Here is a 69,708-nt window from a genome sequence, read left to right as displayed (position 1 = left end):
GACGAGGTCGGTCACTTTTTTGACTGAGCTCATAACCAACAAAAAATCCAAATAAATAACATTAACGGTTTTTTATTCGTTAATCCTAAATGGTTTTATACTCGTAACAGTATACATCTATTTATATTTAAATTTTATTGTTAATAAGTTGTCATCACAATTAATAAAATTGTATTTGCGATCAATAATAAGTCAAGACCCGTTCAATTTCTTGTTTGCCTTGTCAACTAAGAAAAAGGAAACAAGACGTTAAAATTTTAAGAACCTCATGGAAGAATGGGCCATTGATAGTGCAAGAAAATTTAATATTGCTTGAACTAGAATTTTGTAAGTTCATTCTCATTTTCGCTGTTATTTTTGAATCTGCTTCCATTTTTTTGTGTTTGAAAAATGAATAGGTCGTTACTAATGCTGAACTTCTGGCGCATCCTGCATGGTTATATTTATTTGTATTTAATCTCCTTCTTTCTCCTGCATACATACATAGATACATATATATAATTTCATGTGCATTGTGCTAGAGGGACCCACTATTAGTTCTTCCACCCGGGTCCCCTGAGCTGCAGGACCGCCCCTGCATTAAGAAGAAAGTAATCAAACAGTTTCGGGAATTAAACTTTTACTTAATGTTCTTTAAGAATTATCTATCCATGATTTATTCCCAACCATGATTCTTATATGTCATTTTTATGGACACTTAATACAATATTGAACATTAATTCAATATATTATAGAAAGCTTCTGTAATGATAAATATTTAGTTATTAATTTTTATTATTATAAGTTCAGTCAAATTATATGAATTTTCATTTTTAATATTCTAAACTAGAGATGGGCAACTTGTTTTTCGTAGTAGTCACAACTATGGCTAATGAAAACAACGTTAGCCACACTATTAAAAAATTGAAAGACGTTAATTCAATCAAAATAATTGCATTTCAACTAACTTTCAATGTGAAAGCTGATGAGGTTTCATCAACAAGTTTTGTGAAATTTGGCTTAGTATCTCTGCTCAATGAATATCTTAGCTCTGCCTCTAAATTTTTGTCAGTAAGCTAGGATCAGTATCTAGACTTGAGAAAATCTAGCTTAGAAAATGTTGACTCACACACCCATATGGATCCACACATGGAAAATAATTTCAAAATTGCTATCTTTAATTTGGAAAACTCTCATTTATCAGAATAGTGAGCCACGTCTCTCTGATAGAATATTTTTGTTTACCTTTTATGTGTTCTACACTTTGCAGAGTAAGCGTCTCGTCTTCAAATTCACACTTATCCAAAGACAAAAAAAAAGTAATTTCTTTACTAAAATTTCCTAAATCAAATTGAAATGGATCCTGCAAATATTCAAATATCAATTTCAAATATTTAAATTCGGAGAAACGTGATTCAAAGTTTTGAGGTAGATTTCTGATCCAGTTCACATAGAGATAGTTTTAGCATCAGAGAAATCATAGGCCTTATTATTTTTTAGAAAACCATTCAACTTTGCAAAATGTGTCAAATCATTCTTTTATAATTGTTCCGCAAGTAGGTTTCGCTTTGATTGAAATTTATGAATAGACTGTGATTGATCGCTTATTATTTTACCTCTTCCCTGAAGCTTCGTATTTAAATTAATCAAGTGAGCCATCATGTCACACAGAAGGCGCAAATCACACTGCCATGACAAAGTTTCAATTTCAGGGAAATTCTCAATCTTACCTTTTTCAACAAGATGCTCTTTTATTTGAGGAAATAAGAAAGTAAATCGTTCCAAGACTTTTCCTCTACTTAACCATTTTATATTTGCAAAAACAGTAAGATCATCAAAAGTACAGTCACTGCTTTTATTCAAAGCCTCAACAAACTGTCGATGCATGTAAGAGCTTCCATTTCTAATATAATTAATAATTTTTTAAACAATATTCATCAAATTTTTCAATTAATCACTTTGAGACATCTGAGCACACAAATTTTCCTGACGCAAAATTCAATGGAAAGATGGCAGCGTGGACTTCAAATTATTTTCAATTAAATGCTGCTTCAAAAGAGACAAATCCTAATTTCGCCCCAGTCATGGCGAGAGCACCGTCTGTTGTGACAGAAACCACTTTTTTAAAATCCAGGTTGAATTTTTTTGACATTTTAAGAATTTTTCAAAAGATGTTATTTCCACATGTTCGATCTCGTAATCCACAAAGGCCAAACATTTCTGTGTGTGTTTTGTGTGTGTTTTCTTATAGCAAAGCCACATTGGGCTATCTGCTGAGCCCACCGAGGGGAATCGAACCCCTGATTTTAGCGTTGCAAATCCGTAGACTTACCGCTGTACTAGCGGGGGGCCAAACATTTCTTCCCTTACTTGTAGATCTGAAATTACATATCGAACCTAAAATATCAACAGTGCAGTGTCACTAACATCTGTTGGCTTATCTGGTGTGAAAGAAAAATACAAACAGTCTTTTAGTTGTTCAAACAACTAATTTTCTATGTCTTTCGCTAACTCTTGCATTCTGCGAACAATTGTTATTCGACTTTATTGCAAATTATTTACCTTTTGAAGAATATCATCTTTTATTTTTGAATCACAATCCTCCAATAGAGTTTCAATGACCACAATCAACATTTCTTGTTCCAGTTCAGTATCAGAAAATTATTTCTTTTATTTTAGCTAGAATTCAAGCTACTTTATAACTAGCTAAGGTAATTAGTTCTATCGATGATAAAAATCTTTTTAGTTCTCCCTTTTGTTCGTGAAGTTGCACTTTCAGACAGCTAATTTCATTCATATGATTTTTGCTATTAACTGGAAATTTTACATCAAATTCGTTGTGAAAATTGTTAAAGTGTTGCTTAAGGTTGTATACTTTATTATTCCTAAAAACGTTGTTACACAAAAGTCACAATAGCTTATTATTTGTTTCAATCACTGCAAATTTGAACTCCCAACTTTCATTAAATTCTCGTTTCACTTTTTTCTAGTCACGCGCTATTCTCTCTTCGGCAGTAATGCCAGAATCAATTGAATTGTCTTTATTTCCTGAGTATTTACTATCGTCTGAATTATTTCGTTTTCGAATTATCCACTTATCTATATTATGGGATTAAAAACAAAGTATATTTAAACACTTAAAAGTTGCACAATAAAAATATATTTGCCAGCGCATGCAAAACAACGCACACTCGATAACCAGATTGACGTTACAAAATGGGCGGAGTCTGTGGCACTGATGAAGCGTGCGACATTAACGATGGCGTGAGGCAGTGCAGTTGCTGATTCAGGGCATGGAGTTGCCCACCCCTGTTCTAAACTATTTCAAACGATTAAAAGAAGGATCTAAACATTAATATCTCAGTTGGTTGTAAATCTGTCTTCTAAAACACTAACTGAAACTCAAAAAACAAATTCTTAGTAAAAGTCTTAATTTTTCTCCTGCCCCTAAAAACATAAATACCTTTGAAGTAATTTCCGATCTACAAGAATATGCAGGCAGATTAAAACTTCTAGAATTTTTTTTCAGAATCAATCCACTGAAGAAATATCGATTCAAAGTTTAAAGAAAAATCCTTATGATGACCCCATCCAACAGAGAATCGCACCTAGAATTTTATTATTGCAGTTGAAAATGAAGTAATTAAAGCCATTCACTCTGTATCAAAAGTAGGAACCAATATCTTCTATAGTAAACATACTGCTCTAATTTTACTGAAACATGAAAAAAGAAATTATTAAGCCAAGTGATCATCGTAGCGTCATTGTTATTTGAAATAATTCCGACTACGCCAACGAGGCTTATTGACAACTTAATGACACAAACCATAAACAAAAGGTATAACTGGACCCCACACCATTTATTAAAATTATCGAAGATATGCTACATGGCCTGCAGAAAATCCAGTATATCAGTTGTGAAACGTTATGGCTCTTGTTACCCAAACACACAGTTCCAGATTGCTTTTACACGTTATCAAAAAAACACAAACTCAACAATCCTGGTCGTCTTATTATTTTAATTGCGGTATGCCTACTAAAAGCTCATCTACTTAAGCTGATCACCACGTCAAAGATATCCCCCACGTTTGACATCATACATTAAAGACATAATACATTTTTAAACATGATCTCTGCCATTATCAGCAACGGAAAATTTCTCCAAAACACTATGCTCTGTGCTACGGATGTTTTTTTCTCTCTACACAAACATTCACACAACGAATACCTAAAATCCCTAGAATCTTCTCTGCTAAAAGTAGACAAACCCAGCGTTCAAATAATTACAGTCTTAGTAAAACGAGTACTTGCTTTAAACAGTTTTGAATTTAATAATGAGTTTTATAGTCAAACAAAAGACACTTCGATGGACACCAAACTATACCAACATTTTTCTGGAAGACTTAGAGACAAGAAAGTTGGAAAGTTGCACAGATAAACCAATGTTTTGGAGGAGCTACATTGATTACTTTTTTTTTTTCGTTTGGGTATGATACGATTTTGTTTTTTGTTTGTGAATTTCGCGCAAAGCTACTCGAGGGCTATCTGCGCAAGCCGTCCCTAATTTTGCAACTTAAAACTAGAGGGAAGGCAGCTAGTCATCACCACCCACCGCCAACTCTTGGGCTACTCTTTTACCAACGAATAGTGTGCACGTCAAGTGAAATGAGAAAACTTTATTAGTTATCTTGCAAGTATATCTCTTGTTCTGTTGAGCTTAAATCTGTGTTGTGCCACATACAAGCTACATGCTTCAAGATGTATATTTTAAAGATACTTCATTACAAGTTCAATCTATTAAGTCTCAAAAGCCCAAGTTTCAGTAAAATGCTTACCAAATCTTAAATCTAAATACACTTGTAAAACAGCAGAAAACATATATACAATCTTTGTGCACACAATCCACATGACTGAAGACCTCATGTTGACAAGGGATGGGCCATAACCCTTGATTATTGCACTCTTTACCACTAGAACCAGAAATGCAGAATTCTATTACAAGGCTATCCCACCCCTTGTATGTATATGTGCTTCCGACTTTCATGTATATGTATGTATTTAGTTTTCATTTTCTAGTATACTGGGTAAAATGTTTAAGTAATTCATGAAGGACTTTTGTACTTTCAAGATTCCCTTTTAATTCATTTAAAATATGATTTAGTAACTTGTAATTTTCTCTCTTTCTCAAACTTTATACATGGTCATATACACTGATTGATCAAGGAATTCTTTATTATATTTTTACAAACGTTTAATTTTATATGCATTTTTGTTTCAATGTTTATTTGTATTTTGTTAAATTGAACTTTAAAAAAATTGACTTATGTAATTTTGATAACTATGAAATTTTATGTTCAGTATTAATTTCACTTTATATTGAATAGCTCTTTTGTTTGCTCACCTGTTTAATTTCAAATATTGATTTGGTTTTACTTACTGTTTTACATTTAGTTCATTCTACTTTTTTTTAACTGCACATCCTTAGATTTCTTACTCCATTACCAATTTCATTTCATATACATCTATATATACTTACACAAGATTAATTTATAACATATCTTCCATTTGTATTACATTTTTAATATTGCATAAAAATGAGTTTTTGTATGTATTTACATAAGTACAAATTATAGTCTTCCTTATTGTAACTGCTTAATATTTGTTGGTTATATTTTGTGTACTCATTAATATTGTAGATATGTTCCTAATATGGTTGTTTTTTTTAATTAATGTTTAAAAAAAAATATATATATATATATATTACCTGCCGAGTTTGTGGTTTGTGAGAGCAAGGTACACTGTGCATTTGATTAATCTGCAAATTACCACAATGGAACTTAATACTTACAGTAATTAAAGCATCAAATTTTGTTTATTAAGAATCTATAATTAAAGGACAGAGTTTGAAAGCACAATAAACAACACTATAATACAGTACTTTTGTTGCAAACTTGGAATGAACAAGTTATGAGTAAAGTTCAGAACAGTTAAAAGTACTTAAGTCTTACTGCAAAGTTTATCAAAAAAGAATATTCAACTGGACACATTTGAAAAATCCTTTAATTTTACATAAAATTATTTAGTGCATTAGTTTTAAGAATATATATTTTAATTACAATAGAAGTATTAGACTGTAAAATATCAATGCTAATTTTATTGTCACTAAGATGTTTTGTTTCAATTTTTAACCAAAGTTTACAGCGTATCTATCTCAGAACAGCTGATATGGGTATTAACACATTTGTTGATAAGCAGAGAACAACATTTTGACCTCCATAGGTCATCTTTAGGTTAAGAAAGAGTTTGCAAGAAAAGTTTAAAATGTATCACTGTCTGGTAAAAGTTTTGTATACCATTTGTTTAACTACTAATCAAATGCAACCCACAAGTATGTTTCCTATCAATAACAGAGTATCTAACACTTTCATGCTCACCAATAGAAAGCCTTTTGTTCTGTTCTGATAAAATTAATACCCTTCAATATAAAAGGTACAGTAATAATGAACACTGAAGACAAATATTCCCTAAAAATTCAAGTATCTTCTTTAATATCTAATTACAGTTTGTAGCTCAAAATATGCAAATTAAAGCAAGTACAGAAAGTAATAAATCAGTATCAGATGCCAATACTCTGAAAGAGATTGAACAAATGAAGGATTTTTACCTTTCATAGAAACATTTAAGATACCAGTTTAATGTTCTATTAGTAACCAAAATGTTATCCATTCAACTGATAAAAACATCATAAAAACCAAATAAGTATCAGTGGATGAAGATTAAAATTGCAAACCAGAGTTGTTGAAGCTACTGTGAAGAAAAAAACAAAAAAAAACTACTGGATTGTAAATTGAATTGTTGGTTGTATATCCATGTAGTAACAAATAAAATGGATTAAAATACAGATACTCACAAGTAGTAAAGTATTTATGAATAACTCAAAATATGAAAAGAAATATAGGTTAACTCTGTGTGGACTATTAGTAGGTTATACATCAGATCAATACATAAATGGAAAACAAAATTCTCCATAAGAAAAAATGAGGACAACAAATAAAGAGGTAACTGTCAATATAAGTGATTATATATCTCTAGCATAGATTAGTTTTCAAAACTATGTTTGGGTTTCTTGATGTGGGTGAAGTCTCCGAGTTACACTGTACATGACTAGTTATTTCTCATTCTGTACTTTGATTATCAAAGTAAAACTACAATATTGTGGCAATCTTTAACAAATTAATTAACCAACCAATAGTTAAAATCATGCACTATAACTGAATTCAGCAAGTAAGTTTGGATGAATAGGATACTTAATGTAATGAAGTAACATCAAAGAATAAGACAAACAGATAATTTAATTATGTCCATGTGAAAGTAACAACTTTTTGTGTGTACTAGCTTCAAATTTTTGACATATGTTACAAAAACACCCAAAAATTTTACAAAACTAAGAAAACTTGAGGATTTTCAATATTCCTTCTATCCTTCATACAGCTACCTTAATGTAAAGATACTGTAAATGACAAATCTTGTGAAAATACAACAATGGATGGAAGAACCACAACATTCTGTTGCTCACTACCTGAAAGTTCACAGGAAATCAGAGGCAAGTGCTCCTGATAGTTATTTTAGATTGGAAACAATGATTTGACATATTTTAACTGCTATAAACCCTGAAACATTGGAAACAAGAAACTGGAATTACATTCTCCTTAAAAACATTTAACAAGATTGATTCTCACTAAAACCAATCTACATGTTTCAATAATTTCCCACCTTCATTGCTGTAGGAAGACAATTTTTCAAAGCCATTTGTGGAAGGATGGTGGTGGGTTTATAATGCCTACTTAATGCTTATAAGTAGTTTCATTATGAAAGCTATTATCCAAAAATCAGCTTGAGGCTTATCTGCATAGCATATTTTAAGTGCTAAGCACACTCGTTTCTGATTAAAATGATGTGTGCAATAAGTGATACAAGACAGTCGTATAATGTTTTTTTAAAAAAAAAGTAATATACTTTACCAGAAATATTAATTTCAAAAGTAACACATTTTAGTTGGATACTTATAATTAATGTCACCTGCACAGTTGAAGTAGATAATCTACAACCATTTTCACATACCCTTTTTGTAAAATAGCACTACTCTTAAGTTTACACCTAACAAACATGATTGCTAGTATTTTTTAACTACCCATAATAAAGATAATAAAGTGAGTAGCTTGGTTACAGCAGTGATAGCAACTTATTTTTCAACTGTTATATTGTGAATGTCTTTTCTAAGATGGCAACACATGATTATAACCAGTTATACTTATTATAAAGACATTATTAGACCTTTCATATTTTAACACTGCATTCTTTATCCAGTCCTTCAAGATTTTCCATATTTAAAAGTGTATAACAATAGCATCACAAACTACACTATGTTCACCATATCCATTGTTAACAATGTACTTAGGTCAATCTAGAACTCTTCAATAATAATAATAGGTGGAATGCTTGCTATTTGATACAAGTTTTTTTTATTAAAAGAAAAGCTGCTATGATGTGAACACATTTTTAGCTGGCAAAAGGTGATTATAATTAATTATACTTATCGTAAAATTATCATTAGGTCTATCATATTTTTAAATGCATCATTCTCTTATCTAGTCCTATAGCACACAAGGGATATAGTAAATACATTGTGGTTGGAATATTATTATATCCTTTTCTAGTTCTTTAAAATTCATAAAGAACTAGATGAAGAATGCAATGTTAAACATATAACAGTTCTAATAATAATAATAATGTTATTTATCAATAAAAACTTGTGGATAGATTGAGAAAATTTAACTGGAAAATGTAGCATATAAGTTGCAATTACTTTGTTCAGAAATAATACTTAAAATGTTACATTTCACACTAACAAGAAGGTACACTGTTTAACTTAAATATTATAAAACACAAAATTGGATTATATTAATTGGGAATAAATTTATTTCATATAAGCATATGGATAATAGAAGCTTTTCTATCAATTTGACAAAAATTAGATTTTAGGATGTAGGCTGCCTTTTCTATGGACTGGTTTCAAAACAATGTTTCAAGCTCAATGTTTGCCTTAAAATCACAAGAAATGTCACTGGAATATTCATAAAACTTGTTCTACATGTTGACTGTATAGCTTAAGTCAACTTCAACAGAATTACAAGTTTGTTTGTTTTTATAAAAAACCATTTAGTATTAAATACTTCTACATTTTACTCAAAGCTTTTCATCTCTTTATAAAATATGAATTTTTAATGTAGGAAAGTTTTCTTGGTAAAAAATTATATGTTAATAATAAATTTGTATATTTGTAAAAATAACGACTAAGGTCAGTGAACAAATCTATATTATAAAAAAAAATTACAACTTGAAGTACAAATTTACACAACAAGTTCTGGCACATATAATTTTTATTTCTAATACCAAACATGATGCTACATACTTCATAAGATAACCTACTCTATCTTGGATATTATTGATGAAATCAGAGAAAATTAAATGCATTAAACAAGTAAAAGTAAACTGAAGTTCTTTCTTATAATACTGAATTACCTTAATTTTAAAAATAAAATTTTACAAAGAGAAATAAAAATTATTTCTGAATATAGTGAAATATAAAATTGTCCATAATGTATAATCTACTGACCTTGATTTGAATATTTTCAAAAGTTATTTTGTACTATCTATAACTAATAATATAATACTTCAATGAATTGCCAAACATATTTTCAATGTTACTACAAGTTTTATCATCTAAAAGTTAAGCTATTCCAACTAACATTTAGTTCAATTAAAAATTCTAAAGGAATACCCTTTAGACAAGAAAAAAATGATTGACAATATACTAATCGATAAATCTGACACTCCTGAAAAATTCAAAAGTATTAAAAAAGTGTTCTCTTCACCATAAAAAAATGTTGTATGATCAATTAGAAAATGCAACATTAAAAACTTGGTCCCTGTTTTAACAACACAAATTAAAACTTGTCTACATATTATTGTAAAAATATCAAATAAAAAGATTACTACATTATTTTCAAGCATTACACATTTTAAAACAATGTATGTTCCTTCTCCGAATAACATGTAATCAACACACTATGTTTGTTAAAATGGTGGCATTTTAAACATCTACTTATTCTCGACCAACTGACTTATTGCGAGTTAAGGCGTTCTTCAAGGTTATTCAGCTCAGCTCGAATTTCATCTGGAAGATCATTAGGCAACTGTTCTTCAAAATACTGATGAATTTCTTTTACTTCGTTCTTCCAAAATTCTTTAGGTACAGATAGAAGTTCCTTCATATTGATTGGTGGAAGTCCTTCAAGATTAAAGGCATCTTCTTTGGGAACATAGCCAATAGGAGTTTTCTAATTAAAAAAAGTGATGACACTGTTTTATTGAGTGTGACAATTTCTAGAAAAACAGAATCAAGAAAACTCAGATACTGTGACCCTGAAAATATGTCCACAGAGCCTAAGCCAGCTACTTGTCAATAATAATACAATAAAGTTTATGATGTAACAAATGGTACAAGTCTTTATAATCTTTGAAAACATAGATAAAAATGAAAAATAATTATTTTGACTAATTCTGACTGCAAACAAGGGCAAACTAAGGTTTTAAGAATCAAATTCATTTGCAGAAAGGGTGAAACTTAACAAGCTTAAAAGTCAATAAAAGTAATGATAGATAACTTTCAACAGTTCCCAAGGTTTGAACTACTTTTCTAAACTTAACAAAATAACAATATAACCTAAAAAAAGGAAAAGGAATTTGTAGCCAAACATTTTTTTAAAAACACAATTAAATACTCATTTCACACCATATAAATGACAGTAAGAATGGACAACTGCGAACTTCATCAATCTTAAAATACTTAACATGTCTATAGTACACAAATTTTGTTACAATGCACGTTATCAGTTTGATTATAATTAAATAATGAAGAATAGGCCCAATAACTACAAATACTGGTAACAAAACACTGTAGTTTAGCCAAAACAAAATTACCCTTCCATCCATTTCAAATATATTTCAGGAAACACTATTCAAAACTAAAAGATTCACATTAGAAGCTGATGTTGCAGTGATGAACAATTCTGCCTTTGCACATTTTCAGAAGTTTTAGGGATTTTAAATTATATGATTTAGTACAATTGTAACATATGTGATTTTGATAAATTAGCTTCATTGTTTTATTTCCTATTCTTGAGCAGGAGGAGTAACTTAAATTTTGGTGGTGTCACTAGTTGGAAGAAAAAGTTAATTCAGCGCCAGTTTAAAGCAATATGAAAAAAATATGATTATTATAGAAGTAGTCCATAAAATTTCTTCAAAGTTATTGCATAAGATTACAAAAATACAGATTAAAGTAAAAGGATACTAATGCTAGGAAAAATAAGTGACAAAAGAAAAGGATAATTGCCACTTGTCACAATATAACTGATAATAATCAGATCCCTGTTTACTGGCCCAACAAACTTCATATGATGCATTATTATGATACTATATCACTTAAAAACATTAGTCATACTTAATAACATGTATCAAGTATTTCATTGTTTGGTGTGTAAACTATGTAGGACTACAATTAAGTTAAGAATATTTTTGGCTATTTTGTATAGCACAACCAATTTTATATCAAATTTCAAACTAGGTATATTCATAATTATGTGCATAACTTTATCAATTTAAATTTTAAACATCTAAGCAAATTTTTACACCAAAAATAAATAAAAACATTCAAAAGTGTTGAATTAATAAGAGTATTTGTAGTTCTAAATATTTCAAGTTATATATACATTATTCAAAAATATTATCTGGTCTATAGAAATTGGTATGACAAAAATATTTCCCCCTATATCTATACCTGAATTTTTTTTTTTTTTTAATATTAATGGAATCATAATTTTTGAGTGTTTAAGTGCATAAAAGTTATATTTTCAAGGATGTAAGAGTATTACACCATACTAAACTCTAGATAATTAGCATTTACTAGTAGATTAAGCCTTTTGCTATGGGTCACAAGTCAAAGGCTATGCCATCTCATTTGTTGACTTGCATTCAAAATTTTATTGAACTACTATTAAATTAACTTATAGATTATAATCCAAACTTTAATATTATATACGAGTTAATTTCTTAAATTAAAAGTAAATAAAATAACACATCTAAATATAGATTTTAGTGAGTCACACAGTATGATGAATGTAGAATTATTTAAAATTAGATGTTTGTGATGTCAAAATACCAAGTGTATAGTATTGTATAAATTAGGATCTAAAATGACTAGCATTAACAAGCTAGAATGTAAAATAAGAACCTCATATCTTTTTATTTTATTGAGATATGGCTTAGGTACTGAATTAAACAGTGGCCCTATTCAACTAACTCCATTTTTTTGAAATGTCCCTTACATACTCTTACTACAGTATATGACATGTCAATAACCAATCAACAGCTTAGAATGTCCCCAGAATTGTCTTCTTAGTCATTTTAATATTTCAAAAGGCTACCATGTTCTTTTGATACAAGTTTTCAAGGAGGGAGGTTGTATCATTAATCTACTTGAAGTTTCTTCATATTTTTAAAAACTTAAATACATGTTAGTTACTAAGCTTAATAAATTACAGTGGAATTTTGTAGTATCAAATGTAGTTATTTATGATCTTTTGGTTATTTAAGTGTATATATAAAACCTAAAAATATTTTGTTTGATGTCTTCCATGTGTAAATTTTAAAAGGCTTAGTAGCTCATATCCAGCAGAAGCCGAGTATAAAGGTTGTAGCAAGAGAAGATAATTGCTTACTTATTGATTTACTGTTCTATATTTCAAGAAAAATAAATTTAATAATTTATTTTTTTATTATTATTATTATTATTATGTGACCATATATCATAAAATACTAGTCCAATCAAATGCAGCCAAGACAGGGTAGACTAATGGTCAGTTTTATATTACTGGATGCATAAAATGAATGTACATGTACCACCCAAGTTATGTAATGTCAGCTAGTCATGACTGGAAGGTCAATATAACAAAAAATAATAAATTCATGTAAAAATATAGCATTATGAGACTTAAGGTACTTAGACTAAACATTTGTATTTTCATGTTATAATATGTAGTCATTGTAGCACGAAAAAAGCAATTTTTTTTTAAATGATGGTTGTGAGGTTAGTCAATTAATAAACCCCACATGGTTAGAGTATAAAAAACAAAATATAAAGTCATCCTGAAAAAACAACATTTGAAATGTATTTAGGAAGTTTTAGAGATTACACAAATAATATGAGATTTTTTGGAACAAGAACAGTTTTTTTTTTTAATTATAATGAAATCACTCTGCACTCAGATTAGTAATGAAAAAGATCATTTTCACAATCAAATCTTTAGTAGAAATTTCTTTAAAAAATCTGATTTTTGTTTACAAAATACTTGTAATCTTCACTACTTAAAGTCCAACTTAAATTGAGAGCTAAATAAGTTCAATCTGTTTCTGTTATTAAAGATACTCTTAGTTTTTGTATTGTACTGTTGTTTTAACACACACACACACACAAACATGCGTGTGTGTGTGTGTGTGTGTGTGTGTGTGTTAATGCAATTGTTTAAATCTGTACTAATTTTCAAAAGTTATAAAATTCAGCACATGACAAGTAATCACTGATATCTAGTGTGTGGTTTAAGTTACTTCTAATAATGTAAATAATTGTGTGCCCTTAGTTATATTTCTAGAATAGAATTTATAATAATGACAAACTAAACCAACTGGAACATAAAAACTTATTCAATATCACAAAATATGTTTGAAATGAGTGTTAGTTGCAGGTTAATAAAGATTTTGATTTCAGTTTTCAGTATTTTGTTATAAAACACATATTAGTGAAGAATGATGTATCTATACTATACACCAATTACTTGAACCATTGAAAATTTAAAGATTTCAAACTTGGGACTTAAAAAAAAGAAAGAAAGAAGCATTTCAGCTTCATTATTTTGTCCATTATAAATTATTCTTTTCATTCAATACCAGGAGAAAAGTTTACACAATTACTTACCACCACACTAGGCTCACCGTCAGCACGACGACATATCCAATCAAGCACTCTGCAGTTGTCTCCAAATCCTGGCCACATGAATTTGCCAGCAGCATTCTTACGGAACCAGTTTACATGATAGATTTTTGGAAATTTTAATGCTGGGTTTTTGCCAAAACTTAGCCAGTGCTGGAGATAATGGCCAAAGTTGTATCCAAAAAAGGGGCGCATAGCAAAAGGGTCATGCATTATGACCTTTCCTAGGAAAAGTCAAACAGTAGACAGGTTTTAAAATAAGAACTACCTTATCCTTTTCAATCTTAAAACAACACAAAAACACTTGGTTTTTATTATCAGGAAAGTTTATTAAATGGTATAAAGATTGTAGGTTTGAAAAAAAAATTTTTTTTGTGTACTATGTTATGATGCACATAATTGATTGCCTTCAATTTCTTTATAATCTATTACTGTATTTATTATTCGTGTACTATCCACTTCTACCAATATTTCATTTTATGATAAAAATGTGTCAATTTTACATAAAATATTAGACTTGTAGACAAACTTATTTTTTAACTTTGGAAACAACAGTTAATTTACCTTTATATTCAGCAGCAGCTGTAGCTTCTGATCGCATGGATGCACCCACAAATACACCATGAGTCCAACTGAAAGATTCATAGATTAGTGGCACACCTGAAAATATGAATGATAATTATGACCAAGTAAGGAAGATAAAATACTATTAATGTGCATCTGTTTACATCCTTCTATACCTCCATCTTTCAGGATATTTACATGCTGTTTGACAAAAGTTTTTTTTTGCTTTTACCAACTGATTGCTATAGAGTAGCTTTACCTAAATCTTTAAAATTTTCTACATTACTTCTGTGTATTCTCTTCAATGTCCTTTTGTTCTTTTTGCTGTCTTCTTCCTCCTCGTCCTGCAATTCTTACCAATTACGACATGAATGTTGTTCTCTATATTCTTACCCCTCCCTCTCTTTGAATTTAAAGTCTCTCTTTTCTTTTTTTTTTTAATCTTTTACTAAAGTTCTGTAGCTGTAGAAGATCTAGACTTGTATGCCAATAATGATTCCCACATTGTTTTCCATTGTTCTTATATCCTTTGTTATCCTGTTTGTGCTTTTTTACTTTTAGATCTTTGGCTTGTGAAGGAGACAATATGCTAACTCCTATTGCCCTTCCTTTCATTTCATGCTATTTTCTCTGTCCTGTCCTTGTGGTTTGTTGTTATTTAGATTATACTGCTCCTCTTGATGGTTTACATTCCCATCTATTTATCCTATGGAATTCCTCATCTCCCATAGATATCTTTCCCATTGCCCTCACAGGATGGCTACAGCAGCAAATCCATCTAGCCTATGCTTCACTAGATAAAAATTCACATCAACCCTTTCAGGTCTCCTCTGACAAATCCAACTCTTTTGCTCCTAGTTGCTCACTTCTGTCACCTGTTTGTAAAGATCATGTAGGGTGGTGTGTAGGCTACCTCACATACTTTTGTTGCACATTATCTTTACCATTTGGCATCTCTTTTTTTCTGGATACCAACTTCCTCCTGTCTCTACTCTACATACACTTGACTGGATATGTTCTTTTTCCTTCTCTGTTAACTTTACAGAGATCATACTGTATGTCACAGGATCCTGCTAAGTGGCATGTCTACTAGTGTATACTTATATTTAAATCTACACCATGTGGCCATTCAGGTCTGTAATGCTTTCTGATGAGATGGGTTGTTCCAAGAAGACTGCTAGAGGCTTCCTCACTGTATATCATTTAGTAAAAAAGCATGGTCCAGACTATATTTTCTCATGAACTATCATGAGTAAAGTTCAATAAACTGGTTGTGGCCTGCATGCAAAAAAAAAAAAGGTTTTGTGGTGCCCTATTGGAATATCTTAACCACATCGATACAGGTAGCTAAGGATCAGAAAGTAAGTCATCATTTTTGTAGACTTTTAATGAACTACTATTTTATGAATGCAAGTCAAACTCTGTTTCAAATTGTAGGTTTTTGTTCAAATTTTTAGTATTTATACACAAGTTAATTTCATAATTTGAAAGTAAATATTAAAAAAGTGGCTAAATATTGATCTTTGTATGTGACACTGGTATGTCATCTGTATTTGGTCAGATTACATTTCATCATGCCTATGGTGGTGTCATGCTCCATAGGTTCTCTTCAATTGCTTTTATGAAAAGGGCTTATCTGGATTGATTTTTTACTGGTCCCTCCTTCCACCATTTTAATATAGGATTGTAGCTATATCATGTAAGAGGATGTAAAGTATCTATTGAAAGTTAACATTTTCCAATTCTTAAAATGTACCTTTGATAAATATTTACCCACCCTCTCACACTTTCATCCCATTCCCCACTTCTGGTGCATATTTCTTGCCTAATCTTGAGGTGAAGACTGAATAATCAATATAGATGGAGTAAGCTGCATTTGGAGAATGTGCCACACTTTTATTGGTGGAGGGTTGTTGCAAGCTACAGTACAGCAGTAGCATACTGAAACATGAAAAGTTTATATGGAAGCCTTAGGACTAGTGGCAAGCTAAAAATTTCACAAAATTTAGAAACACTAATACATGAGTAGAGGTAAGTACCTAACAGAAATACATTTTCAGTATTGTGAAACATTAACATCAATATGGGTGAAATGTCAATATAAATAATAAAAAAAAAAACTACCTTCAGGTCTTCTTCCACCAAAAATGATAGCAGAAACTGGCACACCCTTTGGGTCTTCCCAATATGGATCCATTATGGGGCATTGCTTAGCTGGGGCACAAAACCTAATAACAAAAGGAGTTGTAACTTGTGACAATTTGTAACTAACACAGGTTTTTGATCTGAAGATTTTCTTTAGATGGTTAAAATTGCAATACAAAATATCTAATACAGCTTTTATCCACATATTCAAATTGAACAAAATCTGTATTTGTGACCATACTATTTAATTACTTGGTGCTAAGCAAATTTCACATGCAAAAATTAAGGCTTCCACTGACTAACTGTAATGTATCATCAATGTATACATCTACTATACTAATACCATATGTAGTTTTTACACTTTATGAAGAAAGGCAAAAAAATTACAAATCCTCCTAAAGTAACAAATGTGGTGAAACATTACAAACTGGACTGATAATTTTAATAGCCTTAATTCTAATTGAACAAACATGAGGTCCAGGAAGTTTAGGCAATTAAAACTACTGGAAAACAAATAAAAAACAATGTATTAATGCAACATTAGAAGTGTTCATTAATGGCCATTTTTAAAACAGGAGAAAGAAAGCAAAAAACAACAAGCAATGAAAGTTGATACTTTTATCTACTTGTGGCTGCATTGTTAATTTCTAACAATGTAACTTAAATGTTTTGATGTGCATTACTGATAATTCACAGAATAATATTAAAAGATAATATTAAACTAGTGTATTTTTTCACTTTATTGAACAGACAAAAAAAATTCAGTTTAAATGTCAGATCATATTTTGTCTTACTTTTTAGGATATGATTTATCATTAGGACTTGTTTTATGGTATGCTACACTGTATAATATAATCAAATTTTACATTTCTCTTGGAGTAGTGTGTACCCTAGTTTTATTTTTCTGGTGTTTATGGCGATCTGAAGTTTTTTTTCTCACATAAGCAAATATTTATTTAACCATGCTATAATTTCAAAATCCATTTCAAAAGGTTTTAAAACACTGAATTAAATATTTTTCCATAAAAAAAACATTTAGAAAAATCAAAAACAGGTTCTCTCAAATTTTCTTATTTTAAGACAACTAAAAACTTTCACACAAAAAGAAAATTAACACGATTTAATTTTGTGTACGAGTTTAGTTCTCAGGTCCTCCAGTTAGTTACTTTTCATCTTACATACAATTTAAATATATATTTACTTATAGATTATTTACTAATTTTATTACTATGATTCAGTTTAATGGATTGTATCTTTTCAATAGATATACCTTCAGAGTGACATTTATGTCATCAAACTGATTTCTAATACTAAAGTGCTTCATTCAAATCATTTAAAACAAAAACTGCAATTCAAACAACAGTAGTCTCTTTAACAAGTTCGGAATGTGTTGAGTCACAAAAGTATTAAATGAAATAGTTTTTAACAATTTGTATAGGAAACAATTGTTTTACCTAGAATTTGGGTGTGCAGCTGGTTTACCACTTTCTGGGGTCCAATTTTCATCATTCAACCAAGATCTGATACGAAGACCTTTAGGTGCTTCATCTTCAAGTCCTTCCCAGAAAAATCCACCATCACTTGTCTCTGCCACATTGGTGAATATGGTATTCTTCTGCATTGAATACATTGCATTGGCATTTGTCTTATGTGAAGTTCCTAAAACAAAAGGAAAACAAACACTGCATAACACACCAAAAGGAAAACAAACTACAACACTTTGTAGAAAAGATAAGATGTTTAAACTGTAAAAATTGAAAAACAACAAAAAATCCTGAAAATCAACAATTCAATAAATACTACTGACTGTTGACTAGTACTACAAATACATTCTGCCCAATCACTTAATTTTTTTTTTTTTTTTTTTTTTTACAATCATGTTTGATTAATAACTGTATACAAGTATGAAAGTTATGTCACTGCTTATCAATATAAGTTCAGCTCCATTTAAACATTAATGATAATTGGAAATTGGAATCATAAAACAGTAAGACTTTCAGATATTGTCAAGAAAAAAAAATGTGAAAGTTTTGACAAGCTTCTATCATTTCATTTTAACCCTATCCCAATGGGCCACAGGTCAAAAACAATGCCACTGCATTAACTAACTTGCATTCAAAATATTATTGAATTACTATTTTACGAATTTACATCAATAAGTTTGAAATTAAATTGTAGATAATACAAATTTCAGTACTATACATTATTTTTTTAATTTGAAAGTAAATATTAAAAGAATACACTTAAATATTGATTTCTGCAAGTCTCATGCTATGTTGAATGCAGCACTGGTTCAAATTAGGTGTTTATGATATCAAAGTACAAAGTCTGTAGTTTAGTACAAATTAGGAACTCAAAATCACCAATATTGAGAAGCTAGAGTTAAATAAGATCCTCATATATTTTCATTTTGATAAAATATAGCTTATGTACTGAATCAAAACAGTTGCTTTGTTCACCTCTTTCCATTTTTGGAAATGGTCCCTTGTATACACTTAGTTCAATATGTCATGAGAATAATCAATCTTTACTAAAAAAAAAAGTCTACCAAATTTTGTGAAGATACAAAAACTGCATCAAAAATTATAATATAAATACTTAACATGAGCAAATGTGTACATGAATTCATGAGTGTTATACAGAGCCCAACACAGAAGGATTTATACGATGTATACACATACTGTGTTATGAATCAGAAGTTCTACAGTATGAAAAAATTATTAATTTCTAGAAATTTTTTTTAACTTGAATGCTGAAAAGTTTTTTTTATTGAAGCAATTTCAAAAATGTCTTACTTTTTGTGAAGTTATGAAAGAGCAAAAAAATATTTAAATATGAAGCTTAAAAAAAGAATAGAAGGAAAAGTTTTATCCAAAGCACAGATGTTTATACAATCTAAATAAGTCTCCAAAAGTAACTGAAAATCTAGGACATCTATTTATCCACAAAACAGAGATAAAAACTAGATTATTCATGAATTATTTTTGTACTGACTACCTATATCCAATCAGTCTGTTTAATGCAGTGTTAGAGATTGTTTTTAATAGTACAGACTTTTTCACAGCCTTTATAACATGCTAATAAATAAGACAGATAATAATTTCCAACACATTACCCAAAAGTGGTTTTCGTTAAGTGATAAGCAGTCTCATGAAAATATATTTAGCTATAAAATACGTGTTCTAAGAAACTATTTCAAAACTCATTATGTCTCATAGTCTTCACCATGTTGATGTAACTTCTACCATGTTTATAATTATTTCCAATTTTAATAAGACAAAATAAGGTTGTCATGCAACATTAACTAGTTCAGAACAGTGTAGAACATGTTATACATAAATAATCAATGAATAAAATTTAGAATGAAGAGTTTGAACATCTATGTTGAACTTCCAGTCTATAAAACAAGTGTACAGAAACTTGAGTGCATTATGTATATTGCATATATTGTTAAAACACTTGCATTACATTTCAATCTACAATGGGAAACATTGATACACAATGTCAAGAGTATAGCGATAACTTTACCTTAAATTTCTGAATTATTTGTATGATGTAAACCAAAGGTTTAATCCCTTTCTAATTACATACATTTAAAAATCACTAAAATTCATTATTCTAAGTACAATAGTACTTAACTGTATGAATCAATAAGGATTCCAAGTAATCCACATACTGACAAACCACCCTCTCAATATCCTAAGTGATAAACCATCCATTCAAAGTATCATTTATGATATATTATGCTTGTGTATATCAATAACACACCAAAAAGGTTGCTAGTATTTTCAGTGGAACAATTCACAAAGTCCTAAAACAGCAACTTTGTCTACTACTCACCTACCTGATCACATCAGCAGAGCTAGTGCCTAGATGGCTCATACTATCATTACAAGATTTCTCCAGCTTATTTAACTGGGCTGCGGGTATTCTGTTTTGATATATATACAGACGCTACACATATAGACACGAGGCAGTTTGCAAAGGCAAAATACATACTTTATACACGTATAATATAAAAGTAAACAAATGGGAGTAATAAGAAAATTTATATTTTTAAACTTTAGTAAGGATCTTGCTGTAAAAAGTAGAGTTAAAACCACAAATTAATCCATACTTTGACAGCTTCACACACTTTTCTCTCTCTCTCTGTGTGCGTTTTCTTATAGTAAAGCCACATCAGGCTATCTCCCGAGTCCACCGAGGGGAATCAAATCCCTGATTTTAGCACTGTAACTCCATAGATTTACCCCTGTAACAGAGGTGAGGGGACACTTTTCTGTAGGCCAAAGTGAGGATTAAATTTTATAAATATGTAACTGTGGTTTTAATTCTTGGTTCAATATTTTTTACAGCATAATCCCTACTTCATTTTAAAATTCATAATGTTTTTATAATCTTCTGTAATGAAATACAAAATTTGCTTCTGAAAGCTCAGTTGTCCAAGTTCTTATAATCTGAATGTTTATGCTTTACCATGTGTGTGAAGTTTTGCAAATCATGCTTTAACTTTTTTTTTGTTTATTCATTTTTTGAGAAATGGATGCATTATACATCATTTTTTGGTTTCAGTAATTATAATCTAGTCATCTGTACATTCAAAACCTTCTTAAAAAAAACAATACACATTCAGGGCTTCTTTGAAAACATGAAACTACCCCCTTTTTTAAAACATTATATAAATTAGTTTTATCTTAAAATTTGAGAAGTATTATAAAATTTTAATTTTTTTCAAAAGAACTAAAGCTCCTTACCAGTGAAATAGTAAATAAATAACAGGACATAAGTTAGAAAGTGTTATGTTAATTACAAAAGTTTATATTTCACAGTTTTCTGCTACAGTTTAATCTGTACAAATACACAGTAATATTCAGAAAATTGTATTTCTTTTTTAATATAAGCGTTATATTTTTATTGGAAAATGGCCAAAAACCAAAACTTTATGAAGCTTTTTGTCTAAGATACCTACCAGGAGCAACACCAAAAAACCCATATTCAGGGTTGATCGCTCTTAACTGTCCTTCTTTGTCAAACCACATCCACGCAATATCATCTCCAACACATTCTACTTTATACTCAGGTAGTGTTGGAGTCAACATGGCCAAGTTAGTTTTCCCACAAGCACTTGGAAATGCTGCAACTATATACCTTTTCACTCCTTGGGGGTTAGTTATACCTAAAATCTAGAATAAAATATTCATACTTGTATGCCATAGTTTAGAAAGAAACAATAGTAACAATTTCAATCAATGCTATGTAAAGCTTAATCAAGATAACTTTACTATACTTCTTGGCATCCAAGTACTCTCAAAACATTATTAATAATTTAATAGATTAACCATCATTAGTGTCTGAAAACTTTTGCAGCAACACTACAAAAATTATTTTGGCAGCAAACAGTAACATAAACTTAAAGGTAAAACAACTCCATTGGATAGTGTGGTATTTTCGGTTTGTGCCGATTTCCTATATGGCAGTAAGAAACATATTTGCCAATAAAAGAAGATTCAATCAAGATATTCAGTTCAATAATTGTGTGTGTGTGTGTGTGTGTGTGTGTGTGTGTGTGTGTGTGTGTGTGTGTGTGTGTGTTTATAGATGGACTGATGGTTATTTTTACCAGTGCACTAGATTAAAAACCTCTTTACTTTCAAGGTTTGTTCCAAGCTGATTAAATCTTATGTTGCATTGTTTGTTTTGTAGCAAAGCTACGAGGGCTACCTGTAATAGCCATCCATAATTTAGCAGTGCAAGACTAGAGGGAAGGCAGCTAATCATCACCACCCACCACCAATTCTTGGGGGGCTACTCTTTTTCTAACATATAGTGGGATTGACCATCACATTATAATGCCTCCACAGCTGAATGGGCGAGCATGTTTGGTGTGACAAGGATTCAAACCTGCCATCCTTAGATTAAGAGTTGAGTGCCTAAACCACCTAGCCATGTCGGGCTGTTACAAAGTAAAAAAGATAAATGTCCAACTTCAAGAGCAACAAGCAATACACACATGAACTGTTGTTCCCATACAAAACTAAGGTAGTTCGTAACCTCCACATATCAAACCTACCATTAGAAGTGTTATTCTCATTCATTCACAAGGTGCAGCTTTATAGTCACTCTTCCAACTAGTACACCAGGCATTATTTGAAAAGAATAGCAAAGAACAAAATGTTGCTAGACTAAAAGCAACATAGACTTTCCTGTCCACATATTGCATGAAATCAGCACAAACTTAGAAAAACAAAAAGATTAATATCTATTGTGCAGAATAGGTTATAAAGAAATAAAATATCTTAAAAATGTTTTCCAAAAACAGCAAGAAATGCAGAAAAGCACCTTGAATGTTAGATGTGTATAGTGTGTAAAAAACTAGACAAAATTAGCACTGAGCCAAGGTATGGAAACCTCAATCACTAGCTTCCCAAGTCAAAACATTAGTATCACAGAAAATATTTTAACAATATATGGTGAATAATTGAAATATCAAGTGTTTTAGATTCCCATTGTCAAAAAGGGTTTAACAGTGCTCAGTAACCTCTACATGGAACACTTCAAAAATAACATTAAAAGTGCACTCAAGTACCAGGATTTGGCTCAGATATGTTAACAATATATTTAAAGTTTGATCAAATGTGCCACTACATAAAAAAAATTTCAAACATGAGCCATCTAAGCAAATAACATCATGACATAATTCACAATACGAACAAATGATAACCTGCAATTCCTAGATATGATGGTCACACAGACACAATCATATACCACAGAAGTGTACATTAATATCAATAAGATGTAGACAATTAGGTCACATCATCCAAAATGTCCTACAATTTGTACTTAAATTTGCATTTACTACAAATACTTAAGAATCAATTTATTATTATTTTTAATGTAGAATGGTGATGAGGTATGAGCTATGAATGTATAAGAACTGTTTTATGAAAAGATTTCTTCAACAAAACAAAATATCATTGAAACTGAGTTATTTATATGCAAAACCGGCTCGTTTGGGCTGAGAAAACACTTTTTACACATAAATTTTCTCAACAAGTGGGTTTCTTGTCATCACTGAAACTGAGTTATGATTAGCATAAAATGTGGTAAACATTTTTTCTGTATAAAGTAATTTCTTCTGACCAAATAAAGAAACAAAACTGCTAATGATATATATGTAAAAATAAAAACAAAAATTTACCAGCATATGTTCAGCAAACCACCCTTCACGTTTACCTAGAAAAGATCCAATCCTCAGTGCAAAGCATTTTTTCCCTAGTAGTGAATTACCACCATAGCCACTTCCAAAGGAACAGATTTCATTATTTTCAGGTATATGAGAAATAATGGTCTTAGCAGGATTGCAAGGCCAATTGTTAATAGGTGCTGAAAGAACAGAAATTTTTAAAAAGTATTTAAAACTCATTGTATCATTGATTTGGCTTATATGAATATACTTGCTAACTTATTTAATGCATTATTTGACATTGCTCAAGAAATATACAAACTTAATCAATTTTAAAAGGAAGAAGTTCCATCCAAAAATGTTTAAATAATTATTGATTTGTTGAATTGCAATTTTCTATTTACCAATCCTATGCACTTTTATAGGTATTAAGAATTTTTGTTATTGTTGATGTGCAAACTTAGGTTTTAAAAGCTAAACTAGTATTAAAGTTTAAGGTAAAAGATTGATCTGCCTCAAACTAAGCAATTTTCAAGGTACATAATAGAAAAGGATATAAACAAACTCTTTACTCACACAAAGCTAACAACTTACTCACTAAAAAGTTAAAGCTATAACTTGTTTAACATGCTATTACTCAAAACTAACAGTTTTATCTTAAAAATCTATGTTGCATAATGAAGTACTTGAGCTTTACATAATAATAAAAAAAATTACTCTTTTACAATAAGAAACAGTTTGAAAATAATAACTATTACATACGTTCCATGGGTAATGGCTGTCCTACAGAATGAAGACATTTAACAAAATCACCATCTCCTAAGGCTTTCAGTACTGCTGAGCCAATACGGGTCATGATACGCATACAACAAACAACATATGGCGAGTCTGTTAATTCAATTCCCACTTTTGCAACAGGAGAGCCAATTGGACCCATACTATATGGGATAACATACATTGTTCTTCCTGAGAAGGGAAAAAATATCAAGTTTAACTTGGGCTATAAATAACATTCATGAATACAGTCCTGAAATGATACCACAATATTAAAAAATTGAATGTTGGTATCCAAAGTAAGTGTGTGGCCAACCTTTAAAATCTCAATAACCAGAAAAAGAAATTGCAATTGACAAGAAAAACTTTCAGAAACAGCATTCTCATTGAGAAATGTCAGCCTGTCATGAGACATTTGTAAAGATTAGTAAAATAGCAAAACATCTAAGATTTAAACAAAAATTAGACACATCCAAAGAGCCACTTTAAAACATTTGAAAAGTTAAATGAATTTACACAAGACACTACTTGAACATAGTGTAACAATGTAACAAGCACTAGTTTAACAATAATTATACAATTAAACTAATCAACTGAAAGAAATTTTTACTGTGATTAATGCACTTTTCATTTAAAGGAATAAGCAAACACTTTAAAGGAAGAACACTTATAAATTTGATATGCCTGAAGTAATCAAAACTAATTTTTCTTTCACATTGGCAGAAAAGACCAATAATAAAACATGACAGATGTATATATTAAGAAATAAAAAAACCCCAAAAAACTCAAGTGTAAAATGTTTCACAAGTTTCCCAAATTTAAGGTGAAAATGTTTAAAAGTTTAAAAATATGTGGGATGCCAAAACAATGCATATGCTACACAATTCTCATAAATCTTTGTACAATAATTAATATATATTTTTTGGAGAAATTTGAATCAGTATTAAAAGATAAAACATCAGAAATGTGCTTAAAATTTCAGGTCACATGAATAAATGTACATGTACATGTGGTACAAAGAAAGTTAATGATAGGCTGAGAGATTAGAGGGTGATGCTGTAAGACAATCTATTTCAGTTCATTTATTTGTTAATATAATAAATTATAGCTATTATTAGCAAGGAAATAGTTTTAGATAGCTGGATTGTATTTAAGTTCTTAAAGAGTTTGGTTTGTGCAAAATTGCTTCTCAGCCATGGATTGAGATAGTGGTTTCTTTTTAACTGCAGTTTTAACTTGTTTGCATCCAGTATGAATACACATATTTTGACCATGATATTTGAATTTAAAAATGAAAAAAATTATTGATGAACCACCATTTGTTCTTGTGTAACAAGGCACAGTATGCTAATACAATTGTAAATTGACTAACAATGATTTAGAAAAATAATGATTATGTTATGTACAGAACACATTACATGCTTCAACAGAACATTAATTTGTCTTCTTGAAATATGAAGCACAAGTTCTCTACTAAAATAATTTCCATTATGTTTATACATCATTTTTTGTCAATTTCCTATTGATGGATCACAAATTCATAATATAAACAAAATGTTAACACAGTGGCAAGTGGAAGTGAGGAGATGTTTGATAATGTGATTTGTTAGGTATATTAGTAGTGTTACAGTGAATGTGTCTGTTTAAGAGCAATTCAGGAAAAAAAAATTAAAACATTGCTATATAGAATAGACTGAAACAATTATTTTTTTTAATAGTTAGAAAGGTTATTGCAAGTCTTAAATAGCATTAAGAATGTTGTGGGTTAGCATCCGAGTCCAACTCCTGCAATATATTGTTGTTGCAAGTCTAATTTGTTCTTCACATTTATCTGATATATAAAGATTAAGGAGAATATCCCCCAGTAAGTTTTGAGTGTTATTACTTTTAGGTTATACCTTTAGTAGTTTTTGCAGCTGTATAGCATATTATTTTTGTACTCATAGTAAGTTGTTTATTGTTTAGACCAATAAAGTACTGTAAGTATTGAAAAAGCTCTAATATATGAATAATCTACTTTTGAGTACTGATTTTCAAGTAGAGCATTTTGACTATCTAGAAAAATAATTTTGAGCCAATACTGAACAACCCTATTTATTTTATACATGGTTTAATAATTTTAAAAAATATATACAATTTGCCATTATAAATACTAAAAAGACTAAATAAAAGAATTGTAATCATTATGAGATAAATTTTAATTATTTGTAACTTAATTTTCATGTACATTTTTATGTGAATAAACTAATCACTATTACAGTGTAACATTTTGGCATGATCCTGTTTAGTATTAAGAACTGTAGTTTGAAAGATAAGTTTCAAATACAAATTTTAAATTTATTTCTCCTATGTGTCTGATATCCAATAAGTAAAATTCTTGATAGAAAAATTAAAAAGGTGGTATAAGATTTATTTATGTTGACAGCTTGTGTATGTTTGAACAAACTTATTTTAACATCCAGGTTTACATTATTTACTTTCTTTCATTCTCTAATTATAGCCAAAATTCTATCTATAAATCAAGAATACCAGAAGTTGAAAAAAGAAAGAAATAGCTTACCAGAGCTTTCTGTACATAATCTTATAGTACAAATCTTAGGTATGCACATGGTAAAATTACTGAAATATCTAAACTCTTGAACTCACCCTGCATGCAACCTGGGTATCTTTCACTAAGTGCTTTATTCAGGTCTTCTGGAGAAATCCAGTTTCCTAACTTTCCTGTCACTCCTTCTTTGGGTGTGGGAATAGTGTCATTTTTATTTGGTGTACAGATACATGTACGACTTTCAACTCTAGCCACATCAGAAGGATCTGTACGAGCTAACCAACTATAAAGAACAACTGTTAATTAAAAGCGAATATTCTTTGCTGAAATTAACAAGTGTAATAATAACTACAAATACATGAAAGTATCTTTAGAAAAAGCTGCTAGGTTACTGTGAAATTAAGCAATATTTAATACATCATATTTAATTATGCCTTTGATAAAATAATTTATGCATGGCTAATTATACAGTTATGTTTGTTTTTTTATTACATAGACACTGATAGATGGATAATTATTGTAGCCAACTGCAACTAACGAATCAGAAACTACAGTCAGGAAACATATTTGTAAAGAAATGGGTAATCTAATTTTTATTGCTAACTAAAAATACTGGTTTTAACTTATTCTTCTCATACTCTAATTCACATTTTTATGATTTCCCCCCCACCCCAAGAGTCATTATTGGTAAGTTATTACCAATTTATTTTTTTTAATAAACAGCTAACATGCAAAATAAATGCAGTTTACAGTTAGAACTTAAAATATAGATTTAGTTGAAGATCAAGGATAATATATTTAAAAATAAACTTTGACAAATTAATACACAAAAGTATAACATTACTTTCCACTTTATTTTTATAAAAGGGCCTTCTTCCATCAATAATATAAAAAAAATATAAATAGTCATTAATTACTGAACAATATAAGCTGATAATATCGATCAAAAGTAAAAACTTTAAATCTAGTAATTAATATTGATTATTTAAAGTATCATTCTAACTAAATATAAGTCATAAAACAAAAACTTAGTGATCAAAAAACATGGATTCATCCACTGAGTGCTCTTGCACTTGGATGTATTTTCAGCCATTATGTACATGCATAACTAATTACTACTATAGCATGTAATAGCATAATGTTGTTTAATAATATGAGAATTACATGAATATTCTTCATAATAATAAAAAAACTGTTAAGTATCATTAACAGATCTCATTGGTGATGGATTATTCTGACTGACTTGCATATTAATAACACTAATTTTTCTTGGAAAGTTAAAATAATTCTACCCAAATGAATAGTTAGTTTTGAAGGATTTCAAATTTTAATAAGCAAAAGTACTAAATGAAATAATCTGTTCAACTTAGAATTTCATATTTTAAAAAATAAATCATCAAGGTACTGTTTCTAAATCAAGTCTGTGCAAGTCATCTTTTAAATTGGAAATATTTACTTGAAAAGCCTACTGAACAAGTCTCCAAAATTAATTACATTATAAAATCATAGATTTCTTACTTGTTTTCATATTTTCTAAGGGGTGTAATCATCCCTTGTTTTTTCATCAAATCCAACAAGTAATTATTTTCTGCCTCACTACCATCACAGATGTGGATGTTTTCTGGCTTACACAATCTGGCTTTTTGTTCAACATATTCTCTGACCTTTGGTTTTAGATTACTTAGATCACCATGAATAATGCTAAAAATTCTACTCCCAACTCTTACCAACTTTCCTGGTGTAATAACAGGTTCAGATGCTCCATACCTGGAAGAACATCAAATATTAATACTTTTATATATTGTAATTAACTTTGTTTTTTGCAATATTTTTCAATTTGACATTCATGATTAAACTGACATAAAAAGAAATGCCTAACCACATAACAAAAATTATGATTCAGCCAAATTGTAAAAACTAATGAAACATACAATAAAACCATCATACCTGTTCAATTTCTAAAATATAGATCTTTCTAAAAACATGCCAGTTGTATCAGTCTATATCAAATCAATCACTAAATACAAGATTTAATCAAGTTTCATATACACCAGAAGTGTTGTGCCTGTGTGACTCAAACTCATGCCCTAGAAAAGCATATACAGATCTGTAGACATCAGTTTGTAACATAGTAAAACATATTCATGTAGAACTTGTCATTGTAATTACAGCCCAAACCTTATGCATCAGGAGCAGAAATTCTTGAATGAAACTAAATTATTCTAACCAAAACAAAAGGAACCTCAGTAGAAGTAATAATAGTTCAGAACTATCAGGTGATGGTACTTGGGAATAAAAAAAACAGTATCTAAGAAAGGTATTTCTCTAGTTAGTGGATCTATCGGGAGTATTGGTGTGTCTCCTATAGCTACAAAGTTGTATCGCAAAAATTACTCAGAGGACAAACTCAAATGCATTAAGGAGACTATTTGAAAATAGAAAGGTAATAAGTCCCTAAACTGCAAGAAGAGTTCCTAAGGAGAAGGAAGAATGAGTTGAAATAACACAACAATGAAGAGTTTACACTTTTACAGTAAAAAAAAAACCAAAAAACAATTCAAACAATAAGCATTCTCAAAGTCATATACTATACTTAAAACATTCTATACAGTATGGCCAAGAAAACAATTAGTGAAAGAAAAAAGTATTTTTAAACATACTAAACTCCTGATCAGGTAAACCTTCAGCCAGAACAAAGTAGTGAAAGATTTTTATGAATGTGATCTAGTTAGCAAAGCCACATCTATAAACAAAATAAAAAAACTGTCATCAAAGCTTAACATGAAAAAGGAGAAAGTATAGAACAGCTTAATGGTGCAGCTTGTCTCAGGCCTAGATTAGGATTCAAATGATAAGGTAGGGTCCAGCAAATATGTTCAAAGAATGTTTCATTAGCAGTTGCAAGTAAAGTACAGTGTGTGTGCCCATTTATGTGGCCAACAACACCAGACTCATGATGAAAGGTTAAAAAATGAAGGTGACTCAATATCAAAAGGTAATTTGAGAACTAAGAGGGAGAACACTCCTACAAATAACTTCTAGCACAATCACCTACATTACACAGTAGCCAGCTTACTCTTTGAATAAATACTCCAATTTATAGATGTATACTGGAAATGAAAAGAATAAAACAACAAACTAGAAAAGAGGATTGCCCCTTTTGTTTCAACACACTACTCTAAACATGCACTGAATGAAATCTTTGACAATCCTAGGCCAATCTGTTACTAAAGGCTGTACATAGTAGCTACAACTAGTTTGTGATGTCACAAGCACAATTCAAAGGCAATAAAGTACTGAGACTGAACTTAAGGGAGTATTTGGAAACAACCTCCAGTTTTTATTTTTATATGTTGTTAGAAGATTTATAACCACATACATTTCAAGGTATAGTAAAATTACTTATTTATATTAAGTAAGTTGGAAAATGGCGAACTTTTGAAGTTAAAATATTGTGAAATGTGACTGTTGTGTAATGTTGTAACCCTAACCTAACTCTACAAATTTAACATGGAACATCGCAAACATACTACAGATACCCAGCCATAAAGCCTAACAGTAACAAATTTAAAGTTTAACAATTATATTTAATTACTGCTGCAAATAAAAATATATACATAAGGCTAGACTAATTCACTTGATAAACATTAGTAATATTAAATATGTACTGTTTAGTTTATTCTGTATCTGGGCAACATGCTGTACATAATAGTGTTTTGTATAGAATTTTAATTGAAATAAATACATAAATAAAGCAATGGCTAATTCAATGTGCAATGAAGTAATTACACGTAATAGATTGCTAATAGCATGATTACCTGGTATACTGTTTCTACGTGGATCTGTAAAAATATTGAATTTAATCTTTATTTTAGAAAATGCCATCATGAACACTAATATTATATATATATATATAACCTTATTTCTACTTTTCATTTCTGTCCTTTTAGATGCCTCAAAAATGTTGTGTTCTTGACTGTGACTCAAGATACAAAAAGTTAGGAACATGCACTAGTGTAACTTCCTTACCCAAGGATAAATTCAGTCAATTAAGATATGTTTTAACCATAAAGTTCTGTAGTAGTTTGTATTCAACATTTTAGTAAAAGATTCATTATCAAGAAAGATATAACAAAATGTGGTGTAATTATACTGGTGTTTCAAGAAAGATTCCACAATTAAAAAATGATACATATCTATCTTTGTCCCCCAAACAATCATTGTATTTGTCATTTGAACCACCTCCTAAATGAAAATACAAGGAAGAGAGAATTGAATAGGCCATAATACTGAATAAAATAATATTTGAAAATGATACAACAAAGACATTTGAAGGTTTAAACTATATCATAAATAAGAGGTACTGACATCGAACATTCTTACTGCCCAAAAACAAGAGTTACTTAAATTTCTGCCCGATTTATCAGTGAATATATAATAACATGGATATTCCAAGGATAAAATTCAGAAAGTCAGGTAGTGTGTCCACATGGCCTTAAATGGTAGTGTACAGAAAGTTTATTTGGCATTTTTGTATACTCAAGGGCTGTACTTTTATAGACTGAATGATACCAGTCTAATACCATTGGGCATTTTGAAAATTTTGCATATCTGACATCATGGTCTCAAAAATCACTTTTATTACTTATAACTCTAAAACTGAGGGAAAAACAGAAAATGATAATCTGACCATTGTAGAAGTTAGCAAAGGACCCAATTCATCCTCATATCAATATGAGGAGCACTGAGAATCTTCTAACAAAAGTTGTAGGGAAGAAGAATATTTCGGAACACTTGTGAGGATTAGAAGAATCAGAAAAAGCTGATCTGTTAAAGTGATCACAGATCTGGTCTGGAACCCCAAAGCTCCAAAATGGAGTACAGTTGTTGAGAATTTAAATATACATCCTTCTGGTGGGGATAAGCCAAAGTATGCTGTTCTGATAAATGTGGAGAACAAGGTATAGCTATTCCATCAACTAAATGAGATGCAAGTCTCCCAGCATGAACAGCAATATTATGTGAAGTAAGAAAAACTACATAGTCACCCTCAGACATTTCCACCAAGGAAGGAGTAGACTCAAATGCAAACAGGAAAATTCCCAAAATCTCACAAACCCAACATAACTAAAAGAAAAAAGGAGCAGGAGGTGGCTGATCAAAATTGGCCTTGTGAAAAGTCACCTTGGTACACAAAGGTACTGGAAAAACTGGGTCCAAATTCTTTCCAGAATGTCTTGGATCATTGGCAACCTCAGAACCTCCAGGAGATATATCCATAGTCTGAACAGCCTCAACTGAGAGTAACCCCTTCCCTTGACTGCAGAGAGATGCCAGATTATTAAGGTGGAATATGGGAGGTCTGGTTAACCTCTGTGCTTTATGCCTAAAAAATTGACAAAGAATTTTTTTTTAGTAAAATATAATTTTGTGGAAAACCACAAGTTGATGCTTAGAAAAAGTGATAAAATTATCTGAATGAGGTGATTATATACAGTACCAAAACAGATAGTGTATTGATACAGGTGGAGAATATATCACCAAGGGCAACTGAATGGGCTATAAAAGACAGAAACAAGTGAGGAAAAAAAAATTAATACTTAGATGGGCAAAAAAGTAGAAACCCTGGAAGTTGAGAAATAGCCAAGTGTCATTGGATGGTAAGTATATCCTAGAAATATTTTATTTTTGTATTCCACAACACATTTGAAGTAATACTATTACTAACAGACTTAATGATCCTTGTCAAATTAGTGGGCAGACAACCCAGAATATGCCAGTTTCCTTTTTTTTTCCTCTCTCTCACTACATTTGGGTGGGAGGGGGATTTTAAACAAACAGAACAAAATAAAACATTTTGATATATTTTCCCCATTTTGCTGCCTATATCCTCAGTTTTTGTAGTACTGTTGTAAGTTATATTATATATTTATTGATGCAACTTACTTGCCAGCTAAAAGGAGCTATGAGTTTTTGATGATGTAATGTGATATTAAGTTCATGTTAACTCTAGTCCAAAGGTAGATTATTTAAACTACATTTCATAAAGTATCATTGAAGTTAAAGCTTGAAACAGAAAGAAGAGAGTTAAAATGAAAATCATCATATCACTTTGTACAAGCAAGTTGATTTTTCCATAGGCCTAAACAAGTTACAACTAAGCTTGTACAAATATTTAGAGAAGGAAATACACAGATTTCATTTAATTAAGTAAACAGTACATGGAACTATTTTTCCCTGAAAATTTAAAATAACCAAATAACATTAATGTTAAAGAAAGACATTATTTCTGGAGAAAATAAAACAGAATTTTGAACATACTTAAATTGAATTTTGGTTGTGAAGATGTTAATCTAAGGTTAAAGTGTGAAAGTGAATCAGTACTTGAGATGATGAAATTATTACGATCAATAGGAAAGAGACAAAGAATTAAAAGAAAACAAGAAGAAATTTATTTAAAATTAAAGCAAGATAAAGAGTCAGAAAAATTCTAAAAATAGAGACAGAAAATATAAGATCCAAATAAAAAGACCAAAAATTAGAAGTACATGACAAGAAGTTATGAAAAGAACAAGATGTACCATTTTAAAGCAAGTAAAATCTTACTGAAAACAAAACTGATAAAATTGTAGAAAATGTACAAAGGGCTTGAGAAATACAAAGGACATCACAGACATACAGAGGCAGAAATGAGAAAACTGAAATATATCAAGGCTGTAATGAAAAAAAAATTCAATGATGTAAAAAAGACTTATCACTGAAATATAAAAGAACATTGGTGATAGAATAAAACATTTGGAAAATGTTTTATGAAAATTTCTGTATGTATTTGTACATTATCTTGGGCATTTCAGCTTGGGATACCATCTGCTACACAAATATCGACTAGAAGAAATTGCCACTATTTTTGCCCCACTTTTTAACTAAAGGATCTTCTTGAACTACTCTAGCAATTGATACTACCAAATCCAGTTCAACATTATCCCACATAGAAAACAATGAACTGCTGAGGAAAAATGCCATGATAAATTTACCAAGTTAACCTTAAAATCATTTACAGAGTGAGTGGATGAAATAGTGAACAAGTTATCCATCATGCTTTCCATTTAAAAGGACCAGTTTTGACATAAAATGTTCTTACAGCTGATAGTCATAACTATCAAAAGATTTAGAGAGTCACATCAGAAAAAAGTACCTAGAGCAAAGTTCTGGAAGAGGTTACTAAGGAAAGATGAAAAACCTTAATTGTATTTGCAGATTTAGTAAGGATTGGATAGTTACTTTATTTAGTGCTCCACTTCAGGTGGCAGACTTCTTGGTATGTGACCAACTTACAGGTATTATAAAAGATATGATAATCTGCAGTGGCTAATGGAATTAAAATTTGCAGCTAAACTATTTAAAAGTTACAATAATATCAAATCCTTTAGTACCAAAATATGAGGTGTTTCAAGTATAATTTGGAAGGACATGGGTAATTGCAAACAAAGGTTTGTATGAAATAAAAAGCTCCTCTCAACAGGCACCAGAAGAAATATGGCCATTACATTCAATACTTAAAGAAATAAACAGCTCGGAATGTTCATCCATCAACAGTGAGAAAAATTCATTATAAAGAAAAAAAAAAAATCACCCACAAGTCTGCACGTTTATTTATGCAAAACCTTGTATTACACTCATTAAACAATGGTTTCACATTTACAATTATTTGGCTTAATTTATTAATAAAAAGATATGGAAATATATCCACAGATGATGAAGGAAGCATAATCAATACAAACATCTGATGGAAGTAAAACTCCAACAAAAGTGAAGAAAAAGTTACCCTTGTTGTACAAAATTTCTTTATGCCTCATGACTTGTGAATAATTGACACTAAGGAAGAGTGCATATTGGGAATTGAATTTTGTTGAGACATCAACAGAAGGTTAGGATAGTTTCACAGCTAATGATCAGAAAATCCTTATGTACTACTTGCAAACTAATACAAGAGGTAATCTTCCAGAGGAATGAAAGAGAGTGGTCAATGTAAAACCAATAAATGAAATACTCTGACCAAGAATTATTTGAAATAATTCATTTTGCAATTGTAATGAAGTGGAATCAGATACTCCAGCATGTCATAAAGGATTGGTGGCTGAAAGAGCTCTCCTTGAATTGAAGAATAAAAATGTTGTATATGGTTTTAGCGAGGAAGAGCTTAAATAGGCTTCTGATAAAAGTAATTATGCTGCAAGTCCTGATAAAACTGGATTGCATGAAGGTTTCATATGGTTGAACAATTCTCATTGCAAAGAGGTCAAACTTTAAAGTAAGTTGTTTATAGGTGAGGCAATCCAAGCCACAGGACATCCACCATGATTGTCTTTGGAAATGCACTGGTGAAAAAACAGGCAACTGAGTAATTCCAAAGAAGATTTTATGAGCAGAACACAACCTGTTGAAGAGCCCAGAGACCCTGATAAAACTACTTCAAAAGAATCATAAAGGATGGAGCCAGTGAACCCAGAAGTAACTCTCAGGGGCAGGGAAGCTAAGGAACAAGGCACCATCTTATCTGTAAACCATGATCCTTGAAAGAGAAAAACATAAAAAGACTTGAAATGAATGTTCATTTTAGTGGAGTGTTTCCCTTTCTTAAATTGCCATTGTTCAATTAACTTTACAATTCATAAATGGATAATATATTTCTTAATGTTCTAGTTAAGTTGTTAGATAGGCTGCAGGTTTCTGATGATACAGCGTGACATTATTTAAAAGTTCACTAGAACAATGGTAGATTATAAAATGACGTTCTGTAAGGAGTCGAACTATAGTTTAAGCACTGAGCGAGATGAGATAAAATCTTTAGACGCTAGTTTGTAAATTTACATAAGCCTAAACAATATATTACCGTTTAGTAGTTTAAAGCGCTTAGGCACGTTTGATAGATGAAATAAACTTATTTCGCCTCATTAGGTGGACTGGACATTGAATATATAAATATCATGTTGTTCGTGTGTGCTTAAGTTACAATATAATTACAAGCCGACGAAAATACAGATATATGTACCACTATCAGTCAAAACCAAACACGTGAAACAGTTTGAAAGTGAAAACACTTTTACATTACAATTCCTATATAAAAACCTTTACTACTTTCAGACAAAAAAATCATTAAATGATTAATGCCACTTTTTCCAGTATCAATAATAATAATGGCTTACAACTTCCACATAAAACTAGAAGTATATTGAAAATATAAGTTACAATACTCACGCAGTATTTTTGCTATCAATATTTCGTAATCCAGGCATTGTATTCTTTCTTTTCTTATGTCTTTCTCTAACGCAATACACAGAACTAACTTTAATACAACCAACTTTTCCAACTACTAGGGCCAGTAACACCAATACCTTCGAGAACACTATTTCACCATCCTGCGTAAGAATACAAATTTCTGATGCTTTCAACCTGTTGCGTGTGCTCATTTATTATTTATTCAATTTTAGAAAACGTTAGTACAATAAAAATTGACCAATTAAAGTTTTCAACCGGGGTGTTCCGAATATATCAATCATATTTCTTGTTGATCTTATACACACACATAATATATTGATTATTATAGTAACTTCTTACTTGTGACGCGGTTTAATACAAAATTGATCGTTGTGACATTGAAAGTTTCTAGCACTAGTTTTCTCAAATTAAGATGACCTTGGTGGCCATGTTGTCATTGTTCAGACAATTGAAACATTCCCTTTTCACTCTGAAGAATTACTAAAATATGTGCATCGGGAAAATTCTTTTTCCCTCTCTCCCACACTGATAACATAATACTACTGTATAACTCTAAGTTTGTATTTTTACTTTACGGAGTCCTCCAGTAGAAACCGGGCTTCGATTCTCGTGGTAGGCAGAGCATTGGTAGCCCATTGTGTCGCCCTGTGTTTAATTCCAAATAAACCAAACATTTTAGGGGAGCATATATGTGTGTTTTAATAATTCTCGTAAAAAACAAGTTTATCATGAACTAAAAGAGGCAAAAGCTCCTGGTATTAATGAAATAAGAATTACTTCACTTTATAAAGTATTTGGGTAATTGTTCATCAGTGATTCTTTGTTGGATTTTTTTTTTTTTTTTGAAGTTTTATATCATGTTAGGTGATGGTCACGTTATTAACACATCACAAATTCATTTGTAATAATAACTATTCTAGATCTTAGGGCGTTGTCATAATATATGATATTCCACATTAGCTCAGTGAAACTATCTTTATTTTTGGAAGTCACACTTTGAATGTCATTATTTAATTTGTTAGTGGTACCTGCTAATCATGGCGTTGTAATATTAATAGTCCAGAAGTTTCATCTACTATTCAATCTTCCTGGACTTCTAGGGAATCTCATATATTCTCTCATCTCTCAGGGGAATGCAACACAAATTTACAAGATTAAAAAATTAGTAACAACAAACTGAACAAAACTTCTTCAAATTTTTGTTGCTTGTTGCATGCAAATAATAAAACACTTGAATGTAACTTGTAAACGTGCAGCTCATTTCACGGTATCGAATTATGTAACATGCAAGCTGCTTACGAGTGTACTTCATGAAGAATTATTATTATCATATTTAATTATCTTATATAATCTAATTTTATAACCAGAGGTGGTTGGCCAAATGTAACCCACTATTTTTGTGATGTAAAAAATTATGCTTACATAGTTATAGCGCAGTTGATTATGGTGTTTAACGTTTTCTACATAGTCTATATTTATTTAATGAAGTATTACTATTACCACTTTTTAATTAAAACAGTCGCATGCAATGGCTTCTACTGACATTTCGTAATTAGAAGACCAAAACTGTTATTAGGCTGAAATTTCTACATAGGAGTCTGTGACGTCTTGGCAATAAACTTTAACCATAAACAAACAGCTTCACAGTCCACTTGTTTTAAAATAATATATCAAAACAAGTCAAACGTATATATGAATGTTCGTTACACTGTTAGTTATTACAGTTGTATCTAGAGCTTTAAATAATTCTCTATGTTTCATCAAAGCCCTCACAGGCTGATTTAATTACTATAAAACACAAGTGATTAAGATAAATTGTTTTTTATCCTCTATTATTATAATACAATCTGTGATAATTTCACCTTAGAAATCGTCGCTATCAGCTAATTATCACTAAACTCATAGTCACACAGTCTAGATCTATAAAGACATGCACATTTAAACTTCATAAAAGTTGTTTTTCTTTCAATAAAGGATATTTTATAATTCAATTACGCAGATTTCAAAAATAATATTCCTTTTTTTCTGTCACATAAGAAAGATTTATAAATGGGGAAGAAAAATTTCTGACTTACATTAGATTATTATTTCGTTTACCACAGTTAATAAAAAGTACAAACAAATTGAAGAAAAGGGAAGAACATAAATGTCGTATGAATATGCATTCTGATTTGTTTTGTGAAATTTACGTCTTTTAGGCTCAAAACTACTTTTTGCAGTCTTTCTTTCATGTACTACATCTGAAACATTTTGTTTTAGTGACCAGCTGTAATCACCCATCATCTGATTTTCCACCTTTCCTGATACGTCCTCTCATTTCAATGACGTCTTGACGAAACCTTTCCCCTAGTTCTTCACTGATAGTACCAATATTTCCAGTGAAATAGCCAATATGTGAGTGTAAGAAATGAGCTTTCAAGCTTGTTACATATTACAATTTCAAATAGCCTGAAATTTAAATAAATGTTTAACTTTATTCTAGAAGTTAATTAAATGTAGATATGTATTTATGTTGTTTGTCAACAAGATTAATATACACAGTTTTCTTTCTTAATACAAATATCGTTTACTATACAAGCAATAATACAATTTATAATAATGGTTATTACAAATAATGATTTATATACAAAAGTTTTACAAATTTACAAACCGTATCGAGTCTTCTATCGAATCCAGAACTTCCTTGATATCTTATCGAGAGTTCACGACGAACGAATTAATTTTGAGTATATATACACACAATTCACTTAACGGAGAGCAAGCTAGCTCTTCAGTTATCACATGTGAGATTTTCACAGCTGAAGTTATATAATGTTTTCATAAAAATTCTAACACCCAATGTTAATCTACTGAAGTTAAACTGTTTGTAATGTTCAAAAGCGTTAATAACAGTGAGAGGTTCTGAGGTTCATATTACACTAACCGTAGCAAACCAACAATATATGCTGTCTCTTGGCGTATTGGTTTATAAACGTTAGACGGGGTTCCCGAAATTTCAGTTGGCAGCAATACTAATAATAATAATTAAACTTTACATACACAAATCGTACATTGTTGATTCTCACACTCAATAATCTTCTTCAACTTTAGTGAATAAGTAGGAATTTTGCAATACCGATTTAACAGTATAAGTTACATGCATTTCTATATATATATTTAACTGAAACAAACATCGATAATAAAATAAATATATAATATTAAATCCATTTCAAGCTCATATTAGAGCCCAACTCTTTGAATTTATCGAGCATGTTATTTACAATACTTTCGTAAGTTGGGTCCTTGTTGTTTCCTAAAAATCTGTCATCAATATCTTGAAAGGCAATCCACGCTTAGTTTTTCAACTTTCCTCATTGCTCCTTTGAACTGTTCATTCAAAGCCAATTACCTTATCTGAGGCCCAACAAAAATTTACTACAAATGTAACAGAATATGGTTGGGCCATTTACACAATATTTTGTTGCCATAGTGCCAACTAAGTAATACAGAAAAGAAAACATAATACCAAAGTGCATACACAAACAAATACTATCTAAAAATGACATGTCATGTTGCCCGGTAACCGTTTATATGTCAAGAGTGCGTTTCTTGTGGTTTCTAAAACGATTGATAACACTCTCATGTTGCGATTGATCTAGATAAAATTGTAACTGATGGTGATCAGCATTTTAAGCATAGCAAAATGTGACCTGATTTCAATGAAAATGATTCACTTATGTAAAAGTACATATGACGTTTTTTAAACATCTGTACATGATGGAGAAAAATGAATACAATTTTCGGATTCAGCATACAGAAATTACTGTATATCATGTAGAAATTTCAAGACAATAAAATCATCGCAACCCTGTTGAATTTTTTGACTCGTATTTATAACCTGATAGAAGTCTGGTGTATAAACGTAGGTATATGATAGCTAATGACTGAAATAACTGCTATCATTGCACACAATTGTTTAAATATAACTCAACAATTAATATCTATTCCGCATGTAGATAGTACAGTACTTTACTCAAATGAAACTTACATATTTATGCTAATTTCAGTTTAGCTCCCCATGGAATGTTACAATAAAATTAAGATTTCTTGACTTTGTATTGGATTTTCTGAATTTTATGTGAAGAACCATGCGATAGTTTAAGCTATACTTCATGTAAAATTGCTTCGAAATTTAATTTAATAGCACCTGTTATTTTTACAAAGTTTCTGGGGTCATACCAGAAATTTATGTGCATGTCTTTGTCTGCATTATATTATTCAGTGGCAGATACTTATGAAAGGAAAAGGTCATGTCACTTCTATGATTTTTAATAAATTAAAAATATTTTTTGTACGAGTGCAATATGTTACTTGCTTTCAATGTAAAATTCTTGAAAATATCTTGTTCTCCTCTGTGCCATTCATTGAGATGGCACACAACAATCATACTTTTTAATGTTTTTAATCTGTAAAATTTCTCCATATTTACAATCGAAAGGAACCAAGCCTTCTAGTCAGGTGTGACAAGGATTTTTAGGCAAGCCATCCAGCTAAAGGAGTAAATGAAAATCAAGGTTTAAAAATAATCAATGAAAATCACGTAAGCAAAGTTTCCATAAAGAACTTGCAAGCCTCGCTCTCTCTACTGGGATTTGGGCAATCTTATGTACCCTGAAGGGTCAGGTGCACTTTGACCTCTTTCTCTCTTTTTTACTTTCATGATCATGTAGTGTAGGTTGATATGGCTACTGCTTTAAGGTCAGAGTGGTCTGAGTTTACTCCAACCCTTTTCAGGGCAATGTCCATGTTCTAGTTTCGTACATTTATAGATATTATTTGCCCTATCAGTAGGAAATCTAGTTTGATGGTAGCCTCTTTTTTCTCTTTATATGTATATATATATTTATTTATTTTTGTGATGTCGAGAAAACCCACTTGTAGAGAAATATATATGCAAAAACGGCTCGTTTGGGTTGAGAAAATATTTTACATAGAAGAGCGAACAACGTTTCGACCTTCTTCGGTCATCGTCAGGTTCACAAAGAAAGAGGTAACTGACCGGAAGCTGACCACGTGTTTGAAAGGGGTTGTGCAACTGAGTGTCGGAACGTAGAGGGCGTTGTTAGATGTTTGAATATATAATTTTATTTATTTTATTATATTAATGTAGGTATAAAGGCGTTCCTTTATATTGGTTTATTTTGGGTTTATGTCGTTGTATAAGTAAGGCTTCTTTAATTTTGCGTTTGTTTCTTTATTTAGTATTTAAGTGTTTTCTATGGTTATGTTGTGTTTATTTGACTTGCAGTGTTCAAAAACGTGTGAAGGTGACTTTTTATGTTCTTTGAATCTGGTTTCCATTTTTCTACTTGTTTCTCCAATATAGAATTCCATTACATCCACCACTATACTGGTACAGATATGTAGATGACACGGTTGCGGGATTCAAATCTACAGAACACATACTTAATTTTTTCTTATTAACACTGTGATAATTCAATCACATTAACTCTATACATCCCAACATTAACTTCACATGTGAACAGGAAGAAAGCAATCAAATATCATTTCTTAACCTCAAAATTACAAGAACCGACACACAATTCAAAACATAAATCCACCGAAAAATCACCCATACTGGACTATACATTCCTTGGGACTCAGCACATGAAACAAAACAAAAACTCAACATACTAAGAAACCAAATAAACACAGCCATAAAACTATGCTCACCAGATAAAATTAACGATGAATTAGACAAAATAAAATAATACTTCATCAACATCAATAAGTTTCCTCCACAAACTGTAGAAAATATCATACGCACACACCTAGACAGAAAGCAAAATCAACCAACAAAAGTAAATATATCTCACGAATCAAAAAATCACGAAACCATATACTGCTGTATACCATATATCCCTGACATCAGCAGACAAATAACCAACATTTGGCAAAAACTAGTAACAAAATATGACATTCCAGTTAATACCAAATTTATTCAAAAACCAGGCACAAAACTGAGGTCTATACTATGTAGAAACTACACTGACAAACACCACACCAACATTATTTATAAAATACAATGTGATAACTGCCACGACTTCTATATTGGAGAAACAAATAGAAAAATGGAAACCAAATTCAAAGAACATAAAAAGTCACCTTCACACGTTTTCGAACACTGCAAGTCAAATAAACATAACATAACCATAGAAAACACTCATACTAAATAAAGAAACAAACATAAAGAAACGCAAAATTAAAGAAGCCTTAATTATACAACAACTTAAACCCAAAATAAACCAATACAAAGGAACGCCTTTATACCTATATTAAGATAATAAAATAAATAAAATTATATATTCAAACATCTAACAACGCCCTCTACGTTCCGACACTCAGTTGCACAACCCCTTTCAAACACGTGGTCAGCTTCCGGTCAGTTACCTCTTTCTTTGTGAACCTGACGATGACCGAAGAAGGTCGAAACGTTGTTCGCTCTTCTATGTAAAATATTTTCTCAACCCAAACGAGCCGTTTTTGCATGTATATATTTCTTTTTGTGTTTAAAATATATGTTGATCGGGGAGAGATGTTTAGGACTATCTTCATCATGTATGCGGTACCTGTATAGTTTGCATTATAATTCATTTTTCATCCAATTTTTATCAAAATACGTATTGTACTATATATGAGTCTTGATGATGAGAAACCAACTTGAAATAAAAACATATTTCAGAACGGTTGATATGGGTATTATCACTTTTACTGATAAGGAGAGAACAAAGTTTTGAACTACGAATCATTTAACTACAACCTCGATAAATATATAGTATGGGCATTTTCTAAATATGTAACATCAACCAGATCCTTTTATAAAGACTCTTTTAACTTTAAATATATTCTTAATCAACCAAATCATAAAGCCTTAATGGCCAGTTTTAATGTAATCACCCTTTTCACAGAAGTCCCAACGACTGAAGCCTGCAAGATGGCTTTAGAACTTTATATTCAAGATCCCGACCCATTGATACACACTCTCAGCAACCAATATAGAATTCACTAACACTAATACTAACTTTATGTTCAATAACCAAACCTACCTATAAATAAATGGCCTAAGTATGGGGAATCCCATGTCACCAGTTCTAGCCAACATTTTTATTACACAGATTGAATCAAAAGCGATCAATTCAGCCTTACACCTACACCTACCACTATACTGGTACAGATATATTGATGACGCAACTGCTGGATTCACATCTACAGAACACACACTTAGTTTTTTCAATCACGTTAACTTTATACACCCCAACATTAAGTTCACCTGTGAACGAGAACAAACTCACCAAATAGCATTTCTTAACCTCAAAATCACTAGAACTGATACACAATTCAAAACAGAAATCCACAGAAAAATCACCCATTCTGGATTATACATTCCACTCAGACATGAAACAAAACCTCATTCTGGTTTGTTTTGAATTATGTGCTAGCCGTCCCTACAGCTTCATCACCACCCACCGAACTCAGGGATTGACCGTCACATTATACAACAAAATGTTTAGCGCGACGCGGGCGCAAAAAGTCGCACGCCTTACGCGCTCAACATAATAGGAAACCAAATACACATAGCCACAAAATTGTGTTCACCTGATAAAATTAACGATGAAATCAACAAAATAAAACAATATTTCATCAACATCAACAAATTTCCTCAAAAAACCGTGGAAAAAATTATACGCACACACCTAGACCAACTACAATAAATCCCAAGATACAACAAACTACAAAACCTTATACTGCTGTATACCACATGTTCTCGACGATAGCGAAAACAATAACCAATAATTGGAAAAAAAACTCTTAACAAAACACAGCATTCCAGCAAACACCAAATTTATTAAAAACTAGGAACAAAACTACACTGACAAACACAACACCAATATAATTTATAAAATACAATGCAACAACTGCCACAACTTCTATATTGGAGAGACAAGCAGAAAAATGGAAACTAGATTTAAAGAACACAAAAAACACCTTCACACGTTTTTGAACACTGCAAATCAAATAAGCACAACATAACCATAGAAAACGCACAGATATTAAGTAGGGAAAGAAATATAAACAAATGCAAAATCAAAGCAGCCCTACTTATACAGCAACTAAAATCAAAATTAAACCAATATAAAGGAATACCTTTATATCTATAACACTGGGGAACACTCATTTTGTTGCATTTAAAAAAAGACCTTTCTATAGTCAATTTGAGTGTGTTGATTTCAAATCTGAAGTCGGTTTTTGTCTGCAAGCTACAGATTTTATGCAATTTGACATTTTTATTTGAAAGATCTAAATCCCGCACTAAATCATTCAGTTCAGCCTGGGGAAGAGGCTTGGGGACGGGGAAAGGTTCAGTGTCTGAAGAACAGTTCTCCGATTGTGTACATTTTTCTGAGAATTCACTGTCACAACTGTCTTGTTCGCTTGTATCATGTCCAATGTCTTTATCGTCCAATGAAGGCAAGCCTTTGAAAACTGGAACAGGAACTTCTTCAGAGTGCGGGGCAGGCCGAATAGCTGAGGGAATGTTCGGATACGTAATCTTATGTCGGTTTTTCTTCCCAACACCCGTTGTGTTTACCATGCAGAAATAACAGTCGGTTACATGGTTGGTGGGTTCGCGCCAAATCATTGGAACACCAAAAGGCAGACCATTGCGTTTTTCTTTGGTCCAGTCTCGAAGCATTTCCTCACAATTGTGGCACACAACATGAGGAGCTCATTGCTTGTCTTGATCACCAAGATGAACTTCAAAATATGCCTTGTAGGCACGCTTGACAAACGAGGATATGTTACGTCTCTGACGATTGAGTGTGTAGCATCCACATATGTAGCAGAAGGCATCAGGCTTGTTTCTGCAATGATATCTATTTTTGGAAGCCATGTTTGATCTGAAACAAAAGAAGAATGATCAAAATATTAGAAGCTATCTATATATATGGACGTGAAAATGCTTATACATGGTTTACGCAAGTTCACATTTGTACAATTTCATTAACCTCAAATTGCATACAAACTAGAGCTTGTAGAGAAAAACTAATTTCAGATTTGAAATCAGCGCCTAAAACTCCTTCAGAATCAGTTAAAATATCCAGTGCAACTCAAAGTTACTGAAAAAGTGTTCCCCAGTGTAATTAATAACTTAACGCTTACCTGCAATGCCCCCTACAATCCCGACACCTGTTTACACTCTCGTCTCTAAGACACATGCGCGTCAATGATCACATTCAAACACTCGGTCTTTCTCAAACTGAAGATGACGTAGGAGGGTCGAAACGTTGTTTTTTCTTTATCAGTAACTGTGATTATAATTACTATGGTTGGTATGTTTGTGTATGACATTACATAATGTGGTTCTAGGAACTCTGTATGCTGTTGTGAGGAGTGTATTTTGTATTGTTTGCAGCTTGGTTTTGATTATTTTGTCACTTACAGTAATCCAAGTTGGAGCTGCATAGCCAATTACTGATCTAATATATGTTTTGTAAATTTTTAGTATATTGTCTCTTGATGCTCCACTGTTCTTGCCAGTTAGACTCCTAGCATAGTTAGGTCTTCACCAGACTTTGCTTTTAATTTAATTTAAATGCGTAATCCATGTTAACTTTGAGTCATAGGTTAAACCGAGAAATTTTGCCGATGTGGCAATTTGAAGTAGTGTTCCATTCATATATTTTTCCGGCTGTACTTTGCCAGCTTGGTAAATATGACTATTTGTGTTTTTGCTGTATTCACTTATTCTGTTTAATCGTGGTTGTATGTTTGTGGCTGCTATTGGAGCACTTTTCCAGACTGTGACATCATCAGTGAACAACGTGCAAACCTTGAAAGACTGTTTGTTTTGAATTTCGCGAAAAGCTACACAAGGATTATCTGCGCTAGACGTCCCTTAATTTAGCAGTGTAAGACTGGAGGGAAGGTAGCTAGTCATCACCACCCACCGCCAACTCTTTTACCAATGACCAGTGGGATTGACTGTGACTTTATAACACCCCCACGGCTGAAAGGGCGAACATGTTTGGTAGGACGGGGATTCGAACTCGTGATCTTCAGGTCATGAGTCAAGTGCTTTAACCACCTGGCCCCACCAAGAGGAATAAAACCTATGATTTTAGCAGTTTAAATCCATAGACTTACTGCTGTTCTGCAGGGGTGAGACATTAACTTGAATCATACAATAGTGTAGTTTTTGAATTTCACACAAAGCTACAGTTGCGACAGAAAGTGTTCGTACCCCAGCGTCTGGAGTAGTTTTTTGCTCATAACTTAAAAAGTATCACGATCAGGCTAATAGACGTATAATGTATTATAATCATTATAATGTTTATTATAAACATTATACTAATACACATCTACATAAATGTTTATGTAAACTAAACGACAAATAAACTGTTTATAAACAAATAACCAAAAATAGGAGGAGCAGAAAGTGCTCGTTCAGAACGTGTGAAAAAACTGATATTTCCATAAAATTTATCAGTTTGGCAAATAAAATACATTATACCATTCCAGAACTAGACACTGGTTTCAAAATTATTGGAATTTAGCCAGCAAAACATTTACTTCCGGCAATTTAGCGCCATCTCTGTCATTATCTGCTTGGTCATCATGGCAAACAGAAAACAACAGCCCAGTGATTTAAAACACCGAATTATTGTAAAACACAAGTTTCGTGTGTCTCCTTCCGGTATTGCCACACAATTTAATGTGCCGAAATCTACTGTTCAAAACATAATTGCCAAGTTTAAGCTTACAGAATCAACTGCTAACCTTCCTCGTTCTGGACGCCCCTCCAAAATTCCAGAGAGAACCAAGAGGAAGGTTCTCAGAGAAGTTAGTAGGAACCATCGTTTAACACGTAATGATATACAGAAACGAAGTAAGCACCTATACAGTTACTTTCTGTCGTAACTCTACATGAGGGTTATATGCGCTACCCTCCTTAATTTAGGAGTGAGTGTAAGACTGGAGGGAAGGCAACTAGTCATTTTTACCAATGATTAGTGGGATTGAGTGTCACCATAATGCCCCCACAGCTGAAAAATGAACGAGTTGAAAAAGAGATACGAGTTTTGAACCAGTTGTTCAGTGGATCAAGATTGGTGAAGAGCATTCCTTCGTAACAGTCCAAAAATAAATATACTGGGTACCGTGCATATTATCATGTCTACAAGAAGGCTTGGAATGTCATAAACTGAAAGATATCAGTGGAGGGAAACATTTATAGAAGTTATTACAATAGAACATTCTGAAGCACTCTTTCATTTCCAAAATCTTCCAATTGTTGGCACTTAGGTGTTAAAGAAGCACTGAAGAGAGTAATAGAACACTTCTATTGGTTTCATTCCCTACGATATTTGTTATAAATTGCATTGTTTATGCTTAGTGAAAAGAGCCACGTGTGAAATAACAAGGGTAGTTATAGCAGTTTTACAATGAATTGTCATTTAAAAGAGTGGTTGTACATTTTTTAGTCCTCTGTCACAGTAACAGTGGGAATAAATACATAATGCTTGTGGTGGACTGTTTCACCAATCAGCCAAAAAGTACATGCTGTTCATAAATAGAAACTTTAGCAAGGAACTCATTATGAATTTGTTTCCAGATTTTAGGTGCCTAAGGAATTTCATCTTCTTGGAGAGAAAAAGAGAGAGAAGATTAGGACAACAGCCTTTTGTCCATCTTTTAATGACACGGCAAAAAGATACAACCATACAATTGTAAGTCATTTAGCCAATTTATGTGGAAGAACATCAGATTATGTGTAGTTAAAACCTTCAACTTGGTATTCACGAGTTAGTGATATGTAGCTACATGAACACATCATTAACACTGATGCAGAGAGAGAACTTAAAAGTACCATCAGACCTTCTTTGCCATATTAACTCAGCAGGTTTACACATAATACGTACAAAGACATATGGAAGTTAATATTACCACCACCCAATGATAAGCATCTTCCTACTTCATTGCATAGTAATGATTTTCCCTTATTGTAATTGAAACACAGCAACTTTTAAATATCCTCTTCTGTGCAGTGTATTTTAGTCACAAGAAAAAGTTCTTTATCCCAGTAAACAAAACCATCACAATTATTATGTAATAATATGAAGTTACACACTGATGGAATAAAAAAAACACGCTTGATTGTGGTCTTTTGCATGTTGTTGTTTTTTAATTAAAAGTAATAATGAGGACAGTTGGCTGGCAACATATTGTAAAATCACTTTATAAATACTAAGTAATTTGGCCAGTTAACCAAGTGCCTGTAATAATAAATCACAAAAAAAACAACAACTGATCTTTAATACTCTGCAGAACAAAACAGATAATTGTCTCAAAGGTTTGTTTTTGAATAGGGGTAAATTATGAGCAATGACGAATTGCGTGAACATCACTTCTGCATTTACGGTTTCATATTCTGAATTCTTATTCATAAATGTCCTTATCTGCATCGTTTTTGTCTTCGCCTCAGCCTTTTGTTGGTGAGATGCCGATTTTGTATGTCTGGAAGAATCGTTTATCCCGCCATGCGCCACAGAAAAATCGATGTGACAAACTGTACAAAACGCATGACTGTCACTGACTTTTGATGCAATGACGGAATATTTTGCACTATATTCTTTCCTAAATTTTCGATTCATAGTTTAGTCCTTTTAGATTTGCCAGAAACAAGACAATCTGGTGACGAAGCCTCTTTTTTCCATCTTGTGAACGATTGCATTGGTGTTTCTTTGCCGCTTAGAAAACGAGAAATACTTATCTACGCGAGCGCTGATTGGCTGACAAGCACTGATGACGTAACTATGGATTCCCCCACGTACCCAGTATAGAGAAGCTCCGCACTTAAACTAGTGGTAGACGTTTGAGATACAAATTTTTATTATTTCAAGCACAAACATGATTATCGCAAGTAGCCATTTGAACTGTCTTTTATTTATTATCAAAATTTATTTATATCTCACTAGAAATTTTCTTTTCACCACTTTCAAGCCCTGTGGGAACAATTTATCACTTTATTGTATAGGCCTATATAATATATAATAATTTGGGAGTTGCAACAAGTCGTAATATTTGTCTGTATGAGCGTATAGCCGTAATGTATACACCAAAATCAATGATTACGCTTAAATGATAATGGTTGGCATTTCTGCACTAACATACCTTTAAATTTTAGATAAGGTTAATTGGGATTACAGGTGAAAAATAAGCACACATTCTTTTTAAACAGAAAGTGCAATAAAATTACAAAATTAAAATATATGTGTATTCTTCTCATTATAAAAGTATCTATTCAAAATAATGGAATTGTGTAACACATTGAATTTTTTTTTCTGGTGAAATTGGTTTGAAAATTACCCAAAATATTTTTTGTAATGTAAAACGATTTTAAAATGTTACACTTAAATTATGATCTCTCATTCTATCTAAGTTTTAATTAGAAGTTACTAATAAACTGCAAATATTTATAAACTTTTATATCATTCATTATTGGTGGGATCGACTTGTAACATTAAACTACTCGGCAGTAATTAAGAGAATACTTGCAATATATTTATGGTATTTCTGTTAATAGATACTTTTTTCTGAGTGACCCATATGTTACATTGGACCCACAAGCAATATGATGCCCAAATAGTTCAAATAATGTATTTTAAAACAATGCAGTCTATACAAATCCCATAAGTAAACCTATGATAAATCCATTCCATAGGTTTATCCAGTTTACTTATTCATTAAAAAACAATCCCTCAAAAGGAAAGCTTCTGAAACAGTTAGTTGGTGGTTTTTATACTTGAATCTTTAAAGACCTTTGTATATGGTTAACCCTTTTGAACTTTTCTTACTAACATCATTTTTAACAAGAATTACATAAAAAAATGTTCTTGTCACCAAATTATCTTTTCAATAATATTCTTATAAAGTTAAGGATAAGTAAATTTAAGTCAGTTTTCCTGTCTACTTCATCAGTTCACTTAAAGAATCACCCACTACATAGGCACCTAACCATGCCCAACACATACTTGATTACATAGCTCTTAGATCATTCCAACTACAAAACAGCATTTTACTCATACTTCAACGTTACATTTTGGATTTTTTGTTACTTTTGGGACTAATTGTTTACACACTAAACTTTTTCAACAACTTATCTCTTCCCACAGCAAACTTTGACTATAAACAATCGAGACCTAATTTTCAACTCCACTGAATAACCATGAACCAAATGAGAAGTATGAGATAAATATTTCAAAAAAAGGGGAAAAATCTTTTTATTTAACAACACAATACGCAATACATACGTTTGGCACGTGAAAAATGTATATTGATAATAACTATCACCGAGTATCTGAATTCAGTTATCCTTTGCAGCTACTGGTCTATATCACCAGAGCACAATCTTCACAACTTGTATTAAGAAAACTTTACAAAATGAAAAAGTTAAATCTGATAAACAGACTTCGTTTTACATTCCACGAAAGACACATCACTAGGCAAGCCATGTCTACAAAAAGTTAAATCAAAGTTCCTCACTTCTTCCTCTACATATAACCAAATATTGGAAAGCTTATTAAGATCAGCATATTGAACAACCTGGCAATGTGTGTAAAATGTTAATTTCCTGCAGAGGAGGATTGGCACAATTTAAGATTGGGCATAAACTATATATTTGTGACTACCTGCAAGAGCCAGTAAAGTTTTCTGAACTGTACAAAAAATTCCTGAACTATGTTAGAAGGATTTAGTTTAGAATATATATCATGCAAACACTACAATGCTGTTTTGATACATCTACAATACATTTATTTCTTACAAGAAGAATTAAGGCAAGAGTAATACTACACTTACCAACAACTAAAATGATGTTAACTACAGATATGAACAATAAAGACTGAAAACAATAGTTCTGTCTGTATTAACTGAAAATTTTTATGTCAAACATTAAGCTTAGGTGTTACAAAACCAGTACCCAGTTGTTTGCTTTCAGATACTTACACAGTTACTCGAGAGCTATATGCATCAGCTGTCCATAATTTGGAACTAACAGATTAAAGGGAAGGTAGCTAGTCAACAGCACCTATTACTAACTCTTGTGAGACCAAACAGGGAGTTCTGACCAAACTTGAAACATTCATGATTCTAAATTGAAGCTCATAATTTTTTTCCTTCTTGAAGTTAAAATTCAAGCCTTATAAAATTAGCCAAACTGTATGAAATGTGAGCAAACATACTTGTTACAGACAATTACAACTTCAGGTCCATCTTGAAGCTCAAACTAAATCTGATGTAATTAAAACTTTATTGCAATTAAATAAAAATAGTAAAAAAATACAATGGATATAATACTGAAAAAAACCTATATTTCTTATCTCCATTTTAATGGATAATTTACAATGCTAAAATAGTTCAAGTGTTAAAGTGTTAAACTTACATAAATACACAAGTTTCTTAATGTAGATTCCTCATATTCTTGATAATATTCCTAGATTAATTCTCCTTTTGTTGTTAGTATCAATACTTATTTGGAAAATAACTCGCAAGTAAATTATTTTTGATATAACGAGTTTCCTTTATCCAAATTAGGAACTACTGAATTAGAACAAAAAACTTTGAAAATTAATCTTACACAGATGCTTACTCAATTGATCACATGTACCCTAAATATTTTATGTGCATAACAATAATCATAAAGTCAGCATTTACCTTAATATATGCCTCTGGTTTGATAATAAAAAACAGACTCCAATCTATGAAACTTAGGAAAATTTATTTTAAAAAATTTAAGTAGAAAATAAAAGTATACAGAAAAGAATTTAAATAAACAGTTCTAATTATATAACATAACTAGTACACAAAGATAGTTCATTATGCTTATTTTGAAAAGCACTTTTAATACTCTTACCAAAAATTATACATATCACATCTTTATTAAGCAAGTTGAAACTCAACAGTATTTACATATGAAAGTAAGTCATATTTACAATGCTTGCTTAGTAGTAATTCAAAATCTAACTGTTCATTTGCACAATTTCCCATATTCGCTTTTCATACCAAAAAAGTTTCAATTAATGAAAAAACTACAGTGAATATCTATGGGAACTCGCACAACAGCAAAAAATCTATGTGAAATTATTTTAACATTGTAATTGAAATTAAACATTTTTTTAGTTTTCAATATGGAGAGTGAGATAAGGAAGAAAAAAAACAGCCTAGCTGTTAAACCCAAACTTTCATAAACTGCAGTGATTCACTGTTAACAACAAAATGTTGCACATAAGAGACATAAAACCTGATACTTGCAAGTTTGTAATACACTTTTGTTGAAAAAAATGAAAACACTGATTCAAGTGGACATCCTTCATCAAAACATTCTACACAAAGACCTTTTAGATACGTACATATATATAAAAAGTTTAAAAAATCAATGGCAAAAAAAGCTTGATAAATGCAAAACTGAAAATTTATTTTAAAATGACAATTATTCAACATGCATTTTTTTCAAAACAAAGTCACTACTTTAATATTTATAAAAAACTAAAATATACCTCTGATATTGTTTAACTGCTCCAAAATTATGTTGTGATGTAAAACAGTTGTAATTAAGCTTAACCATGGTATACAATGGCTATGATTTTGTAAATGATTATATTTAATGGTATGTTTAAATAAACAAATTTAGCAAATACATTTTAATCTAAGCTATTGAGATCAACAATGTGTTTACAGCACATGGACATTTATGATTATATGTAGTAGTGGAAACATTTAATACTAAAGCAAGAAGATATAAAATGTACAAGTTTAACTTACAGCTGAAAATATACTATATAATCAACCTGAAGTTAAACAATACAAATATCTGATAACTTAAAGCTGCTACAGGAAGAAACAGAATTTATTACCAGAAGGATTCAGTCATTGTTTCACAGATATTACATAAACCTAAAACTGTGCTTTCTTTTTCACTTCTTTATCATATTTATCCAGGAGAACTTTTTTGTACTGAGTTTGATTTTCCCAGAGCTTTGCAGCTTCAGTGTTCAAAGGACTATCAATGTTTGGCTCTGTAAATAAAAATAAAATTACAAACAATACTTCTTGACCACAGTTCTAAATTTACAAATATGTTTGGCTCTTTATCTGTACAAAGTTACTTATTACAGATTAGACAATTTTATTTCCATACATGTAAGAACATTTAACCTTTAACAATTCCACCTATGTTTAATTTATACATTTGTGAACATGCAATATTATCAACTCTTACTAGGATTATAAATACTTTTCTTTAAAATAATTAACGAGATTTATTTGAAGACATTAAGTGAATTTCAATTTCTGTTTCAGCATATGAAATGAATTTCATAATTTGTTAGTAAGCTTGGTTGTAATGATGTATAAAATGACTGCAATTACTTGAAAATAAAGTTATTAAATAACAAAACTATTTTAATACTAAATTTTTGGTTATAGAATCACAATAAATTATTTATGTAAGAGAGAATTTGTAGTCGTACGTACAATTAAATAACCAGGAAAAAACTGCATATACAAACATGAACCCTCTAACATTGGGTAGGGTCCAATGTTCATTACTTTGATCAAACTTGAAAATTACACTTTCACATACTAGATACTTGAATTTAATAATTCTACCTTCGTGAAATGATAGAAATCAACAAGCTGAGCACTTTCAAAACGTGGATCTTTCTTCTTCGCAAGGAAACTGTGAATGGCAGTGTAACTATACGAGTGATATATAAAAACAGTTGAGTGGTGTCAGAATGTCAACTGAGCTTCTAGGAAGTGCATCTCATTTCTAGTGCAACATGGCTGTAAATGAGGGTTTTTTTGGTGAAAAGGTGTCAAATTTTGCTTTAGAAATGATCAAGAAAAAGTGAAACAATGAGAATGACTGAAAAAGAAATGTTAAGCAAGTCCATTTCTAAACACAGGCATACAAAATTTTCACAAATAACAAGTATTAGAAAGATTATGGATAATCAGTGAAGAAAAAATGATAAAACAAACCAATGATCAGAGACCACTGATTCCAGTATCTTGGTTTATTTCCCAAGGTTGAATAGCATTTAGCTTAGCAATCCAATAAGCTTCTTTCTATCAGTTGTAGTTTTAGTCAGTTTTTCAGTAAAGATTACAAGTATTTTGTGCACAAAATATCATTTTTTTTAATGAAATATTTTTACTGAAGATTTGTTTGTGAAAATAGTCTTTTTAGTTCCTACTCTGAGTGCAAAGTGATTTCATGTTATTATTAAAGAAAACTATTCTTCATTCCCAAAATCTCAAATATTATTTCCATAATCCCTAGAACCTCCTAAATACATTTCAAATGTTTGTTTTCAGTAAGACTTCATATTTTATTCTCCACATTCTAAATGTGTGGGGTTTGTCACTTGACCAACCTCACAACCATCATAAAAAAATCAGGAAATATAAATTGTGATTATGAGAAATCCACATGAAGTACACATGTATTCAAGACAGCTGATATGGGTACTAAAACTATAATTAAATTAAAGTACAGAACAATGTTTTTACCTTCATAGGTCATCTTCAAGTTAGAGTTCCAAGGAAGGTCAAAACACTGTTCTGTACTTTATTTTACTTGAAGTTTTAATACACATACCAATCGTCTTGAGAATACAAATACAAATTATGTATTTTCTGTGCTAGAATGATGACATTATAACAGGAAAATACAAACGTTTAGCCTAAGCAACTTAAGTAAGGAAGTAAAGCAAACAATTATCTTTTCTAGCTACACAACCTCTGTACTTGATTGCTAAGCTTTATAAAATTTTGCACGTGGATGACACCAAAAAAAAAAATTTTAGGTTTTATGTACACATGCACAGTCGAATAGCCAAAAAATCATAAATAATTACACTGATACCATAGAACTCCACTAAAATTAAGCTTAGTAACTAAGATGTATTTATATTTAAGAAATATGAAACTTCAAGCACACTAAAGACACAATGTACCACCTCAAAATCTTGGATTAAAAGAACGTAGTAGCCTTTTCACAGGTTAAAATTTCTGGGAAAACTATTCTGTGGAGATTCTAAGCTGTTGATTAGTCATTCACATCATATATTGGAGTCAGTGCATATTAAGGACCATTTTCAAATATGGAAAAAAAGGTGAACAGGGCCACTGTTTTATGTAGTACATGAGTCATATTTCAGCAAAATAAAAAGACATCAGGTTCTTATTTTATATTCTAGCTTGATAGCATTAGTAATTTGAGTTCCTAATTTGTATGAAACTAAAGACTTGGTATTTTGACATCACAAGCATCTAATTTTAAACAGTGCTGAATTCAACAAAACATCTATATTTAGGCGTTATTTTAATATTTACTTTTAACTTGAGAAATTAACTCATATGTAATATTAAAGTAATAATTATAATATACAATTCCATTCCAAACCTATTGACATAAACTCATAAAATAGTAATAAATGACTTGGCCTTTGATCTGTGACCCATTGAAAAAGGTTTAATAGAATACATGGTTGTTGAAACATTTTGTAAGTCTAGTTCTGTCTTACCTACTGGTGATAGCAAGTTTTATGGACTCGTAGGTTAGAGAATGAGCTTTATTACATGGGTGACAACCTTCTTTGGTGAAGTGTAATTCTCTACTGCACAATATATTCAGGAAATGAACAATATATTCAGGAAATATTGTTAAGTTGATTATTCAATTGTAGATGGAAATGTTTCCAAGATCAAAGTGAAAGCTACTGACAAAAGGAATTTTTTTTAGAATGTTAATATTATTCTATTTTAAAATATTTTTTCTGTTGAGTGTTAGTTTTTCAGTCTGTCTGGTAATTATAGAATCTTTATATTCTGTTTGTAACAAGGTTTCTTTTAAATCCTTGGTGTGTTTTCTTTAGTTTGTTTCACCTGAACATATTTTCTTTGTTCTAAGAACTTGAATATAGATGATACTCTATTTAGTGTGAGTGGGATGATAGTTTTCACAGTGAAGGTATTGTGCTGTGTCTAGTATACTGAGTGTAGTACTTTCAAATCCTGAAACTGTTATAATGGTTTTACCACCGAGGTAAATTCTTCAAATGATCCAAAACTGGCTGTCCAAATGAGAAAAGTGTTATCATTTACATATCTTGTAAACTCTTGTCCTTAATGATGATTCATAAAAATATCACTATAATTGTAAGCCAGTTTGGTACCCATTGTAGTACCATTTACCTAATGGTAATGATTATTATTGAATTTGAAGTTGTTTAAGAGTTAAGACGAGACCTACAAGATCAGTTAGTGTTTGGGATTGTGATGGTTTAGAAACCTCATTAAAACAGAAAAGTTTGGATACTATAAATGTGCATTGGATTTTGGAAATAGAGAAGTAAACTTTGAGAATTAAAGAAAAAATCTCCTTCGAAAGAAGATAAAAGTTATAAAATATGAATTATAAACACTCTTGATATACATCTTAATGATACACACTAATAATATGTTGTTTCATTACACTCTGAGAACTTTGACTCTAGGGCTAAGTACATTGTACCTGCTATATAATGCCAATGTAATCTTAAAAGAGTTGTCACACTACAACTTTTGATAACTTACATTTACCTACATTAACTTCATGAAAAAAAAATCATTTTGGATCATCATATTGCTTTGACCACCCCCTTTCAAATCTTGAAACAGTTATAATGGCTTTACTTTAGGAAGACAGAAAAGATTATGTAGTTCAAAATGATTGCTTTTAATTGGTTATGAACATGTACCTAAGAGAAGTGTGCACAAGTAAGCGTTTTAAAATGGACAAAACCACTGTGGTGGGTTCACAAAATATAAATCTCAGCAAATAAAAAAGGTAGGAATTATTATTTTATATTCCAGCTTGTCAACACTGATAACTTGAGTTTCTAATTCATTAAAAACCTTACATTGTATGACACCCACAACACAATTTGAGCAAAAACAGAGGATGATGTACCATGCAACACACAAAAGTCAATACTTAGGAATTTTAATATTTACTTTTGATCAGAGAAATTAAAATAACATAGTACCAAAATTTTTATTACAAACTACAATTTGATTCCAAATTTATACAAGTATGTTCATACAATGATAGCTTAATAAAATTTTGAATGTGATTCTATAAAACATGACCTCTAACACTCATATAGAAGGTTTAATACTTCAGCTTTTATTTCAGTCTTGATTTGCTATGTAAGCTTATAAGTGTAGTTCAATGTTTGTGTGAAATGAGAATGTAAACAATTGGATAGAGTTTTGAAAAAACAGAAAAATTCTGTTCAGACTTTACACTTCTTAGGTTAAGATTATATTAATACAGAATATACTCAAAATGCAACCTATATAATATGAGTACTGAGCACTCTGCTCTTTATGAAATTTTGTTATGCTTCACACAACTATTATGTGATGGTTTAAAGTAAAAAGGTTGCTAAGCTTTCTACTTTATAAAACTTTTGATTATACCCTTAAAGGATAGATATTTTTCTATTTTTTTTAGCTCAAAATTTTCACTGGCAGGGATCTGCTAGTTTTAGAACACTGTCTAACCAGTTCAACTGTTTAAAATCGCATATTTTTAAAGATGTTAACTAAAACATAGGTCATTCAAACATATTTTTCAGACTGTAAGACTTGTTTCTTAATACTGAACAGTAGTCATTACAGATTCTCCAGTCTGCTTGACAATGCACTAGATTATTATTTTGTTAACCATGATTACAATTCTCCAGTCTGCTTGACAATGCACTAGATTATTATTTTGTTAACCATGAATAAAAAACAGGTCAGGTGAAGGTTATTTCACTGTACACACTTGGAAAACTGAAAGATCATTCATATTGCATATAATGAGCTTAGAAGGTAGGGCTGCTATTTTGTTTGTAATACACTAACCTCCAAGTAAAGATTGAAGAGATAGCAAAACTGTTCTAACATCATATAATGCTGTCCACTTCTCCTTCAGAATATCAAGACAAATGTTGCCTTGTGTATCAACATTGGGATGGAAGCAAGGGGTGTCAAACTTGATGGTGGGAGCTGTATATGGGTAGCTACTAGGGAACTCTAGTACAAGCTTGTACATTAAACCTTCATACACCTGAAATAAAATAACTGACATTATTAACAGCACTAAACAAGTTCTAAGAAAAACAATATTTATTAAATTGTTGAACAGATTGAACAATGTTCAGTCAGTGTACTTCAGAATATTTACAAATATTCTGTCACAACAGTTGTTGAAAGTTTAAATTTTCTAAGCACAGATTCTTAACTTCCATTTGATACACATCTTAAAACACTAGTAATTATAATTGCTACATTAAAATTAGTACATGATAGACATAATGTATTAAGTTAATAATAATAAAGTGCAGAATTCCACTGTATGAGCAACATTTGTTTCAGTTTAAACCACATTTCTTTCCTTGGGGTCATCTTGAAAATGAATAAATAAATGCAGCCATTATTAATTTAAAATAAGTGTTCTTTCTATTGTAACTCTGCTTAGTAAAGGCATTTTTTATCCACAAAATACTCTTTTTCCTTAATTACCCAAGTGAAAAGTGATTTTATGATAGGAGTAAAAAAACTATTTTGTCCCCAACATTTCAAGTATTATTTGCATAATCTCTAAAACCCCATAAATACATTTCAAATGTTTGTTTTCAGTAAGATTTCATATTTTGTTAATTTCTATACCCTAACTATGTGAGGTCTGTCACTTGCCCAACCTTGTAACCATCATAAAAAATTAGGAAATTTTAATTTCTATAATAATAGCTGTAGATTAGTAATAAATGTCTTTATAATTGTTAGTTACATTTCAAATACTTCAACATTGTTCAGATTTAGCTCTTTTAATTTTTATTGTTATTTCTTATGGAGAAGTTAACTTGTTATTACATTTCATGACTGACAACAACAAATGTAACTCTCAGCAACCCAGGATCTAAACTCAAAGTCCATGGGATTACATGCTCTCCAATACATTCCATGCCATTTTGAGGCACTACATATTCACATTTATTGCTAGGTTGATCCATTTACATTAGACTTGCCACCTTAACTTATGTTTAAACCAGTGAAATTCAGAAGGAAAACTTGTTGGGTTGGGTAAGTATAAATTTATTGACTAAACTAATGTGATGTCTTAAAAGGTAAGAAACAAACTAACAGTAGACACACATTTACACACTTTCATAACACATATCACGATGCATACGATGAAATACACATGGAAATATTACAAAAATTCATTTTTTCCCCCATTCATTATGTCAATTAACTTAAGTTTACAAGAATTACACAACATGAATACAGACATATATACTGTGCACATGTCATGAGTTTACTAATGTGGAAATTCTGTACTCACAGTTCCCTCAGCTCCAACTATAGTTCCAATCCACCTGAACAAGTTGTCTCCATCAGGAAAGGCCGATATTCCTTTATATCCAGACATCTTAGAAATAAGATCACAGATGTGATATTGTAACTGTTACACTTCAATGACATAAAACTATACTATTAAAAATAAACATATGAGCTTTAAATCTGCTATAATACATAACACATTCTTTTACCTCTAATGCTTATAAAATCTATATTATATATAAAATATTTAATTTCTTATGACCTATTAATTCATAATTTTGAAACTTTCTCTCAAAGTCTGAAATACTTGTAACTTTAACCACATATAACATTACCAGCAGAAATACTCTCCTAACAGGTATAATTACTTGTTTGTGCACCTTTTTCGTAATTGTCCGACTGCTCTACAACAGTGTATCTCATACATGACAATCAATAATGCTCACTATCCACAAGAAAAATGATTTTATTGAAATTTTAGTTTAAAAATGAGCTATCATCACAGCATTACAAGACAGATTATACTGAAGTATCTTTTGTAGATGCAGTTATCAATTAAAGTGTCTTACTTTTCTTTTGCAATACAAGATTTTCATTGAAAAAAAATTTTTTTAAAGATTGTTTTACATACAAAACTTCACTACTTCATAATTTTTATTGGTTAAATATGAAATGTATCATTCTTGTGGAAGTTATTTTATTTATTGTTCTTTAAAAATACTACCTAGTTATAGAAATATTACCAAGATATGATTGGTGGGTAATGAATAATGCTGTAGTTTCCAAGATCCAAGTGTTTGATGTATATATTGCAAACTCTGTTACAATAACTAAACATGAAATCTCTCAAAAATATGTATCCAAGACAACTGGTTTAATATATAGGTACACCACCAATTTTCAGTATTCTTGACTCCAAAGCCTTGCTGAACCAAATGAAATCATGTAATAATAATAATAATTCAACAATACACCTCTGACCAACTAATACTCCTCCAATGTCTCTAAAGCACCATGGAATGCTAAAAATTTAAATCAAACAAATATTTAATGTGAATTAAATGATTAATGAAATACATTAGTACAGGTATAAATGATACAGGTTTATTAGTACAGCAAACATGAAAAAATTCATTAATTTCTGTATGTTACATAGAATGTTGTACTACCACTTTCAAAGTAGCAAATTTTATAATTTTACTGGAATTCTAGAGCTAATCACATAGGTCTGGAAGCTGAGAGCTGCAGATTACGATCTGTTTCATCATGGATTTGTGATGCTGTGGAGGGAAAAATCCCAGGTACTTGAAGTTGAAGCCAAAGAATTATCAGATATAGATCTACTGCTCTGACAAACATTCTTGGCTATGTTTTAAAAATTTCATCCAAGTGAGGTTGTTTTATGTGTTTGTCTTTTTCTGTGTAATTCTTCACACAACAAATGAAGAATCACTAGCTCTTGTTCCATCACAAAGGTATGCTGCTTTAGCCCACTGATTAATTCATCTGTCAAATAAATTAACTCATCCATAGTAAGTCTTTCAGCTACATCTCTTTTAGCTTTATTAGGATTCAGAACAATATCCATAATTTCAGAATCAGTATACTGATGTACAACAGGTGCTTCTTTGTCAATATTCATCCACTCAGCTAAACTTACTTGCTATACCCTTGACAGCAGGTCCTATAAAACTCTTTGCATACTCAAGCAACTCATGAACAACTTTCTCCTTTGATACATTAAATCCTGTAAAGTCAATAAGTACTCTGCCTTGAAAGAGTGCACACCACATGCAATACCATCTGTGGCTGTCCAGTGACCTTGTCTGGCAGTTGAGGGAATTTCAAGTGCATAATTTTGTCTGGATTAAAGGAAGTGCCAGATCATTAGCTGCTAAAAAATCTGTAGTGTACCTGGATTAATGTTAACTTGACACAACCTGCAAAAGACTTGCAGTAGTTTCCATGCCCTTCACTTGAATATTCCTTTCTATAACTTTCACTTACACTATTTAAGCTACACGTTCTTGTAGCCATTATGTGCAAAATCAATAAATCCTGGCCTGTTTGAAAACATTTTATGCACGTAGATATAATTTTATTAAATAACTTTATACAAAGCAAACAGTAAAGTAACAGTATTTACAAGTTAACACAAAAAAACTGTAAAAAACAAAACAGTAAAACCTGTAGTAGAGAAAAAAGTAAATAAAAGGTGTTTATAGCAATCTATGAAATGAACCAAAGCTAAGTTATTGAAACATAAAGTTGTACTGAAGGCAAACTTAGCTGAGTGTGTTTTCACAAAGTAATGAGCACATGGTTTAGAATACACTATGATTATATTTTTGACCTAAATAAGTTAAAGTTCACCAAAATTGTATTTAGTGTTGTTTTCATGAAATACTTTGCAAATAAAAAACTACAGTATTACAAGCACCAACATGTAATCCAGACTCCTCTGACAAAAGCCCTTCCAACAATGAAATTCATAGTATTGATCTAGAAATTTTCAAGAAAAATTCCAGACAGGCAAATGTAAGCATTATATATAGATTCTTTTATCATTCTTCAAACATAGTGCTTTAAAATATTTTTAGACTGAAATACAGCTTTATATTAAGTTTGATAACTTATAGTGGAATTCTATGGTACTGATATAGTACTTTATACTTTTTTGGTTATTCAGCTGGATACATAAAACCTAAAAAAAAAATTGTTTTGCATTCTTTACATGTAAGACTTTAAAAGACTTAGAACTTAATACAAATGTCACAGCTAGAAGACAACTCTTCACTTTACTCTATTTACTGTTCTATGTTTAAGGAAAAATAAAGTTAACATATTTCTGAATAGTAATCATCTATATACACATATAATAGTTGAAATCTGACTATGTTACAAAATACTAATATACTAAAACATAGCCAAGATAGGATTACTTCGTAAAGACTAAAGGTCAGTTTTATATTACTGGATAGAATCACAAGTGCATGTGTTCCATATTGTAACTTCTGTATTGTCAGCCAGGTATGGTTAAAAGATTAATAAAATAATAACAAAAAATCATAAATGTATAATGTTATCAAATTTAAGCTATTTAAACTAAACATTTGTGTTTGAGTCATAATTTGTAGTCATTCTCCGAAGAAGAAAAAAATATAATTTACATTTGTTTCCTAACTGTTTATGGCAGTTATGAGATCAGTCAAATGTAATGAGCATGCACAGAGATTCCAATTTAGTAGTGAAAATAAGAGAATATAGTTTTCTTTGTAAAAAACACTTGATAATTATTTAAATATTATAAAGATTTCCCATGTGAAATTTGAAAATTTTCTGATGCATAAAAGTATTTTGTATCTCAAAATGAAAACTATTCTACATGTTGAATAGTAAACATTCTAAAAGAAAATTTTATGAGGAAATCTTTAATGAGAAAATCTTACTTTTTTTTTTTAAATTTTGTGTACCAAAGTCTTACGTTTCTCAATGACCTGCAAAATTTTGTAAACATATGCATACATTATCAAAAATCATAAAATAATTACTCTCATGGATACTTTTGTGGTAATGGGCTGGATGGATTCCACTAAGTTATAATGAATATGTTAATGAGATTGAAATTCTGGACCATGGCTTCAACTGGAAGAATGAGTATTATCAATTATACAACAAACTGAAGAGAAAAAAAAAGTTTATTATTGTTTATTGTAGCTGTAGTTTGTGTATGTTTAAGTCATAATAAATAATTCTGCATTTTAATTTTGTACTTTGTCTTTTTTTGAACTGGAGAGAGAGTGATATATTGTGAAAAACTTGTAAGGGTGAATGATATTGGAAGAAATTGTGAAGTACTGTTCTAGACTGCAGTAGCTTGGTACTATATGTATTATGTGATACAAAAATATATTTAATACATATTATAAATGACTTACTGGGTTGTCGTATTATTTTATTGTATGTTCAATAGTACATGTACATAATTATATAAAACATATGGTTAGTTACTTGAACTGTTCTCATTTCCTTTTTGCTATTGGGGAAGCATATTCTACTATCTTGTAAAAACTGAAGGAGCAGCTGTTTCTTTTCTTTCTTCATTATAATGGAATTATACTCTTAAGCAAGGGCAACACCCCCTTCAATATTGTCATATACTATATTTAAGTGTTGAACTGTCTGTAGGCCTATAACTTAGGGTCATAATCAAGAGGGTATTTTGAAGCACCTAAAGTTCATGAAGAAATTTAATCAATGTGTTAGACATCCTAATATTTAGTTCAATGTTCTTTGGATGTTCTTTCATGCATTCCTTTTCATTTAGTGCCTTTACCATTGTTCAGTTTGCACCGTGCACATAGCAAGCCAAACCAATGAATTTCTCAATGAGATATCACAGGTGTCTAGCACATTTTTGACAAGCAAATTTAAAAACAGCAGAATTAACCTTCTTAAGAAGGTATTATAGGAAGTTAAGATCACTACAAGGAGCAGAAATGGTATCAGGTGCTCCGAGCAATGCTTTTAAACTCAAACAACAGAGATGAAGATGTTAGTCCTCTCTCCTCATGGCCAGTGAGCCTAGACTGTCCCATGAAAATTCAGTTCTTGGTGGCATATAATACTTTATCCATACATAATGCATGTTGCAGTGCTTCCAGATATATTAATCACAGTTCATGAGTATGTCACCACGAATGTTTGAGTCTAGTTAAAAAATTTGATAATTGCCTCTAGAGTGGCTGATCTGAAATGGTCTTGTTAAAACTAAAAACTACTCTTAGTTCATACAGAATATCCCAAGTTCTAACATTGATTATTTATATATGGAATGTTCTTTGAACATTGACTAATGTGGAACTCTGGAATATTCCAGAATACATTAGATTATTCCATAATTTTTTAGTGTTTAGAGACATTGTATAATAGTTAGAACTTGCAGATATAACACAAACTACATGGAAGTTTCATTTACCTTCTGCAACCAGCAACCCAAAAATATCACCTCATATGGATAAAATGTAGCGTGAAATAATCCTTTAAATATATAAACCAACAATACTTAAAACCATCTATAATATTTAACAATGCTTCCCTTGCAATTATTAGTTTTTTTTTTTTAACAGTTTCACAGGTAAAGCTTTCACTTGTAAGAAATTTTTCCTTCATATTTGACAACTTTAAAAATTGTGAGGTTGATTACAATAATTTAAATAATGAGCATTATCAACTTTACTTGTAAAGGTTAATGGTTTTACTCAATGTTTTTATCCACTAGTTTTACTTTATAAATATAATTCTGTAATAATAAACTTTACAAGTTTGTAAACAATACAACCTTATACATTTTTTTTAGAAAGATACATCATAAGCATTTTAAATGGGCTATATAAGACATAACTTACCATTAGCATCATAAGTTCTTGTTGGAGTCTGAAAAATAAAAAAGATTTACACTTATTACAGCATCAATTCTATAAAACAAAAAAATCTACAAATGTAACAAAACATATGGTAAGATTTTATATCCAAACCCATGTATTTGTATTTTCTATATAATTCTGGTATAATCAGTGTACTTAAAATACTCCATATTGTTATTTTGTTGGCAAGAGCAAATAAGTGAGATCTTATATATATATATATAAAAAAATTTGTTTCATATGCAATAACAGATAACATAACTAATTAGATTTTCTCTGTCAGTTGGTGACATTTTGAGTACCTATCTAAGTGGAGTTCAGTAATATATTTGTTTATTAAACATATGTCATGTATTTAATTAGTTTTCATACACATGAAAAATAATAGATATGCAAGTCTTGTCAGCTACTAAACTATTATATTCAACAAGACCACTGTAACATCTGTCCACAATCCACTTATACAATATTATTACTTCATATGATCTGACTAAGCCAACAGGGGGAATATGCATAATCACTGAAGTATGGGTATATTCTGTACTCACCAATAAAATGTACCAATCATTTAGTTATTGCCAGCAGATGTCTTTTGGAACATGGAATAACACAAAGCCTACACAAAATAGACAGTGTTCTATACTAGACATTATCATGAACTTGGCTGAGGGTAAGTGACTTCTGTCAAATATACCTGTAAAAATTCAGGCTTTTTTCAACTTAGTTTGTTTAAACAAATATTTTTGAAATTTATTTTTTGAAAAAGGTAGACTACACTCATAGCTGCAGCCAAACAATACTTATATAACAATTTCATAATATTTATATTGCTTCAAAAGAAATGCTTTAAGGAATTTTGTAATTCTATAAATACTGTCTCATGCTTCTTTTTGTATCAGAGGTTAAAATGATCATATAAAGTTGCAACTTCAATGTTGAAAAGTACAGATATTGGTATTTATATTCTCATCTTTTACTTTTCTACTTTGGCAGGTTGGAGCATAAAAACAAGCCATCTCGCTTTTCTTATGGTAAACTGATGCTGCCAGTTTTAGGGTAAAGAAAATCAGGTATTGGGTAGGCACGGGTCAGATAACTGTCAGGTTGGATATACATAAAATTTCAGTCAATGTAAACTCCTATTCCATGTATCAATTGTGTTCATAGGTACATTAGTAAAGTCAACTGTCTGGAAATGCATCAAACCCTCTACCATTAATGAATCTGTTTGTTTTTTAATTTTGGGTAACTTTTTATCCAGTGTACCCAACTTACAAAAGGCATTAAAGATGTTTTGATCTGTAAGCTTTTTTAGAGATCCCTTGTAATAGGAAAACACTACATCACAAACATCAATGATTTAAAGATGTTATAAATATCAACCAACTACTACTCACAATGCTTGTATTGTATTAATGTAACATTCTGTTTTGGACCTTACCATTAGTATATTTATACATTTTTATACATCTTATGTTGAGGTACTAACTATTCTATTCTGTTTATTTGTATTACCTTATCATCATACTATGTTTCCCTAATGTGTGACCTCTGATAGTGAGAAGATAATGCCATTACATGATGTACATCCTACATTAATTTCTGATAGAAACAAGATACTTAAACATAAGATTAAACCTAAACATCAATGCATATTAACCGTTTAATAGGTATGTGATTAATTCTTCCAAGCTGGACACCATTATAAACCTAACAATATTCATTGAGGCCAATAAAAAATCAAAATGTAAAGGGGTGGAAAATCCAAATTGTATCTACATTCTCATTATTTTGCAAAGTCACATTCATTATTATGAAACACATTATTGATGTAATATGGATTATCAGAGTTAAGCTAGGTTGCCAATGTATATATATATAGAATCATGAAAAAGCATTGTAATGTTTTTGGCCTGTTAAACACTTCTATTATCACAAATTCAGTGTCTGTCTCTTGCAAAAAACAAAACATTTACTTTAAAACTCATTAAATAGTAGCCAATGTTCTATATTGTCAGTAAGATTTCATACATGATTGTAGTTATGGTTTTGTTTCAGGACATGTGCCAGCTTATACAAAATTAAGTTGTTGTTAATATCCACGAGGTAATAGTATGTAAGGTATTTATAATCTCTTGATCTAATCCTACCCATACTTCTATTTATCCATTTATCTATATATTTTGAAATTGTCATTAGTATTTCAAAAGCAAATGATGTATCCAGTATAGTTATTTTAAAATAAATCTCAATACTTCAGATTCATATAATGTACGAAGTTAAGGAGAAATGCAAAGTGTGTCAACTTGCAACATATTATGTATACACTTGTTTAACATTTCTAATGTTTCCCCCTATACACATTACACATATATTCCAATAGCTACTAGTTAACAATACAAATCAAAGTTAGAAAATGATGTTACAGTTAGATTTAAAACTATAAATGCCATACACCATACTTACTGAAAGATTAACTTTGATTATACAACACTAAAGGAAGTCTTACATATATATTGTCATGCATCTTCTAACAATACATTATAAACAATACGTATGAAAATAACAATATATGAACTACAGCTCCTAACAACTATTGTTTATAACCAATGTTGACCTTAAATTTTCACATGAGAGCAGCTTGACGTCAGGAGACATACATTTTTGTTATTTTGAAAAGATTCAAATTATTATTGCAAGAACAATTATTTTCCAATAAAACTATGTTGATGACCTATATTTCATCTCCATCTAAGTAGTTACTACTTAGTGTGGTCTTAACTGGCCATAAGTGTTGCTTTTTCATTAATAATAAAAAAGCTTCATTTCTATTTATTCACAAGTCATTTACAGAGGAATGGTTTGGGACTCATCATAGTTTTCTCTACAGCAAATTATTAGTTTATTAGAACTTACACAGACTGTAGGCAAGAACATATCTGCACAGTTCAGCTCTTTGGGCTGTAAACTAATTATACCATGCAAAGTACATATACTGTTTCCACATACAATGCAAGTTTTTCAGAAACTATTGGTTTTCATATGCCAATACCTCTTTCTAATTCATTAATTGACAATAACAATAAAAAATCAAGCTATCAGTTATACAACAGAACAAAATACTTCCAAGTTAAAAGACAATAACATACACATGCAATAAGCAACAAAACATTTATTGTCCTTGTAATGTAAGTTGTAACTACGTTGGGATTTAAGTGTAACTTGTAGAGCTAATTCTTGGTTATAGTAGTGTAACAGTATGAGCATAAACTATAATACACGATATAGGATTGTAACTTTTAAGTCCTTTCTTCTATATATGTTCTAATCCGGATCATTAAGCTACTCAACCTTCTGTTAGTTATTACTAATACAGTCTTAGTCAAAATTAACCTCAGTTTGCGCTTATCCTACGAGGATGAGTCTATGATATAGTAAAATTAGGCTCACCTTTTACTAACAGTATGTTGTCCTGTTTCAGTTTTTTGCTTATCTTCAGAGGCTTTACGAGATGTTTCAGGCGGTACAATTGCTGACAAAGGGTCGACATTTTGAGAAGCCATTATCGAAATTAACTGTTTAATCAAATATCGGAAATTCTGAGTTATCAAATGTAACGAGACGGAAACAACTTTCAAATACTCTTTTTACTAAGCCTACCGTACAACAAATGTCCAACGGTTTAAATATTTAATAAGACTACAAACTCTTGAACTGGCCAATAAAAAAAGAAGAATCACTTTGTAAGCGACACCTAAACAAAAAGTAGTTTTAAGTCATTTTTCTTACAAAAAATTGAGGGTAAATTAAATTTATTATTTTGAGGACTCTTAACGTCTGATTAAAAAGTAGATTAACATACATTTTTATTTGTTTTTAAAAAGATATTGAACTGAAAATGTCAATTGATTGCATTATCAACCAAAACTGTAAAGCATAAAATCTTTTATTTATCTATAACTAGCTGAATTACCTGTTCTCTGCACAAGAGTCCAAATTACTTGAAATACATATTTAAAAACATAACAAAATTAATTTTAAGTTGAAAGCTGAATTAAAATACTAAAATCAGTGCTATATTATAAGGTAAACATTATTATACGAACCTGCTGGGAATGTTGCCCTTTAATGTTGCTTTTGGAGACCGTAGAAGTTGCCATGTCAAGTTTGTTGGTAATTGATCAAATAGTGTGAGAAGAGTTAGTTAGTTAGTTTCTGGAAA

The 69,708-nt window shown here is 30.7% G+C and overlaps 2 protein-coding genes across 2 annotated transcripts; both read right to left on the bottom strand.

The window, feature by feature from the left end:
* Positions 1-9,388: 9,388 nt before the first annotated feature.
* Positions 9,389-37,235, bottom strand: LOC143248833 (phosphoenolpyruvate carboxykinase, cytosolic [GTP]-like). Its single transcript, XM_076497660.1, has 11 exons — positions 36,562-37,235; positions 28,822-29,070; positions 27,402-27,586; positions 24,744-24,947; positions 23,997-24,181; positions 21,768-21,981; positions 18,253-18,457; positions 16,778-16,881; positions 14,654-14,749; positions 14,075-14,313; positions 9,389-10,379 (listed from the first exon to the last, which is right to left on the bottom strand). Exons 1-11 carry the CDS (start codon positions 36,771-36,773, stop codon positions 10,164-10,166), a joined length of 2,109 nt encoding a protein of 702 aa, XP_076353775.1. The 5' UTR covers positions 36,774-37,235; the 3' UTR covers positions 9,389-10,163.
* Positions 37,236-51,920: 14,685 nt separating this feature from the next.
* Positions 51,921-69,232, bottom strand: LOC143248822 (ubiquitin-conjugating enzyme E2 C-like). The gene is made up of 5 exons (XM_076497611.1): positions 68,937-69,232; positions 65,469-65,496; positions 60,062-60,148; positions 58,579-58,783; positions 51,921-53,696 (listed from the first exon to the last, which is right to left on the bottom strand). Exons 1-5 carry the CDS (start codon positions 69,047-69,049, stop codon positions 53,575-53,577), a joined length of 555 nt encoding a protein of 184 aa, XP_076353726.1. The 5' UTR covers positions 69,050-69,232; the 3' UTR covers positions 51,921-53,574.
* Between the last annotated feature and the right edge of the window lie 476 nt (positions 69,233-69,708).

Source organism: Tachypleus tridentatus, chromosome 1 (genome assembly GCF_004210375.1).
Source record: "Tachypleus tridentatus isolate NWPU-2018 chromosome 1, ASM421037v1, whole genome shotgun sequence".
NCBI classification, from domain to species: domain Eukaryota; kingdom Metazoa; phylum Arthropoda; class Merostomata; order Xiphosura; family Limulidae; genus Tachypleus; species Tachypleus tridentatus.
Note: the sequence above shows the minus strand (reverse complement) of the source record. Positions and strands in the feature narration are given on the sequence as shown.

What these genes read in the sequence shown, in the direction of transcription:
- LOC143248833 (XM_076497660.1), bottom strand. Translation starts at nt 36,773, where the DNA reads ATGAGCACACGCAACAGGTTGAAAGCATCAGAAATTTGTATTCTTACG. An exon ending in ATACCCAGGTTGCATGCAGG is followed by an intron (nt 24,948 to 27,401) that starts GTGAGTTCAAGA and finishes TTCCCTTCTCAG; the next exon opens with GAAGAACAATGTATGTTATC. An exon ending in ACAGCCATTACCCATGGAAC is followed by an intron (nt 24,182 to 24,743) that starts GTATGTAATAGT and finishes CTGTTCTTTCAG; the next exon opens with CACCTATTAACAATTGGCCT.
- LOC143248822 (XM_076497611.1), bottom strand. Translation starts at nt 69,049, where the DNA reads ATGGCTTCTCAAAATGTCGACCCTTTGTCAGCAATTGTACCGCCTGAA. An exon ending in CAACATACTGTTAGTAAAAG is followed by an intron (nt 65,497 to 68,936) that starts GTGAGCCTAATT and finishes TTTATTTTTCAG; the next exon opens with ACTCCAACAAGAACTTATGA. An exon ending in TCTTCAATCTTTACTTGGAG is followed by an intron (nt 53,697 to 58,578) that starts GTTAGTGTATTA and finishes TTTTATTTACAG; the next exon opens with AGCCAAACATTGATAGTCCT.